The sequence below is a fragment of the Neoarius graeffei genome, chromosome 20 (genome assembly GCF_027579695.1).
Source record: "Neoarius graeffei isolate fNeoGra1 chromosome 20, fNeoGra1.pri, whole genome shotgun sequence".
Classification (NCBI taxonomy): Eukaryota; Metazoa; Chordata; class Actinopteri; order Siluriformes; family Ariidae; genus Neoarius; species Neoarius graeffei.
The window spans coordinates 55,052,754-55,124,842 of record NC_083588.1 but is presented as its reverse complement, the minus strand read 5'-3'; the positions used below and the strand labels follow the sequence as shown (position 1 = coordinate 55,124,842).

Genomic DNA, 72,089 nt, shown 5'->3' with positions numbered 1-72,089 from the left:
TTAGGGTAGTCTAACCGCCATCAGCATAAGGCCCACAGTGAAATGCCTCGTCATAGTGTGTTGTAAGCGTGTGTAAAACCACCTCCACTTTTGTTTAGCTTATTTGTTTATTTCTTTATTCGGCGAGGTTTATTCCCTTTTCCCACTTTTGTCAGCCGGGGCGGGGAAGCACAAGGAGTTGTGAGGGCTTATTCCTAGCTTATGCCATTCGGGCTTGGCGAGTGTGCTGGTCATACAATGCTTGTGTGGTGTGGTGCTATGAAGTTTTGTGTGTGTGTGTGTGTGGTGAACTAGCATAATATCCCCGCCACTTGGGCTTGGTGCATATGCTGGTCGTACAAGCCTGGGTGGTGGGTGAGTTTGTTGATGTACTGTGACCCTCGGGATGAGTGTAGTGGATTCAAACTGACTATAGCACTGAAGTGATATAGTATACTTGTTGTCTGAGTGTGGTGCATCGTTATCTTAGTTATAGTGCTTACTGGTGTAGTACATTTGCTGCCTGAGTGTGGTGTATTGCTGAGTTGAATACAGTAGTTTAGCAGTGTAGTGTATGATCTTGCTGCGTCCCTGTGGGCTTTCTTCTCCAGCTGGCTCCTTTTGTCTTCTTCCCCCTCGCCTTTTATAGCCTATTGTGTGTGCCCTTGTTAGGGGTGATTCCTCTTGTTTTGTGTATTTGAATGATTTGTTTCTTGTTTTTTTATAAGGTAATTCATACCAACAGTGGGGCTTTGGCCCGTTGCAGTGTTCTTGATAACATCCTGTGGTTCGTTGCTTAACTAAAAAAAAAAACTAGATAGAACTCGATGCCAACGGTGTTGATGGTGATGCCTCCGCCTGGTAGACTACACGCCTTATTAAGTTGTGATTTGGGGATGGACATTTGACCTCACAGTAATCTTGACCTGGTGAAATTACTGGAGACATTGTGTTCACAAGGTTTTCGGACAGACGTTTGACCTCACCGTGACCTTAGACCTTTTGATCTCAAAATCTAATCAGTTTATCTTTGTCCCCAAATGCACAAATGGTGAAAGTTTGGTGAAATTCCTTTCATTCCCCTTGGAGATATTGTGTTCACAAGGTTTTCCGTCAGACAATTGACTTCACAGTGACCTTGACCTTCGACCTTTTGATCTCAAAATCTAATCAGTTCATGTTTGTCTCAAAGCGCACGAATGGTGAAAGTTTGGTGAAATTCCTTTCATTAGCCTTTGAGATATCGTGTTCACAAAGTTTCGGGATGGATGCACACGGATAGAAATTTGACCTCACAGTGACCTTGACCTTAGACCTTTTGATCTCAAAATCTAATCAGTTTATCTTTGTCCCCAAATGCACAAATGGTGAAAGTTTGGTGAAATTCCTTTCATCTGCCTTGGAGATATTGTGTTCACAAGGTTTGCAGACAGACATTTGACCTCACAGTGACCTTGACCTTAGACCTTTTGATCTCAAAATCTAATCAGTTCATGTTTGTCCCAAAGCGCACAAATGGTGAAAGTTTGGTGAAATTCCTTTCATTAGCCTTTGAGATATCGCGTTCACAAGGTTTGGGGACGGATGCACGCAAGGACGGACGCACGCATGGACAGATGGACAACCCAAAAACATAATGCCTCCTGCACCTTATGGTGGCGGAGGCATAAAAAAAAGATATCATTAAAGTTTTTTATTTTTGTACACAGCCTATTGCTTTATTCATTCAGTTGAATAGCCATAGTGGGGGGATAGTGAGTCTTTGTACTCATTGGTTCAATTGATTCTGAACTAGGATAAACGTAAGGTTGTTCAGGTTACATTTTTAACAGTTATTCCATGAAACCGAGTCGTACGTCAGCTGAGTTGGCTATACAGCATGTACGACGAGATTGAGTGGAATAACTATGAATCCACATTCACTGAATTTTGAGAAAGAGCATTTTTATTTTTGAAAATTCGATAAATAAACAAACAAACAAACAAACAAACAAACAAACAAAGAATCTGGTTTCCTTTTACTTCCATCCAAAAACAGTGCTGTCTGTTATTACCTCCACCAAGGAGGTTATGTTTTCGGTAGCGTTGGTTTGTTTGTTAGCAACATTACGGAAAAAACTATGAACGGATTGCTCTGAAATTTTTTCCAGAGGTGTGACTGGGCACAAGTAACACTCCATTAAATTTTGGCGGTGGTCCGGATCACCTTCTGGATCCCGGATTTTTTTAAAGGATTCTTGGCGGAGGTCTGCGCTCTCCGAGTGCTTTTCTAGTTTGTAATAGTTTAGGGACCTGCACTGCAGCGTTATTAATGTTTCTGATCCACCCTGTGTGACGTGAAGCTCTGTGTTGCGTGCAGGAGACTCATTTCTGTTACACGGTGGAGAACCAGACAGCCGGGCTTATCCAGGAGGAAGAGGAGGAGAACGTGGACTATGGCAGCAACAGGAGCCCCATCCCTCCCCCCACTAAAAAAAATCATCCTGTTACTTGACCACTCTGACGTACTGTAATGCTGCTACAAACAAAAGTGCAATCTGAAATCTGGCAAGACGAGAGCTCACCGATATTAACTGACAGCCCCTGGAAATTCCCCCTTTTCTCCATCTATCATTTATTATTCTCATCGTCTATGTACTTGCTTTGTATCCTTTTTTTCTTTTGCTTGAAAGATGTGCTGATGCGGTGCCCTCGCTCGTTCTTAAGGTACAGTGGTGCTTGAAAGTTTGTGTCTTATAACCATTAGTGGTGCTGTTGTGTTTGGGTCCACAAAAACCCAAAATCATTTTCTTTAAGACATTTGCTAACAGATAGTCTGATGTACAGTGGTGCTTGAAAGTTTGTGAACCCTTTAGAATTTTCTATATTTCTGCATAAATATGACCTAAAACATCATCAGATTTTCACACAAGTCCTAAAAGTATATAAAGAGAACCCAGTTAAACAAATGAGATAAAAATATTATACTTGGTCATTTATTTATTGAGGGAAATAATCCAATATTACATATCTGTGAGTGGCAAAAGTATGTGAACCTCTAGGATTAGCAGTTAATTTGAAGGTGAAATTAGAGTCAGGTGTTTTCAATCAATGGCATGACAATCAGGTGTGAGTGGGCGCCCTGTTTTATTTAAAGAACAGGGATCTATCAAAGTCTGATCTTCACAACACATGCTTGTGGAAGTGTATCATGGCACAGACAAAGGAGATTTCTGAGGACCTCAAAAAAAGCGTTGTTGATGCTCATCAGGCTGGAAAAGGTTACAAAACCATCTCTAAAGAGTTTGGACTCCACCAATCCACAGTCAGACAGATTGTGTACAAATGGAGGAGATTCAAGACCATTGTTACCCTCCCCAGGAGTGGTCAACCAACAAAGATCACTCCAAGAGCAAGGCGTGTAATAGTCGGCGAGGTCACACAAAGGACCCCAGGGTAACTTCTAAGCAACTGAAGGCCTCTCTCACATTGGCTAATGTTAATGTTCATGAGTCCACCATCAGGAGAACACCGAACAACAATGGTGTGCATGGCAGGGTTGCAAGGAGAAAGTTACTGCTCTCCAAAAAGAACATTGCTGCTCATCTGTAGTTTGCTAAAGATCACATGGACAAGCCAAAAGGCTATTGGAAATAATGTTTTGTGGTTGGATGAGACCAAAAAAAACTTTTTGGTATCATTAAGAAGTATGTTTGGAGAAAGGAAAATACTGCATTCCAGCATAAGAACCTTATCCCATCTGTGAAACATGGTGGTGGTAGTATCATGATTTGGGCCTGTTTTGCTGCATCTGGGCCAGGACAGCTTGCCATCATTGATGGAACAATAAATTCTGAATTATACCAGCGAATTCTAAAGGAAAATGTCAGGACATCTGTCCATGAACTGAATCTCAAGAGAAGGTGGGTCATGCAGCAAGACAATGACCCTAAGCACACAAGTCATTCTACCAAAGAATGGTTAAAGAAGAATAAAGTTAATGTTTTGGAATGGCCAAGTCAAAGTCCTGACCTTAATCCACTTGAAATGTTGTGGAAGAACCTGAAGCGAGCAGTTCATGTGAGGAAACCCACCAACATCCCAGAGTTGAAGCTGTTCTGTACGGAGGAATGGGCTAAAATTCCTCCAAGCCGGTGTGCAGGACTGATCAACAGTTACCGCAAACGTTTAGTTGCAGTTATTGCTGCACAAGGGGGTCACACCAGATACTGAAAGCAAAGGTTCACATACTTTTGCCACTCACAGATATGTAATATTGGATTATTTCCCTCAATAAATAAATGACCAAGTATAATATTTTTATCTCGTTTGTTTAACTGGGTTCTCTTTATCTACTTTTAGGACTTGTGTGAAAATCTGATGATGTTTTCGGTCATATTTATGTAGAAATATAGAAAATTCTAAAGGGTTCACAAACTTTCAAGCACCACTGTATATGTTTTGTTAAAGTGAAAAAAAACCCACACCCTTTTTTAGGCTGAAAGAGAGCCAACGCATAAACCCTTAGGTTTATAATAATAATAATAATAATAATAATACTTTGAAACCGATTTTAAAAATCTTTCTTGGTCTTCTGTGCCAGTTAGCGTAGATGTTTTGAATAGATGCAGTCAAACCCATCATTGTAGAAACTGAAGAGTGCGAGAATTTTATAGGGCTATTGAATAGATTTTACAGGGCTACATTTAACAATTATTCCACAAAATCAAGTCGTACATGAGCTGATAGCTGACGAGGTGCATAGCACTAAGCTGGCTATAAGCTATGTACGACGAGATTGAGTGGAATAACGGTTTTATTCTATCCACATTCACTGGATTATGAGAAACGAAGCAATTTTATTTTTTGCAAATTCAATAATTAAAAACTTCACACAAAACATCCAACAAAATAATTTCCACTTCAGCAAACTTCCTAAAAACTTATCAGTGGCGGCACGAATTGACTTGAGCGTTGTTTTTTTGTAGAAAGTCCCGTGTTGCTGAGGTACAGAACAGCTTTAGACATTTATTTAATTCTTCCTCAGACATTTCAGTTCTGTAATTTTCAAACTTCTTTGACTTTTTGAACCAGTCTAAAAATTTTCAACAAATTTTAAATGCTTAAAGATGAAGAATATAAACAAACCGCTGAAATGACAGGAGCAATTTGTGAAAAATGCGATGATGATAATTCTTGGGGAAAAAAAAGATATGTTCTTACCATCAAATACTTTCATTCCTTTTTTTGTATTGTTTGGGGTTTTGTTTTCAAGTAGAGTTTTTATTTCATCCCGAGTTGGTTCAGCAACACGCTCCGCCATTTTGTTTTTCTCTACTCACAGTATATGAGCTGATAGCCTAGTAGTCGAGTAGCCAATCAGAGTGCTAGATTGCTCATATCCAGTGAATGTGGATAGAATAAAAAAAAGTGCATGAAGGCCTCATAAAAGCATCTCATCTCATCTCATTATCTCTAGCCGCTTTATCCTTCTACAGGGTCGCAGGCAAGCTGGAGCCTATCCCAGCTGACTACGGGCGAAAGGCGGGGTACACCCTGGACAAGTCGCCAGGTCATCACAGGGCTGACACATAGACACAGACAACCATTCACACTCACATTCACACCTACGGTCAATTTAGAGTCACCAGTTAACCTAACCTGCATGTCTTTGGACTGTGGGGGAAACCGGAGCACCCGGAGGAAACCCACGCGGACACGGGGAGAACATGCAAACTCCACACAGAAAGGCCCTCGCCGGCCCCGGGGCTCGAACCCAGGACCTTCTTGCTGTGAGGCGACAGCGCTAACCACTACACCACCGTGCCGCCCTCATAAAAGCATGCATTTAAAAATAAAAAAGAAAGAAAATCTTACGAGCAATTTTGCAGAAGAGGGGTTTCGTCCACCCATAGCCACGTGCCCTGCTTTTTAGCATTTCTCAGACCAATCCAGTGGAGAGAATTGCTAAACGTGTTCATTGCACCAACAAGGAACTTCTAAAAGCCAGAAAATTAAGCACATACAGATTATCAATATAAATATTGTATTATAAACATATTATACAGTTTTTCCAGTTCTTGCATCATACATGTTCCTCTTTACTGTTGATCACCACCAGGTCTCCCCCGAATTCCTGGCAGTTCTTTCTACTGGAAATCCAGTTCATTTCATCTTTAGGGAAAATGTAGAGTCTGTCTTTGTACTGTATTTGACGCTCTAGAGAAAGAGAGGAAGATATTGGATGACACTATATCTTACCACCGGCACTGTAGAACAGGATGGTGTATATAAAATTACTGATCGTGTCGGAAAGATTACACACCTCCAGCTGAGCATCTTCTGATCTGCTCACGTGAGGTGACTGTTGCATGGTTGATTTTACAGTCTAAAAAATTAATTCAACAAGCATCAAACATACATACATTCACTGGAAAGAAATAGTCTACTAAACTAGATAGGTTTACTATATTGCAGCATTAAACGATCAGTAATATGGTGAAACTTTCTGTAAAAAGACTAATTTTTACAAACAGTGTCTTTGTAACAGTCAGAGGTACGGTAAAGCTGTTCTTTTAAAATTTGTGCTTGCACTTTTTCTTTGGCAACTAAACTTCAAGACAGAGTGAAAAAAAGAGCCTGATGAAGCAAAGACTATTTTATAACAGCTATAAGCAGTAAGTGAGGTTTTGCGGATATTTAACGTAACTACAGTGTCTTGCAAAAGTATTCATCCCCTTTGGTGTTTGTCCTGTTTTATCGCATTACAAGCTGTTGGAAACCTGTTCGAGGAAAACCTGTTGAGTCAGCCAGAGGTTTGAGACTGGGACAAAGGTTCACATTCCAGCAGGGCAATGACCCTAAACATACTGTACTGCTAAAGCTACACTGGAGTGGTTTAAAGGGAAACATATTTAAACGTCTTGGAATGGCCTAATCAAATCCCAGACCTCAAGCCAATTGAGAATCTGTGGCATAACTTGAAGATTGCTGTACACCAACGCAACCCATCTAAGTTGAAGGGGGTCGGAGCAGTTTTGTCTCGAGGAATGGGCAAAAATCCCAGTGGCTAGATGGGCTAAGCTAATAGAGACGTACTCCAAGAGACTTGCAGCTGTAATTGCAGCAAAAGATGGCTCCACGAAGTATTGACTTTGGGGGGTGAATATCTATGCACATTCCAGATTCCCCCCCCATCTTAATTATTGTTTGTGGTACAATAAACAATTTGTACCTTTAAATTGGTAGGCATGTTGTGTAAATCGAATGGTACTAACCCCACAAAAATCCATTTTAATTCCAGCTTGTAATGCGACAAAACAGGACAAACACCAAGGGGGATGAATACTTTTGCAAGACACCGTATAAATGGATAAAAAGTAAGCACTTTCCAAGGAAAATAATTATCGTCAGGGTGGAAACAGCATCTCCGCTTAATGTTATACCTTATTACACCACCCTGTCATTGATTAATTTCCTAGAACAGTGCACCCCATCCAATAAAGTGATGATTCTTTGGCTAACTAAATTAATTTCTTCTTATCCTGTGCTTTAAAAAGGCAGATATTTTAGTTTTATGTGTGATAATTATACGGGCTGTGTGGGATTAAATCAAGTTTCGATTACATATTAGGGCTGACAGAAGTATTAAAAGATATGACAGAGTGTTCTTCAGCATACCTTCAGCTGAGTACTTCCTGGCCTGCTCAGATAAAGTGTCTGAGGCCCACTTGAGTTTAACATCTTTAAAAAAAATAATAAAATAAGTAAAAAAAAAAAAAAAAGAGTGATGCAAACATTTTAAAGCAGCCCCAGTGAGATAGAAATTCTACTGTGATGAATACTGAGTGTATTATGGTTCTATGTGATCTACTCCAAAGTATATGTCCAAAAGTATGTGGACACCTGACCCTGCCACTCATGTGCACGCTTGTCGAGCCTCCAGTTCCAAAACCATGGGTATTACTATGGAGTTGGTTCCCCCTGTACGGTTATAACCACCTCCACTCTTTGGGGAAGACTTTCCACTAGATTTTAGAAAGTGACTGTGGGGATTTGCACCCAAGTTCTTCAGTGAGGTTAAGATCAGGTCTCTGTACAGTACAGTTTCTTCCAAAGCAAGTTTGGCAAATTGTGTCTATGTGGCTTGCTTTGCGCACAGGGGCATTGTCATGCTGGAACAGGTTTTAGCTTAACCCCTTAGCTCCAATGAAGGGAAAATCTTACCGTTACAGTATGCAAAGACATTATAGGCCATTCATTTTATGCTTTCGACTTTGTCGCAACAGTTTGGGGAAGGAGCACATATGGGTGTAATGGTCAGGCGTCCACATACTTTTGGTTATAGTATGCAAACAGCTTGTTTGACCATGAACTAGATTCAAAAGCACTTACAAAAATAGGCCAGAAGAGCATTGGCTATCAGGGACAGGACGAGGAGAACAGAGCACGAGATCACCACACAGTAAATGCATCTTTTACCACTTCCTGGACCTTCATTTACAAAGCACAGTGGTTTCAGCAGATGGAGAGAGTGTACAGTACGATGCATTCATGTATCACATATCTGGTGCAAATCACCTTTTAAGACAGGACAGAGAGCTTTGTTGAAAGAGAAACATCACAAATTGGTTTGAAGATTAAAATGGCCTTGTTTTATCCAGACTTAAAAGGTGGTACTTGCTTCGTGACACACGACTTAAGTACGGAGGGATTTCAAAATCAAGGTCAGGGTAGTTGAACAAATGAAGAAACATTTACACATTTTGAGAAGCCAACCACAGCAAGTTTCAATTGTCTAAATAAATAAAAATTTACGTTGCAAGATTTAACATTTGAAAAACATACACATCATATTCAATTCTAGCTACATTCTAGAAAAAATATTACTGCATCTCTGTTGTAATTATTCTCAAAAGTGAAATTTTGCTCAATCTTTATAGATTTATGGAAGACATTTTGGAAATAAAATTGCATCCTGAACACTCACCTCTCGTAGAGGTTGCAGTAACATTGCAGTAGATTTGCTTATTGCGCTTCATGGTTCAGAGGAAAGAGACAGCAAAGAGATTTTGAACGTTTGTTTCAGAATAAATGTATTGGCAGTCAGGAGGATCGGATGTGCAACACCCATGTCATTTCCTTTTCTCTTTACTTTTACTGCATCTACAGTTGTGGTCAGACGTTTACATACACTCATCATGGACATGGATGTCATGGCAATATCAGGTGCGTAATGATCTCCTTGAACTGTTCTTTTGTCCGGGGAAGAACGATTATACACTATACAGCTTAAAATAAAAAGAATTTGGGGCACAAATTTTAATTTATTTTGGGTTTTCTGAAATCAACACAGGGTCTAAATTATATGTACAGGATCAAAAATACATCTGTACTTACTAAGTGCATCTCGAACAACTAAAATATCATGAAAAACTTCATTTTTGTTTTGTAATTCAATTCAAAAAGGTAAACTTCCATATATGAGAAATATTTCAAGCCCTTTTTTTGGTTTTAATTTTGATGATTATGTCTTAGTATCTTGTAAAAATCAGAAATCCCGTATTTCAAGTCATTAGAACATTTCCTAAAATCAATCAAAAAGGATTTACAATACAGAAATGTCCAACTTCTGAAAACTACAGTGGTGCTTGAAAGTTTGTGAACCCTTTAGAATTTTCTATATTTCTGCATAAATATGACCGAAAACATCATCAGATTTTCACACAAGTCCTAAAAGTAGATAAAGAGAACCCAGTTAAACAAATGAGACAAAAATATTATACTTGGTCATTTATTTATTGAGGAAAATGATCCAATATTACATATCTGTGAGTGGCAAAAGTATGTGAACTTTTGCTTTCAGTATCTGGTGTGACCCCCTTGTGCAGCAATAACTGCAACTAAACGTTTCCAGTAACTGTTGATCAGTCCTGCACACCGGCTTGGAGGAATTTTAGCCCGTTCCTCCGTACAGAACAGCTTCAACTCTGGGATGTTGGTGGGTTTCCTCACATGAACTGCTCGCTTCAGGTCCTTCCACAACATTCCAATTGGATTAAGGTCAGGACTTTGACTTGGCCATTCCAAAACATTAACTTTTATTCTTCTTTAACCATTCTTTTGTAGAACGACTTGTATGCTTAGGGTCGTTGTCTTGCTGCATGACCCACCTTCTCTTGAGATTCAGTTCATGGACAGATGTCCTGACATTTTCCTTTAGAATTCGCTGGTATAATTCAGAATTCATTGTTCCATCAATGATGGCAAGCCGTCCTGGCCCAGATGCAGCAAAACAGACCCAAACCATGATACTACCACCACCATGTTTCACAGATGGGATAAGGTTCTTATGCTGGAATCCAGTGTTTTCCTTTCTCCAAACACAACGCTTCTAACTTAAACCAAAAAGTTCTATTTTGGTCTCATCCATCCACAAAACATTTTTCTAATAGCCTTCTGGCTTGTCCACATTATTGTTAGCAAACTGCAGATGAGCAGCAATGTTCTTTTTGGAGAGCAGTGGCTTTCTCCTTGCAACCCTGCCATGCACACCATTGTTGTTCAGTGTTCTCCTGATGGTGGACTCATGAACATTAGCCAATGTGAGAGAGGCCTTCAGTTGCTTAGAAGGTACCCTGGGGTCCTTTGTGACCTCGACAACTATTACACGCCTTGCTCTTGGAGTGATCCTTGTTGGTCGACCATTCCTGGGGAGGGTAACAATGGCCTTGAATTTCCTCCATTTGTACACAATCTGTCTGACTGTGGATTGGTGGAGTCCAAACTCTTTAGAGATGGTTTTGTAACCTTTTCCAGCCTGATGAGCATCAACAATACTTTTTCTGAGGTCCTCAGAAATCTCCTTTGTTCGTGCCATGATACACTTCCACAAACGTGTTGTGAAGATCAGGCTTTGATAGATCCCTGTTCTTTAAATAAAACAGGGTGCCCACTCACACCTGATTGTCATCCCATTGATTGAAAACACCTGACTCTAATTTCACCTTCAAATTAACTGCTAATCCTAGAGGTTCACATACTTTTGCCACTCACAGATATGTAATATTGGATCATTTTCCTCAATAAATAAATGACCAAGTATAATTTTGTCTCATTTGTTTAACTGGGTTCTCTTTATATACTTTTAGGACTTGTGTGAAAATCTGATGATGTTTTAGGTCATATTTATGCAGAAATATAGAAAATTCTAAAGTGTTCACAAACTTTCAAGCACCACTGTATGTTGATTTATACACTCAATATTTGGTTGGGGCTCCTTTACCATGAATTACTGCATCAATGTGGCATCGCTCCACTCACTTGTGAAATATACATTCATCACTCGAAGATAAACTTTATATCTTCGCGCGACCGTGTAATATTCATATTATTCTATCCACATTCGCTGGATATGAGAAATTGCACGCTCTGATTGGCTACTCTACTACTAGGATATCAGCTCTTATACCGTGAGTAGAGAAAATCAAAATGGCGGAGTGTATTGCTGAACCAACCAAGGGCAAAATAATAACTCTACTTGAAAGCAACCCCCCCAAATAAAAAGGCAAAAAAAATGGAAGAAAAGTATTTGATGGTAAAAAATGTATTTTTTTTCCAAGAATTATCGCATTTTTCACAAATTGCTGTCATTTCACCGGTTTATTTACATCCTAAGCGGAAATGATTTTGTCTGATGTTTTGTATAAAGTTTTTATTTATCGAATTTGCAAAAAAAAAAAAAAATGCTCCGTTTCTCAAAATCCAGTGAATGTGGATAGAATAAAACAGTTATTCCACTCAATCTCATTGCACATGGTTTATAGCCAACTCGGTGCTACGCGCCTCATCGGCTATCAGCTCATATACGACTCGATTTCATGGAATAACTTAAATTTTATATCTCTCCCCCCCACACACACAACTGTGCAAAAGTCTCAGGCATATGTAAAGAAATGCTGTAGGCCAAAAATGGCTTAAAAATAATTATGAAATTAAATATTTCAACATTACAAAAATACTATAAGTAGCAGTAAGCTGTAATAAATAAATGAAACAGAAGTTAATACTTGGTAAGACCACCATTTGCTTTAAAAAAGAAAAATAAAGCTGTAAATGAGCTGTAGGTTTTGCTAAGCATCTTACAGAACCAGTCACAGTTCTTCTGGACACTGTCACACTCGCTTCTTCATTTTGCACCAAAACGCAGTAGCCTTCATTCTGTTTTCTTTTTTTAATTTGAAAAGTGCTCTGTTATGGAATATACTGCTCAGATACCAACATTTTTTTTTCTGTAACATTAAATTTTGTGCTGGAAAACAAATGTTAGGACTCTAAAATGTTTGGGGGTTTTTTGTACTGACTTGATAATGTAGAAGTCACAAAATAGAAATCTAACAAAAGTTTGTATGAAGAAGAAAAAAAAAATAGGGCGCCGAAGGCTTTTGCACAGTAAACACACACACACACATTTGTATTTAACGTCTGAAAGCATTTTGAAGCATCATCATTTCTCTCAAAAATATACATGCTGGTAAGTTTTCATTCCCCGGATAGTGTGGTGAATTTATATAAAATGCCAGAATTATCAGGATGATTAAACCTGGAAGAAACAATTCCAACTCTGTCAGACAGGACATATGGCTTACACACACCACCATCAGTGCAGTGATCTGTAAAACACATGTACGGTACACTACTGTTCAAAAGTTTGGGGTCACCCAGACAATTTTGTGTTTTCCATGAAAAGTCAACACTTTTATTTACCACCATAAGTTGTAAAATGAATAGAAAATATAGTCAAGACGTTTTTCTGGCCATTTTGAGCATTTAATCGACCCCACAAGTGTGAAGCTCCAGAAACTCAATCTGCTCAAAGGAAGGTCAGTTTTATAGCTTCTCTAAAGAGCTCAACTGTTTTCAGCTGTGCTAACATGATTGTACAAGGGTTTTCTAATCATCCATTAGCCTTCTGAGGCAATGAGCAAACACATTGTACCATTAGAACACTGGAGTGAGAGTTGCTGGAAATGGGCCTCTATACACCTATGGAGATATTGCACCAAAAACCAGACATTTGCAGCTAGAATAGTCATTTAGCACATTAGCAATGTATAGAGTGGATTTCTGATTAGTTTAAAGTGATCTTCATTGAAAAGAACAGTGCTTTTCTTTCAAAAATAAGGACATTTCAAAGTGACCCCAAACTTTTGAACGGTAGTGTACATCACATCATTCTACATAACCATCATCACATTGGCTAACTTCTGCAGGAATTCGTTCATTCGTACTCAAAGCATTCTGTCCTCGTCAGGGCCGAGGTGGATCTGAAGTGTGAACACACCCTGGATGGGATGCCAGTCCACTGCAAGGAAACACATTCTCTCTCACACACACCGAGGGACAATTTATCTTAGCCGGTCCATCTATGAGGTGGGCCGAAACCCACATGGACACAGGGAGAACCTGCACAGAAACTCCACACAGACAGAACATGAACTCAATCGGGGAAGGACATTTGCAGACCTTGAATGACCTCCGGAGTCCGGATACACACAAGTTCTCAACACTCATTACTCATTTTAAGTCATTCCCATAACGTTATTCCCAAAATGCACCAACACCACATAAAACACATTTAAACACGAGTAAATCTAAAATGTAGAGGTTTCACAGGACTGAAGAGAGCCAACTGTTTCAATAATTTCTCTCGAGTTACAAAGACAAATGAAACACGAAAACAACCCGCATGCACACGTCTCCAATATGAAGAACCTCATTAAAATTCTTGATGTTAATTAGAAAATGAACAGATCATTCGATCAATTTGAAGATAAATTAATTACTGATCCATGTACATGTTATGTCCTGAAGTTATTTATTCAGCCATACCAAATTTAAAGGCAAATCAAGAACCTGAAGTGAAGTTAAATGTGGAAAGAACAATGAGCTGGGCAAATAAAAAATAATAATAATAACTGCACGTAATTAATGATGCTTTCTCGTTTACATCACTGTCCAGGATGTGGTTTTGCATCTGGAGTCCAGCTAAAACAAACAAACAAACAAACGACACATGAGCAGAAGATTTTTCATCTCTCACTTGTGCAACGCTGCAATCATTTGCTCATATGAAGAAATACTATTAAGACAAAAATAAACATACACTTCTTGAACAACTTCAGATATACAACAACTATGAATTTGAAGATGTCACTTGATTAAATATATAATGATATTTCCTGAAATGAAAATGATTCCACAATAAACCAAAGCAGCACTCACAGCAACTTCAACTTTTATTTAGCAGAAGAAAGAAGAAAAAAAAAAACCTCCACGTTGATGTTTTCTTGCTCCATCATGAAAAGCAAAAGATGTTTTGGGTTCGTTTTGTTTTTTTTTGTCCTTGTACAATTGGTGAAGTCGTGTTTGGTTTAGTTTCCTCCATACTATCGGCAAAGAAATCCCAAAAATAACCTCAAACGTCTCCTGTTCAAGACGTTCCTTTAGAACAGGGTCAATTCAACACTATGGCTTTTAATAAACACTTCCTGTATATAAAACACTAAACCACACCAGGGAATGAGCATTTCAGATGCTTGATCACGCTCTATAGTCCTCTTCCAGCAGCAGTAAAACTTTGTCAGGATTGTAATTTGATTTTACTTCGATCGAACCCCTTATTTAAAAAAAAAAAAAAATTGAATTCAGCTCTGTGTTTAAATATTTATTTCAACCCTGCACACAACCCCTTGTGCATCTCCACCTTTCCAACACACATTATTCACACCAGTCGGCATTCGACCTCTTAGGATTAATCATTAGTCCTAGCCGTCATTTATTTCATGATATTTTGGTGTTACGTGTTATTGGGGTATTTACACAGGTTCTCTCTGTTGGCATTACAGTGAAATCGCAGGCAGTCAGTTAGTGATAAAGCAGCGATCCCACATTTAAAAAACAAACAAATAAAAGCAAAATACTTTAAAAAAAATAAAAAAAAACATCTCATCATCCCTCCCTTACACTATACACGACATCAATTAATCAGCGACACTGTAATGGCAATTAAAAGAGAAAATTACTGACAGCAGCCCTTGTAATGTCCACTCTGGAGTTTTATTACCTCATCCGCCTTTTTTTCTTCATCGTTTCTCGGTTTCAGGCATTTTCTAGTGTTTTTGATTGCTTTGTTACAAACACCAAGCGTGGATGACAGTTCTTTTTTCTTTTTTTCCCAAAAAGAAAAGAAAAAAAAAGAAAGAAAAAAAACACCTCACATTTGGACGGGGAACATTTGGAAAACGGCCTGACTGAGTCTCTTCACTGTCCGAGCATCGTTGGAGAAGGCGTGAAGGAGCAGCTGCTGTTTCTGAGCACGGGTTCGCACTCATCACAATCCAAAAACACAACCATTGTGATCGTCAACGATTGGAATTAATTACAGTGGCTTCAAGGGAGAAAGAAGGAAAAAAAAAAAGAACCAGAGACTAAAAAGTAAAGGGGAGACAGAAAGGAAAAAAAAAAAAAAAAAGAAGACAGCCTGGCAGCAGTAGTGCAGGTCCAAAAGTTCAAAGTTCAGAGAGAGAAATAAAAAAAAAAAATAAAAATGGGCGGTGGCTTTTCTTCCTAAACCTGGAAGTCCCTCCGGAGCATCAGTCAGGTGGTCAGTGCATGATGTTGATTCTTGGCTTCACTATGATGCAAGGAAGGGCTTTGATGAGGCAAGAAGGTCACTGCAGGACTAAACCGACCTGCAAAAAGCACAAACAAACATTTAGACTAAGATCTAAATGTTTTTCTCGTTAATGAACTCGTTCTCCGTTTACCATGACAGCAAGCAAGGGCATCTTTCCAACAAGTCAAGGCAAGAGCACCAGTTAAACATAATTACTACACAAAAATACTAATGTGAGATGGGGGCGGGGCTTCCAGGGGTCAATTAATATCGAGTAACTCAGGGCTTTTCAAAGTGTGGGGCGCGCCTCCCCTAGGGGGCGCCAGAGTTCTTCAGGGGGGCGCAACATGAGGAAAAATAAACCAGAATAAGTTATTATTGCAGACATTTGCGAAAGCAATCACTAAAACGGCATTTTATCACCTAAAAAACATTTCCAAACTAAGGACTTATGTCAAAAAATGATCTGGAAAAACTAATACATGCCTTCATCTCTAGTAGGGTTGATTACTGCAATGGCCTTTTCACAGGCCTGCCAAAAAAGACCATCAAACGACTTCAGCTGGTTCAAAATGCAGCGGCTAGGGTTCTCACACGAACAAAAAGAACAGAGCACATTACTCCAATTCTAAGGTCCCTTCACTGGCTTCCAGTAAGCTACAGAATTGACTTTAAAGTATTGCTGCTGGTGTACAAATCTCTAAATGGTACAGGGCCCAATTACCTCTCTGATATGTTGCAGCGGCCTAACCCAATCAGATCTACCAGATCGCAGCAGAAAAATTTACTATTAAAACCAGTTGTTAAAACAAAGTGTGGTGAAGCAGCTTTTAGCTACTATGCAGTACAGCTATGGAACCAACTGCCAGAGGACATCAAAAATGCTCCTGCTGTTGGCAGCTTCAAATCTAGGTTAAAGACCAAGCTGTTTTCAGATGCTTTCTGTTAAATAATTAATATTTTTACATTTTTTATAATCTTTACTTTCTCTGCATGTTTTAAATTTACTTTAATTTTATTCTATTTTATTCCGCTGGTTTCTTTTTCTCCTTTTTTCTTTTTGGCATTTTATTATTTTAGTTCTACTGTTGTTTAATTCTTATTATTTTCTTTTAATTCTTTTAATTAATTGTTTTAGATTAAAAATAAAATTATTTTATGTAATTTTATTTCTCTATTGTTTACTGTTTTTGTTTCTGTAAAGCACATTGAACTGCCATTGTGTATGAAATGTGCTATATAAATAAACTTGCCTTGCCTTCAGCTAGCCTTTGCCAGAGACAAAATGGATCGATTTTTAGTACCTAAATCTACAGTGAGTGAGGAGACAGAGTCTGGGCCAAGCAAAAAAAGAAGGAAGTATGACCACGATTATTTAAAGTTGGGATTTTCATGGACTGGATCTGAAGATGCTCCACTGCCACAGTGTGTTGTCTGCCAAGAGGTACTAACTAACGATGCTATGAGATGTTTAAAATGTGTAAAACAAGATGGTTTAAAAAAAAAAAAAAAAAAGCACAGATGTTTAAAATGTGTTAAAAAAAAGGTTTAAAAAAGCACAGATGTTTAAAACGTGTTAAAAAAGATGTTTTAAATGTGTAAAAATATGTTTTCAAAAAGCACAGATGTTTAAAATGTGTAAAAGAAAAAAGTGGACAACAACCATTTTTTTTAAAAATACGAATGGAACATTAAGTATAGCAACAACAAAAATTGTAAGGGGGGGGGGGGGGGGGGGGGGCGCGCTGTTGTTTATTTGCTCTCTGAGGGGGGGCTGACTCTCTCACACTTTGAAAACCCCCGGGGTAGCTCAAAACATGCCCATAACTTTCAGTCAGTCCTGATTCATTTGTCGATTGGCTCATCTGTCGTTTTTAATGGGGGCTGATGCCGTATTTTTGAGTGATAACGCTCTTAAAATGCAGAAATATTAACTTTCTGCTGCAGTGAAAATCCCTTTTAAAGACCAGTAGATAAAGTAAACCTATCATATTAAATACACTTTCTGGTAACATTATAGCATTTTATAAACAACTCCAATTCCAAAAAATAAATAAATTATTCAAAAAAAAATATATATATGCACATATTAAAACTGCATGGCTCTGTAGTAAGAGTCCAGGTGCTAAACTGACCTGTCTGCAGTCCAGACCTGTCTGCCATTTAAAACATTTGATGCATTATGAAATACAAAATACGACAAAGGAGACCCCGAACTGTTGAGCAACTGAAATTGGATATCAGGCAAGAATGGGACAACATCTCTCTTTCAAAACTACAACAATTGTTTGCCTCAGTTCCCAAACGTTTACAGAGTCTTGTTAAAAGTAGAGGTGATGCAACACAGTGGTAAACATGCCCCTGTCCCAACTTTTTTGAAACGTGTTGACGACATCAAATTCAAAATGAGCATATATTTAAAACAAACAAACCCACAGTTTCAACCTCTGAGATGATGTCTTCATACTATTTTCAGTGAAATAGGGTTTCAGTGATTTGAAAATTCTCGCATTCTGTTTTTATTCACAGTTTACACAGCATACAAACTTTTTTGGAAATGGAGTTGTAATATATAGAAAATACTTTTTAAGAGAAGGAGCCATACTTTTTCTGGGCCCATGCTGGGGCATTTCCAATTGTACAGATAATACTGTAGATTCCCGTCTCCGATACCAAACTTCAGCTTCTCCAGAAACGTCTTGTTCTCCATCAGGTCCAGTGCATTAAAAACATCAAATCCTTTCTGCAGGGAGAGACAGAACCAGAGGCATTAAATTTTCTTTTTGTGCACACACACACACACACACACACACACACACACACACACACACACACACACACACAGCTGTATATACTGACCGATTTGGCTAAGATGAGCGCGTCTCCCATCAGGTCGATCAGCGGCGTGGTGGTGTGCACGTTGTAGAAGGAATACGCCGCCTTTAAACTGCGGTGCACCGGGTGGTTCATGATGGTGGACGGCAAGGTGTAAAAACTCAGGAAGTCCGTCACCTTCCCCTCAGGAGTCTGGACCAATCAGCACCAAGCGGTTATCAGTTAGGTTAAATGAATACATTATTCAACACAAAATATTTTCGCTCAAGTGAGATTTCAAAACACTTAAGAAAATAAAAAAAAGACACATACAGTAACTGGTAAATATTTAAACTCATGATTCCCTCCGTAAACCTGACATGAAGATTCAGAGGTGGAAAGTAAATAATTAGAACGTACACAAGTCTGTTTTTTCCAGTATCTGTACTCCAATTTCAAGAAATCCAGTCCAGTGACCTGAGGTCTTGCTTTTATCCCAGTTCCTGTGCATGTGTATGTAATCAAAATTAAATTTATGCTCATGCTGGAAGAAAGAACTCTTCCTCTAACATACTGAGGGCTTCTTTACAGATCTCTTCAGAAATCTTGGTGATTAATATGTGTTGAGGGCTGTGCAGGTGGCCTACCTCCACCAGGTAGGTGTCGATGATGTTCTCCTGGGGCAGGAGCCAGTGCTGCACCTCCTCCATGCTCATGACTGGAGCCAGGTGGAACTGACGGAGATGATCCTGCAGTAGGCGGTGCACAGCCGGGATGTCCTTCAACGTCATCGGCCTCAAGCCTCCAGTCTTCGGGGCCTAGAGACAGAGAGACAGAATGGACGATGAAACGATGGACAGCGTTTCATCCAAATATTAAATTGCATCAAACTGGTACAAAATACATTTTTGTTTACATCCACAGCACAGGCTGTGTGAATGAATTATTTTAAAAGCGCATAAGTACAAGCGTGTACACTTATGAATGTGAATTTATGTTGGTACATGGTGAATTTACCACCACATACCTAATAATTTTAACTTTTTTTGGACACATGCAATATACAGTACAAACTATTAAAATCATCTGAAACACTGAAAGGTTTAATAAGAAAAGGCTAATCATGCTAGCTACCAAGCCATAGAGCAATCTTGATAGCTCCATTATTTCAGTATTAACAACATCTAAAATCAACCAGCTGCAGAAAAGCCGTTCGTTCATCAGTGACCACACACGCACACGACCAATAACTTCAGGACAGATTTTATAAAGCAGGCTAGTTAGTGTACAGTGTCTTGCAAAAGTATTCATCCCCCTTGGTGTTTGTCCTGTTTTGTTGCATTAAAACATGGAATTAAAATGGATTTTTGGAGGATGAGCACCATTTAATTTACACAACATGCCTACCACTTTAAAGGTGCAAAATGTTTTATTGTGACACAAACAATAATTAAGCTGAAAAACCAGAAATCTGGAGTGTGCCCAAGTATTCACTCCCTTTCATATGAAACCCCTAAATAAGAGCTGGTCCAACCAATTCACTTCATAAGTCACATAATTAACTGATTAAGATCCACTTGTGTGCAATTAAAGTGTCACATGATGTCTGTATAAAATCAACCTGTTGTGGAAGGACTCTTGGTGCGTTCATGTGCTATGGGAATTATGGTAAATACCAAACGCCGACATGGAAAGCACACATGAACGCCCCCTCTTGTGGTATTTTCCACTGGGCAACTCGTAGAAAATTTTGATACACGAGTTGCCAAGATGAGATGAACTTTAACCTTTTCAACATGGCGGCGAGCGGTACAAGACTAGCTTATGAACCAAGAAAGAAGTGGTTTTCACCTACGGAAAGCTGACTCTCACCTTTTAAACGAGTCATGTTATGTATATTATATTATTATAATATGTATATTATAGCCTAATACAAAATATTCTGTGGCTGTCCAAAGAACACCAACAATGATCTAGATACTGGCTACTCTCATTATGGCTACAGCCAAATTTCCAAAAACTGTGTGGCATTCAATGTGTTAAGAAAATCTCTACTTGTCATGATCAGGAAATATTCAGCATTATTTACCTTTTGACTTTTGATAACTCATATTCCTGCTGCAGCTGATGAACAAGGCAATCTATAATTGTTTTAGCCAAATAACAGGCCTGATTCTGAATCTGGTCCACCATCTTTAATTTGTCAACAACAACAAAAGCATGTGAACACAACACACTGGTAAATACCACTTCCCAACTGGAAAATATCATCTTCCCATAGCACATGAACGCAGCATCTGACTCTAACACTACTAAGCAAGCAACATAAAACCAAGGAGCCGCCAAACAGGTCAGAGACAAAGTTGTAGAGAAGTATAGATCGGGGTTGGGTTATAAAAAATATCCCAAACTCTGAATATCCCACAGAGCACCATTAAATCCATTATAGCAAAACTGAAAGAATATGGCACCACTACAAACCTGACAAGAGAAGGCCGCCCACCAAAACTCACAGACCAGGCAAGGAGGGCATTAAATCAGAGATGCAACAAAGACACCAAAGAGAACACTGAAGGAGCTGCAAAGATCCACAGTGGAGATGGGCGTATCTGTCCATAGGATCACTTTGAGCCGTACACTCCACAGAGTGGGGCTTTATGGAAGAGTGGCCATAAAAAAAAAGCCATTGCTTAAAGAAAACACATTTGGAGTTTGTGCAACAGCATGTGGTAGACTCCCCAAACACATGGAAGATGATTCTCTGGTCGAATGAGACCAAAATTGTTCTTTTTGGCCATCATGGGAAATGCCACGCGTGGCACAAACCCAACACCCTGAGAACACCATTCCTACAGTAAAGCATGGTGGTGGCAGCATCATGCTGTGGGGATATTTTTCATCTGCAGGGACAGGAAAGCTGGTCAGGACTGAAGGAAAGCTGGAGGGCACTAAATACAGGGCAATTCTGGAGGAAAACCAGTTTGAGTCAGCCAGAGGTTTGAGACTGGGATGAAGGTTCATGTTCCAGCAGGACAATGACCCTAAACATACTGCTAAAGCTACACTGGAGTGGTTTAAAGGGAAACATTTAAATGTCTTGGAATGGCCTAGTCAAAGCCCAGACCTCAATCCAGTTGAGAATCTGTGGCATAAACTAAAGATTGCTGTACACCAACACAACCCATCTAACTTGGAGCAGTTTTGCCTTGAGGAACGGGCAAAAATCCCCAGTGGCTAGATGTGCCAAGCTAATAGAGACATACCCCAAGAGACTTGCAGCTGTAATTGCAGCAAAAGGTGGCTCTACAAAATATTGAGTTTGGGGTGGGGGGGGAGTGAATACCTATGCACACTCCAGATTTCTGTTTTTTTCATCTTAATTATTGTTTGTGTCACAATAAAACAATTTTCACCTTTAAAAGTGGTAGGCATGTTGTGTAAATCAAAATGGTGCTAACCTTCCAAACATCCATTTTAATTCCAGCTTGTAATGCAACAAAAAACAGGACAAAACACAAAAGGGGGATGAATACTTTTGCAAGAGACTGTACAGTGCACTCAGAATAGCAATGTGTCCCAAATAACGAGTTACTAACTCACACTGCACTTGTGGAGCATTTCACACCGGTATGATGATGAATGGGTAACATTGGTCGCATCGATGTCAGCGAATTTCCAGTTCACGAACAAGTGATAAACATCCTTTCAAGACGCATCGATATCAATGAAATATCTCCGGCTGAAACTATTTAAGCTCTCTGGATAGAGGTAATAAAGAGAATTTGAGAATGTGACCTTATTCGTCTGATCATTCTGTGACGCACTGGTATGGGGAGAAGAGGGCGGGTCCAATGGGTGGGCATACCAAATGAGTGGGTGTACTGGACTTTTGTCTCGCAGACTAGGTAGGCTCTGCCTCAAAGTTTGACAACATGGAGGGGAAATGGGGTTTTGTTTCTGTAGAACAGAAGGCAATGAAGCCATGCAATTCACGTTTTTGTTTTTTAAACAGTCATTACCTGATGTATTAACACTAGCTCCCCCTTGTGGTGAATATTCAGTCACGCTAAACATGAGCAAGTTGGTTAACATATTGGTTTTGGTTATATGCTTATATTTAGCATAGCTGAATATTCACCACAAGGGGGAGCTAGTAATACGTCAGGTAATGACAAAAAAAAAACAAAAAAAACAAAAACAAAAACATGGATTGCATGGCTTCATCGCTTTTTGTTCTATCGAAACAGAGGTGGACAAAGTACCCAACTTCATTACTTAAGTCAAAGTACAGATCCCACTGGTCAAATGTTACTCTGATACAAGTGAAAGTTGTCCAGTCAAATTTTTACTTAAGTCAAAGTACTTGCTTTTAAAAATACTTAAGTATTAAAAGTAAATTTTCTGTCAACACATCGTTGTATAATTGCCACAACGCTTACAAAACCTAATGCCGTTACCAAAGACAGAAATGTGAATTCACAAAATGAACGCATGCTGTGCCATCATGGTGGTTTATCGCTAAGCTAGCTAGTCAGTGAAACTCCACCTGACATGCTAGCAAACGCTTTTCAAACTCAAAATCATATTGGGTAGCTAACGCTACTAGAAAAGAAACATTTCTACATTGTTTATTTGGCAAGATTATGCTAAAACTTCTTTCTGAAAGGACTTCAGCGAAGTTAACGTTATTCATGTTAGCGTAACTCCGTTTTTACATGCTAACTAACAGCGTCCAAGTTAACTAGCTGTGTGTAAACGTTAGCCGTGGACAAGGCTACGGCGACTTGGCGGGCAAATCCATAGAAAGTCATTTGACTAACCAGACTGCATAGCTATTGCAACGTTATCGTTAGCTCTAAAAGCACAGACAACTTCAATGCAAGCTTTCTCTTGGAATAAAACGTTTACAGACCTCAATATGCTTCCGCAGGTTGGACAGCGAGTTTTTGTAGGCTGTGATATGGTTCGTCTTCAGGAAACAAACATTTAAAACGAAATGACTCTTTAATCCTTTCAGAAAACTGAAACACGGGTTCATGGGGCGCATGCGCGCGTATATATATACTTGATTTTATACAGTCTATGGACGTGATGTGACCCTAGTGATTACTGATAGTGTCTCAGTGTCACCTACGAAAAAAACAATCACGTTTTAGAAAAGAAAAGAAAAAAACATCTACTTTCAAAGCTGCTTCATAGTAACGAATAACGAGGACCTTTGATAGAAATCTAGTGGAGTGAAGAGTGCAATATTTGCCTTTCAAATGTAGTGAAGTTAAAGTTACAAGTTTCCAAAAAAAAAAAAATACTACTCAAAAAAAGTGTACTTCAGTACAGTACTCAAGTAAATGTACTTTGTTACTGTCCACCTCTGGAAACAAAACCATATACATGTTTGCTCATATGTAAGCAAAGTGCATCAAGACCCATGCATGTCCTGTCTGACATCATTTCAGTGTGCTCGCAGCAAGTGCAAAATTTTATTTTTTAGCGTTTGGTTTTTTATTTACTCGAGATTTAAATCAAAATACAACCCCGATTCCAAAAAAGTTAGAACAAAGTACAAATTGTAAATAAAAACAGAATGCAATAATTTACAAATCTCAAAAACTGATAATGTATTCACAATAGAACATAGACAACATATCACATGTCGAAAGTGAGACATTTTGAAATTTCATGCCAAATATTGGCTCATTTGAAATTTCATGACAGCAACACATCTCAAAAAAGTTGGGACAGGGGCAATAAGAGGCTGGAAAAGTTAAAGGTACAAAAAAGGAACAGCTGGAAGACCAAATTGCAACTCATTAGGTCAATTGGCAATAGGTCATTAACATGACTGGGTATAAAAAGAGCATCTTGGAGTGGCAGCGGCTCTCAGAAGTAAAGATGGGAAGAGGATCACCAATCCCCCTAATTCTGCACCGACAAATAGTGGAGCAATATCAGAAAGGAGTTCGACAGTGTAAAACTGCAAAGAGTTTGAACATATCATCTACAGTGCATAATATCATCAAAAGATTCAGAGAATCTGGAAGAATCTCTGTGCGTAAGGGTCAAGGCCGGAAAACCATACTGGGTGCCCGTGATCTTCGGGCCCTTAGACGGCACTGCATCACATACAGGCATGCTTCTGTATTGGAAATCACAAAATGGGCTCAGGAATATTTCCAGAGAACATTATCTGTGAACACAATTCACCGTGCCATCCGCCGTTGCCAGCTAAAACTCTATACTTCAAAGAAGAAGCCGTATCTAAACATGATCCAGAAGCGCAGACGTCTTCTCTGGGCCAAGGCTCATTTAAAATGGACTGTGGCAAAGTGGAAAACTGTTCTGTGGTCAGACGAATCAAAATTTGAAGTTCTTTATGGAAATCAGGGACGCCGTGTCATTCGGACTAAAGAGGAGAAGGACGACCCAAGTTGTTATCGGCGCTCAGTTCAGAAGCCTGCATCTCTGATGGTATGGGGTTGCATTAGTGCGTGTGGCATGGGCAGCTTACACATCTGGAAAGACACCATCAATGCTGAAAGGTATATCCAGGTTCTAGAGCAACATATGCTCCCATCCAGACGACGTCTCTTTCAGGGAAGACCTTGCATTTTCCAACATGACAATGCCAAACCACATACTGCATCAATTACAGCATCATGGCTGTGTAGAAGAAGGGTCCGGGTACTGAACTGGCCAGCCTGCAGTCCAGATCTTTCACCCGTAGAAAACATTTGGCGCATCATAAAACGGAAGATACGACAAAAAAGACCTAAGACAGTTGAGCAACTAGAATCCTACATTAGACAAGAATGGGCTAACATTCCTATCCCTAAACTTGAGCAACTTGTCTCCTCAGTCCCCAGATGTTTACAGACTGTTGTAAAGAGAAAAGGGGATGTCTCACAGTGGTAAACATGGCCTTGTCCCAACTTTTTTGAGATGTGTTGTTGTCATGAAATTTAAAAATCACCTAATTTTTCTCTTTAAATGATACATTTTCTCAGTTTAAACATTTGATATGTCATCTATGTTCTATTCTGAATAAAAGATGGAATTTTGAAACTTCCACATCATTGCATTCCGTTTTTATTTACAATTTGTACTTTGTCCCAACTTTTTTGGAATCGGGGTTGTGTAACTCGACTGAAGAAGCCAGAAGGAAAAGACGAGGGTTAATATCGGAGTGAAAAGCAGACGCAGGGTTGGTGTGTGTACCTCAGGCAGTCGGTAGAGCTTCATAGTGCGTTGCATAGTCATGTTCCGACTCAGGTGTGAAAATTTCACTTCAATCAGCTTCCGTGGGTTCAGAGATCGGTGCCAGTATCTACACACACACAAAATATGACACTAGAGCAGAAAGACAATACAAGTTAACACCACTTAACCAAGAAAATCCTAGCAGGCAGAGTTAACCATTAGTACGCAGAATTCAACCCCCAAAAAAAAAAAAGCCACCCTGTTTAATGCTGACAAAAGGAAAGCAAACAAATCAAATGAGTGCGTGTACAAAAAAGGAGCACAACAGATAAAAAGGGATAACTATGAAGCATGTGATTCAAGCTCAAAGAACAATATTAAACAGCACATTTTAGCCAGCGCTTTTATAACAGCGCAAAATTCTCCTTTTGTTTTCTGTTGGATCACAAAACCAACGTTTGTGAATTTACAGGTAAAAAGTTCACCTAAATAAAAAGTCACTGAAAGCAAAAGTTACCCGCAATAGTCTTCAACACCAAGAGGAACGGTGTTTAAAATAAATAAATAAATAAATAAATAATAGTTGTTGGTTTTTTTTTAAGTGCCCTCCATGTCGCTATAGCAATGCGCTATGCTCCAGCTAAACCACAGATCTCTGAAATTTGTTTTGGGGAAATCCCAACTAAACTCTGAGTCATGTTATGGTGACTTATTTGAAAAAAAAAAAAAAAAGTGTGTGTGTGTGTGTGTGTGTGTGTGTGTGTGTCTCTCTCTCTTTACCTGCAGGTCCCCACAGGTTTGGGCAGTACCACTCCGGCAGTGTAGACAGCCTGGAAGATGCCCTGCAGGTTGACCCGTCTGGTGATCTCTCGGATCAGCACCGGAGCCACGCGTTTGGAACGCAGCTTTTTGTGCACACACAGGAAATTAATTTCCACCATCTTCTTCTCTCTAGGGGACAACCGATGATCCAGAAGCCCAGCACAAGAAAATATCCAGTGATTAAGAAGGAAAAAGTTGGAGTTTTCAGTGAACCGCGTCACATCTTTTAAACTACACATTTTGGAAAACTGCTTCTGATATTGATGCTAATTTCAATAACTGGACTTGGCTTGACTTTCAGCTGACAGGACAAACATGATTTTTGTCTTTAAAAGCATATACGCAGAACCATGGCCTCACTTTCATTGATAAATGCTTCGAGACCTCAAGAATGGCACAGGAATAGTTTTACGCGTTAACAATAAATCTAATATAGTAGTTTTTACGACTAAAAGTGATTCATATAGGCAGCGGTCTGAGTGAATGACCTTGACGTCCGTAACATCACAGCAGGAAGTCTATTGGTCTCATCGCCATTTCCGCTATACTAAAACACAGAGCTGACTGCAACTCCGATCCTCCATTTTGAGCTAATTTATCACCATGCCACGTAGATGTGTTTTTAGCCGGTGCAGCAACACGACAGAAGGTGGATTTATGTTGCATTCATGGCCCAAGAATGTTCAAACTGCAAAGATTTGGACGCATTTTGCGAGAAATTCACGGGCACATTGGGCGGCTACAAAGTGGTCTCTCCTCTGCTCTGCACATTTTACTGAAGACTCGTACAAGACCTCTGATCTGTTGAGGAGCGTTGGCTATAAGCCCGTATTGAAAGAGGGTGCAGTACCAACAATTAAAGAAAACTACAAGGAAAGGAAAGTATTTATTTATTTATTTTAAAAAAGTGACCTCCCCGCAGTTGTTGCTAAAACCGGTGACGTCCCGTTCCGTCCTGGGTTTTAGTAATTGCCCGAGTCAGGCAGTAATGGCGGAGTACACAGTATGGAGAGAATGAGTGGAGCAGCCGTCTGATTTCCAAACTGGATATTGCTGCCGTCTCGCCCTTACGTGGAAGAAGTGAATCAATGGAGAACTGAATGAACAACTGAAAGTCAGATTGTTGCAAAACAATCAGCCACAAGATCGGCCTTCAAGAAGCGAGAACGCAGACGGGTAAGCTCCGACTCTCATTTGGATACAAAACAACAAAAACGCGTCGTTTCCCTGCATTTAGATTAATACATGTAACTTGTATTGTGTGTTTAAGATTTAATTTGCTTCAGAATTCGATTGTCTCAGTTCATCTGATTATTTAATTAGCCTTTTACGTTTTATCAGTGAAAATGCATGCATGTACATGTCTGTTGCATAAGTTATAACACCTCTCCTGTTTTAATGAGAGTCAACCTACAATCAACAAAGTCAAATCAGTCTTAGTTGAGCAAGTCGGTAATGGTATTTCTTACTTTCAGCATAAATTTTTATTTATATGACTTTGGTCTATAGCTGTAAAAGGCCTCGGCCTTAAAACCGGTTACCGCTGTGACGTCACGCGCTCAGGGCTGGCTGGCTCAGCGGGGCAGCTCGAATGCCAACTTTGTGGTCAATTTTAACTCTGAAAAATCTCTCTTTTTTTTTTTTTTAAATTCCTATTTATGCAGCATACAAGAGTCAAGGATGGAGATACTATCCACTCAGAAATTTATTTAAAAATAAAGGTTCTGCGTATCTGCTTTAAAAAGCAACACTGTTGGATTGCACTGTGCACGTTTCGTTTAGATTCACGAATACACAGTTTTCCTCCACTACATAACAAACCAGACATGCAGTCTGTGATTTATCCGTGTGTGACTTCACATAAATCAGCCAAGCTACAGGGTAGCCATATATTTGCCTCATGGCAGGAAGAGGAATGAATAATAGACATTATGATTAAGCAGGAGAGCGAGCGAACTCACATATCATAGATGCGGATGTTGGCTGGGATGGCACTGATGAAACCTACGAGTTTATGATTGGAGTTCACTCTCACGCCACAGTGCCACTGCAGCAACCAGCCCGGAGGACGTAGCGCCCTGAGAAAGAAAGACGTCACAATGAACATAACGATCGAAAGAGATGTCGGTATAGGCTCAAGATCCGGCCTGAAGATGAATGAAGAAATACAACAATATTCTTCTATTAAACCAGCGGAAAACCAATGCTGTTGGAAAAGTGCATGATGCACGTACCACAGCAGGAACTCGGGTGAATAGTCAAAGCGGAACATGTTATCATCATCTTCCACGTAGTTCTCGTTCAGCAGCGTGTACAGCTCCTTTAGCTAAAAACACAAGAGGAGTAGGAGAGAATAAAAACAAGCTTTCACAACTTTATGGTTCTCGTAAATTACTCAGAGGGAAAGAAACACACTGACAAGAAATCAGTGAGACTCACTGGATGATATGTCCGACACACCCATCCTGTATTAACTCTTTCACCACTGTGTGACTCATGTATATATTATATAAAAAGTGTGTGTGTGAGAATGATGGCGTCTCCTGTCGATACGACAGATGAGTAGGCAGTCAGATTATTTGCCAGGATAAGAGAGTCTCTCATCTCATCTCATCTCATTATCTCTAGCCGCTTTATCCTTCTACAGGGTCGCAGGCAAGCCGGAGCCCATCCCAGCTGACTACGGGCGAAAGGCGGGGTACACCCTGGACAAGTCGCCAGGTCATCACAGGGCTGACACATAGACACAGACAACCATTCACACTCACATTCACACCTACGGTCAATTTAGAGTCACCAGTTAACCTAACCTGCATGTCTTTGGACTGTGGGGGAAACCGGAGCACCCGGAGGAAACCCACGCGGACACGGGGAGAACATGCAAACTCCGCACAGAAAGGCCCTCGCCGGCCCCGGGGCTCGAACCCAGGACCTTCTTGCTGTGAGGCGACAGCGCTAACCACTACACCACCGCGCCGCCCCGGATAAGAGAGTCCTCATATGGAAATGAAGACCTAATCTCGAGGAGCACAGTCGGCCACAGACGTTGCAGGCCAAAAAAAGAAAGTTCAGTGGGACTGAGGGCTGCTTCCTTCTTTCTCTCTTTGCCTGGATTGCAGCTGCCCTCTTGGACTCAAACGTCTTTAAAAACTGTACATCACGGGTAAATTCAGGAGCAAGATCAACGTAATTCTCCTATTTTATATTAAACTTTGGTCAAATATCTGTAGCATTCTCTGCAATTTTTTTTTACCTTGCGCAATACCAGAAAAATTCAGTTGAAATCGAGCCATTTGAGGTGAATTGGTCCGCCTCTGAAAAAACTTGGCATTTGGATTTCCCGGCAAACATTGATTTTCGTGACGTCGCGTGCGGGACGCCTCCCTCTGAATCCTACGTCAGCGCTGGTTTGTTTATGAGAAAACGACCTGGTGGTTTTCTGCAAATTTCTTCAACGTTATCACGTAATTATTAAAATGGTTAACAGATGTATCGTAGGAGGGTGTCGCAACACCAATCTTGATGGGATTAGTACTCATCGTTTTCCAAAAGACCGGACAATGAGAGAGAAATGGGAGCGCTTGGTCTACACAGGCTGTGCACTGAAACCGTGCAAAGCTCACGCAGCCTGCTGGCGCTTCCGCAGGTAACGTCACGAATCTGGCTCCAGACTCCCTTGGAATTTTTCCAGACACGTTTTGTTATTTAATTTTTTTCTGCTGTAGACAGATGGCCTTGTGCAAAATTACCCTTCTGGATGAGTGTGTAAAGGGACATACGCAGCAGAAAACGCTCACAGAACATTCGCATCAGCTCCGACGTGTGACGTCATGTCGTCTTGACAACCATGCAATATCGAAAACCATATTCAACGCTCATTCTGCATCGGGTAGAGTGACGTAATACACGTAGGATAAGCGATATGCTAAGAACATCGCAGGCTATCAAACCAAATGAATGAAACCCGCTAGAAGGGAATAGAACACATCGAAAAGGCGTCCTGTATGTAAAATAATCAACATTATTTTTTTCGCGATGCGGTTTTCATCAAATCCTGCGCTCTGATTGGCTGGCGAGCAGGTCTGTATCCTACGGTACGGACCCCAGTTACGGACCTCTGGCGACTCGCTCGTTCACAACAACAAACGTAGTAGCAATTTTTGTCAACATTTATAAGATTTATTTATAAGATTATCAAAATCTTATAAATTTTTGCCAGCATTTCTCAGGAGAATAGCATTAATTTTACAGCATGGATAGCGATAACGACAGTGTTCACAGCGAAAGCGAGTTTTACTACCCTGAGGAAGAAGAAATAAAAGAAAACATTTCAGGAGCAGGGATCCCAGCAGTAATTGAAAAAAATAGAGGAATGTAAGAAACTATCACCGGGCGGCACGGTGGTGTAGGCTAGTGGTTAGCGCTGTCGCCTCACAGCAAGAAGGTCCGGGTTCGAGCCCCGTGGCCGGCAAGGGCCTTTCTGTGCGGAGTTTGCATGTTCTCCCCGTGTCCGCGTGGGTTTCCTCCGGGTGCTCCGGTTTCCCCCACAGTCCAAAGACATGCAGGTTAGGTTAACTGGTGACTCTAAATTGACCGTAGGTGTGAATGTGAGTGTGAATGGCTGTCTGTGTCTATGTGTCAGCCCTGTGATGACCTGGCGACTTGTCCAGGGTGTACCCCGCCTCTCGCCCGTAGTCAGCTGGGATAGGCTCCAGCTTGCCTGCGACCCTGTAGAAGGATAAGGTGGCTAGAGATAATGAGATGAGAAACTATCAGCAGGGGTCAAGGGGGCTGCCTGAAGCTGTTGAGATTTTAACATTTAAAGATGCTATAGAACACATTTTTTACATAGATTTAACATAGAAAAGCAACAGAATTTAACCATAATGTGTATCTATTTGATGCCATATTTTGTAATCAATGACATAAGTGGCAAAAAAAAAGTATAAAAATTAGACGAAAATGTAGCTTTGAAGAATATACTTGCCTAAATATTCCACTGACTTTGTTATAACAATCGTATCCATAGTTCATCTCATTTGTTTATTTTTTTTGTTTCAAGTTAATGTCAAAACTAGTCTAATATAAGCCACATTCATTTTTCAAAAATCATGAATATGAGCAGAAATCAATGATTCAGTAATATTAGATATATACATATGTACAGCAAATACTGGAGATATTTGATTTAAACCTCTCTCTTTTTGAAAGGTTTCACTGCAAAGGAATTTAATGCTCTTTTCTGAGGTGCATTCTGTCTTTCCTCCAGTTTTCTCTGCTTGTGTTTCTCTGATCGTTCCTTCTGCTTTTCTGATGTTCCTGCAGTGCTCTGAATTAAGTTCAACGCATCAGAAACAAAAGCACGAACGGAGTTAAAACATGTTTTCTAGCAAATGGGCGCAGCCATATTGTTTTCTTGTTCTATCGCGTACAGTCTCGCGGTCAGTGTTGCCAGAGACTCCTGACGTTTTCCAGCCCAAAATATGTTCAAAACCCGCCAAAATGCACTTGAAACCCCCCAACTGGGCGGAGAACCGCACAATCTGGCAACACTGCTCGCGGTATTTACATCAATTTAACTTCCGAGTGTTCCCGAATGTCAACGAGAACAAACGAAGCCGACGAAAACATCGCTAAACAAGCAAACCAAATCAGAACGTATTCTGCTGGTCATTTTACTTAAACATATTTTTAATGGATATACAAGAGATTTAAAAAAAAAAAAAAAAAACACTTTCGCTAGAAAATAGCGGAATTCCGCTAAATAGCGGACGTCTGGGATCCCTGCAGGAGAAAGCTAAAAACCTCTAACTTGCTAATGCCGAGCAAAAACGTGGCTGAATATATTTTGTATAAAGAGGAGACTACATAGGCGGCAAAATATAGTTTTTTTTTCCTGCCACGGAAGTGCACTTGTATACCGAGGAGGAAGTCATTTGCATTACAGCCGTGAGTGAGGATTCAAAATAGCATTAATTTTACAGCATGGATAGCGATAACGACAGTGTTCACAGCAAAAGCGAGTTTTACTACCCTGAGGAAAAAGAAATAAAAGAAAACATTTCAGGAGAAAGCTAAAAACCTCTAACATGCCGAGCAAAAACGTGGCTGAATCCTGAATGACTCCTATTTGTATAAATAGGGGACTACACAGGCAGCAAAACGTAGTTTTTTTCCTGCCATGGAAGTGCACTTGTATACCGAGGAGGAAGCCATCTGCATTACAGCCATGAATGAGGATTCAAAATGGCATCTTGGCTCGGGTTTCCCTTTCGGGCGCTCTCGTTTTCTGTTAGAATTTGGTAAAGAAAAAAAAAATATTATTTACCAGCTTAAGGTCGGTCCGTATGGTGAAATACCGTGACCTCGGCCCAGAGGGCCTCGCTCAGTACTTTCAAGACCTCGGTCACGGTATTTCACAATACGGCCCTCCCTCCCAGCTGGTAAATAACATGTATATTGCTCGCTCGAGTCAGTGTCATGACAGATTGATCCTTGAATGGTATCCGTAAAACTACGTTGCATGTGATGTGATGTTCAAATCGGAAACTATAATGATCTCGAACCACCATGCATTTTACATAATTAGAACCTGGAGGTCATTCTGATTATGCTGTAACTGAAGTCTAGACCATTTTTTTTTTAAAAACACTGAAGACGTTTCAACGCTCAACCAAGGCGCAACGACATCCGACACCTGAACACACAGAGAGGTCTGTGACGCCATCGATCACTTAAAAAAGTTGAAATCTTAGGGTTTCGTTAATTCACACATCTCTCATAACACCATGAGGATGAAATGGCAGGAAACTGTGCACTCTTCGGTTCCCATGGGTGTGTGTGTACGTGTTTAAACAAATAATGAAACCTGTCTTACAAATAAGGATCCCAAATGAGACCAGATTCAAAATATCATTACAGCTTGGCTAAGCAGACATCAAACCCTCGGAACTAATTTGAGTATTAGATGACTGCACATGTGTGTGTGTGTTTCGCACCACAGCGGGGTTGCCGAGGTCCAGTGCATCCCAGCTGAACCCCTGAGGAAGGCTGTACGGCTCCTCTCGGATATTATCTTTATCTGGCTCGATGCAGCCGTGTGTTGTCACCATCTCTCCTGCACGAGGAAACAAGAAGTAAGGCATAAAACATGACAGAGATCTGTTAACAGAAAATAATCATCTCCGTTTACATTTACAGCATTCGGCAGACGCCCTTATCCAGAGCGAGTTATATAAGCGTTTTGAAGTCTCTGTCAACAAATACATCCTGATACTAGTTCAGTCGGTCACGGTCTAAGAATACCATCAGTCTAAAAACAGTTGTGGAGGTAATGTAGTCAGAAATCTCTCGCTCTCTCTCACTCACACACACCTTTTCAACAGTACATCCTGAAGTGTTTTAGTCCTCTTGTACAGTGTTGTAGTCAAGTCACTCAACCTCAAATCTGAGTCCAGTCTCAAGTCCCCAGTGTTCAAGTCATTAAAATAAAATTTCAAGTCAAGTCCGAGTCCAAAACTCCAACCGCACCATTTAACGGTGGCTGTTTCAGCGCCATTAAAGGTCCCATGGCATGGTGGTTTGTTGATGCTTTAAACGGGCTCGTGGAGGCTTCCGGATGTTATATCCGCAGCCTTTCTCGAAATGAACCCTCGGCACGTAAATATAGCCTCCTGGGAGAAAGCCCCATTTCAGCGCTTTTCCCAGTGCGTCGTTTTGCTAATGAGAAGCAGGAGGCGGGGAAGGGTAGAGGGTGGGGGCGGGCCATGGGGGGAGGGGGAGGGGCTTGACCAAGCTGTGCACACACATACTCGCTGCTATCAGCGCCTGTAGCCACGCTGCTAAGACAAAACCCCGTTCTCCCTCGGACTCCTTTCGTAAACTCAACGTGACACAGAGAACAGAGAGTGAGAGTGTTCGGAGTGGTAGTTTACGAACGTATAATACCCTAGGCTTGAACACGCACTCCATAACCAAAGAGGATAGAAGCAGCAACTACAGCAACATATCGCTTATCCAACAGAAGACATGCATTGCGGAGCAAGCTCATAAGTTACAGTCAATTTCCAGACTAAACTCAGTTTAACAGAGCATGCTGCATGCTCTTTAGTTTTGTAGCGCAGATTACCTGGCTAACTGCAGGAAGCGGTTAGCTGCACAGCTAATGTAGCCATTGCTAGGCTAACGCACCGATTTTAAAACACGGCAAAACGACCAGTTATACACTTACTTGTTCGGTGTTTGTGGCTGATGCGGCAGGGACGCTTGGTACAGACCCAGGCTTCAGTGACGGTTGATGTGCAAAACCTGCCCTGTACTGTCCCAAGTTGTGGAAACATTCATCAGGAAAATGCTTCCAACAAACATACACCGTCTTAGGTAGATTCGACGGCGTATTATTGGAGTAAATAAAATTAAGCCACTGCGTCTTCAGGGGCTCTCCCGTCGGCAGTAAAAACAGACTCTTTTCTGTGTTGTCACATCCATGTACAGCGCAATTTCCATGTTTCGCTCGCTTAGGTGATGCCATGTTGTTGCGTCCTCTATGGTCTCCTCACTACAACTGGGCGGGGCAATCCATACAGTGGGTGGGAATCCAGAGGGGGGGGCGTGGGGATCATCTCCCTTGCTGACGTAGTAAAGGGAAGAGCTCATCAACGCGCCGTTTTGACACGCCATTCTCAAATGTTGGGCATAGTTTGGTTTACACATTATGAAATTTCTAGCCACTGGGGTGACTTAAGAAGGTCAGAGGAACTCATTTTAACGTTAAAAAACCTCAGAAAGTGAAAATTTTATGCCATGGGACCTTTAACATTAGTTTGTTCCTGAGCATGACGTATGAACAGGTGAACGTGCTTCTCTTTATCAGGGAGTGTGAAGTATTCTGTCAGAGATGGTTGGGAGACAGATGCAAGTGCAGAAGGTGCGTTTATTAATACAAGCGAAGATGGTAAACAATCCAGAACGACAGGCAAAATTGTAAAACAGTGGAACAGGTGATAGGTCAAGTGAGGCACAAACAGGCTATCGTAGACTCGGCAGAATCAAAGACGAGAAACAGGAAATAAGGCTCGGTAATGTGTCTGGAATGCAACTCAATACTTCGCAAAGCAAGTGTGTTTTCACAGTTTTTAATAATTGGCGTGCTGATTGCGCTTTAATCCTTTTAATCCAGCTGCGGGTAATTTACGGCGCACGCAAGAGTCCGCTTGGAGCGCAAGCTGTCCAGAGCACGTGCCAAGGCGTGCAGGTGTGACACTCTTGCACAAAATTAGTACAAAAATTAATATAGATGTAAATATCTTATGCCAAATTATTATGGTATGTCACAAAAAAAATCCAAGTCCTTGTCTCCAATTTACGAGTCTGAATGCAGTTAACACGAGTCCGAGTCATCAGTGCTCAAGTCCAAGTCAAGTCAACGAGTCGGACTCGAGTCCGAGTCCTGGATTTGAGTACTACAAGACTGTTCTTATACCACAGCAATTTGCCAACTATTACAATATTTTATGAATTAAAAAAAAAAAAAATTGGACACACCATCCTGTTTAAACTTGACCGCGTAATCCGTAAATAAAAGTGCAGTAACTCATCGCAGTTTATATAATCTGAAGCTGATCAGTTGAGGTTTAGTTAATCATCTTCCGTGTTAATTTACACACACTCAGGAGGACGAGTAGATGTGTGGAGGCTACAAACTATTTTTCCCCCTTTCAGAAATGATGGGATTTTATGAATACTAAATTTCTTGTGTAAAATATAAAATATACACAGTGCTGAGCGTAAATGAGTACACCCCCTTTGAAAAGTAACATTTTAAACAATATCTCAATGAACACAAACAATTTCCAAAATGTTGCCAAGACAAAGTTTAATATAACATCTGTTTAACTTATAACAGGAAAAAGTAAGGTTAATAATATAACTTAGATTACACGTTTTTCAGTTTTACTCAAATTAGGGTGGTGCAAAAATGAGTACACCCCACAACAAAAACTACTACATCTAGTACTTTGTATGGCCTCCATGATTTTTAATGACAGCACCAAGTCTTCTAGGCATGGAATGAACAAGTTGGAGACATTTTACAACATCAATCTTTTTCCATTCTTCAACAATGACCTCTTTTAGTGACTGGATGGAGAGTGATGCTCAACTTGTGTCTTCAGAATTCCCCATAGGTGTTCGATTGGGTTCAGATCAGGAGACATACTCGGCCACTGAATCACTTTCACCCTGTTCTTCTTCAGAAATCCAACAGTGGTCTTAGATGTGTGTTTAGGATCATTGTCATGTTGGAAAAGTGCATGACGGCCAAGGGCACGGAGTGATGGTAGCATCTTCTCTTTCAGTATAGAGCAATACGTCTGTGAATTCATGATGCCATCAATGAAATGCAGCTCCCCGACACCAGCAGCACTCATGCAGCCCCACATAAGGACACTGCCACCACTATGTTTCACTGTAGGCACCAGGCATTTTTCTTTGTATTCCTCGCCTTTGCGACACCATACAGTTTTGAAGCCATCAGTTCCAAACTCTAGGCGGGCTTTTTTGTGCCTGGGCTTTAGGAGAGGCTTCTTTCATGGACGGCATCCATGCATGCCATTCCTCTGCAGTGTACGCCGTATTGGGTCACGGGAAATAGTCACCCCAGTTTGGCTTTCTACTTCTTTAGATAACTGCAGTGAACTTGCATGCCGATTTTCTTCAACCCTTCTCATCAGAAGACGCTCCTGTCGAGGTGTTAACTTCCGTGGACGACCTGGACGTCTCTGTGAGATGGTTGCAGTTCCATCTTTCTTAAATTTTTGTACCACTTTTGCTACAGTATTCTGACTGATAAGTAAAGCTTTGCTGATCTTCTTCTAGCCTTCACCTTTGTGGTGGAAAGAAATTATTTTGCAAAATGATGTTGCAAAATGTCTCCAACTTGTTCATTCCATGCCTAGAAGACTTGGTGCTGCCATTAAAAATCATGGAGGCCATACAAAGTACTAGATGTAGTAGTTTTTGTTGTGGGGCGTACTCATTTTTGCATGACCCTAATTTGAGTAAAACTGAAAAATGTGTAATCTAAGTTATATTATTAACCTTACTTTTTCCTGTTATAAGTTAAACAGATGTTATATTAAACTTTGTCTTGTCAATATTTTGGAAATTGTTTGTGTTCATTGAGATATTGTTTAAAATGTTACTTTTCAAAGGGAGTGTACTCATTTACGCTCAGCACTGTATATTTGTATCCAGGTTGATACACGAGGCCCGCTGTTAGAGGATTTTAGTTATACTTTGATCAGAATGTCTCTACGGGTCACTGTTTGGATCAAAAGGTGCTTAGTCTCATCTCATCTCATTATCTCTAGCCGCTTTATCCTTCTACAGGGTCGCAGGCAAGCTGGAGCCTATCCCAGCTGACTACGGGCGAAAGGCGGGGTACACCCTGGACAAGTCGCCAGGTCATCACAGGGCTGACACATAGACACACAACCATTCACACCTACGGTCAATTTAGAGTCACCAGTTAACCTAACCTGCATGTCTTTGGACTGTGGGGGAAACCGGAGCACCCGGAGGAAACCCACGCGGACACGGGGAGAACATGCAAACTCCGCACAGAAAGGCCCTCACCGGCCACGGGGCTCGAACCCGGACCTTCTTGCTGTGAGGCGACAGCGCTAACCACTACACCACCGTGCCGCCAGGTGCTTAGTGTGCAAGACAAATAACCGTCCAAAATGTTTTCTTGAATCAAAAACAGTTCCTGGGCGCAGCGGTGCACGAACGCGTTCCAGCAGGAATAAATCAGCCTTGAGTACACTGGAATATACTAAGCGTACCTAGTTTAGGGACAGGCTGAGTGTCCCAGAACTGGTAGCTACGGCGTGAGGCCTCTTCCATGGTTTTGGCTGGTCCTGGTCCCACTGAGAAGAGCTCGATGGCTTTCTGAATCTCCTGAAGCTTATCAGCAGGGAGAGAGTTCACCTGGAGAGCAGAGGAGTGAAACGAAACGGAAAAACACTTGGTTATAGAACAACTGAACGTGTCCAATAAAAGCATGAAATACTGTAAATCAAGGATGTAAACGGAAGAAATGGTTCCCTCACTTTGGTCAGCGGATCCTGGGCTGAGTCCTTTCCTCCAGATTTGTCCTTCTTTTTCTTCTGTTTCTTTTTCTTCTTCTTGGCCCCTGTGTCCCCCTTTTCTCTGGAAACCAGAATAATTAACATACAGGAATAAAACACACTGATACTCTGGTGCAAAACCTGGAATTTTTTTTATAATACAGCAAATAAATAAATAAATAAATAAAACGAACACACCCTTAAACACCATACTGTTAAGGTTATTACAGTGGTGCTTGAAAGTTTGTGAACCCTTTAGAATTTTCTATATTTCTGCGTAAATATGACCTAAAACATCATCAGATTTTCACACAAGTCCTAAAAGTAGATAAAGAGAACCCAGTTAAACAAATGAGACAGAAATATTATACTTGATCATTTATTTATTGAGGAAAATGATCCAATATTACATATCCATGAGTGGCAAAAGTATGTGAACCTCTAGGATAAGCAGTTAATTTGAAGGTGAAATTAGAGTCAGGTGTTTTCAATCAATGGGATGACAATCAGGTGTGAGTGGGCACCCTGTTTTATTTAAAGAACAGGGATCTATCAAAGTCTGATCTTCACAACACATGCTTGTGGAAGTGTATCATGGCACAGACAAAGGAGATTTCTGAGGACCTCAGAAAAAGCGTTGTTGATGCTCATCAGGCTGGAAAAGGTTACAAAACCATCTCTAAAGAGTTTGGACTCCACCAATCCACAGTCAGACAGATTGTGTACAAATGGAGGAAATTCAAGACCATTGTTACCCTCCCCAGGAGTGGTCGACCAACAAAGATCACTCCAAGAGCAAGGCGTGGAATAGTTGGCGAGGTCACAAAGGACCCCAGGGTAACTTCTAAGCAACTGAAGGCCTCCCTCACATTGGCTAATGTTAATGTTCATGAGTCCACCATCAGGAGAACACTGAACAACAATGGTGTGTATGGCAGGGTTGCAAGGAGAAAGCCACTGCTCTCCAAAAAGAACATTGTTGCTCGTCTGCAGTTTGCTAAAGATCACGTGGACAAGCCAGAAGGCTATTGGAAAAATGTTTTGTGGATGGATGAGACCAAAATAGAACTTTTTGGTTTAAATGAGAAGCATTATGTTTGGAGAAAGGAAAACACTGCATTCCAGCATAAGAACCTTATCCCATCTGTGAAACATGGTGGTGGTAGTATCATGGTTTGGGCCTGTTTTGCTGCATCTGGGCCAGGACGGCTTGCCATCATTGATGGAACAATGAATTCTGAATTATACCAGCGAATTCTAAAGGAAAATGTCAGAACATCTGTCCATGAACTGAATCTCAAGAGAAGGTGGGTCATGCAGCAAGACAACGACCCTAAGCACACAAGTCGTTCTACCAAAGAATGCTTAAATAAGAATAAAATTAATGTTTTGGAATGGCCAAGTCAAAGTCCTGACCTTAATCCAATCAAAATGTTGTGGAAGGACCTGAAGCGAGCAGTTCATGTGAGGAAACCCACCAACATCCCAGAGTTGAAGCTGTCCTGTACGGAGGAATGGGCTAAAATTCCTCCAAGCCGGTGTGCAGGACTGATCAACAGTTACCGCAAACGTTTAGTTGCAGTTATTGCTGCACAAGGGGGTCACACCAGATACTGAAAGCAAAGGTTCACATACTTTTGCCACTCACAGATATGTAATATTGGATCATTTTCCTCAATAAATAAATTACCAAGTATAATATTTTTCTCTCGTTTGTTTATCTGGGTTCTCTTTATCTACTTTTAGGACTTGTGTGAACATCTGATGATGTTTTAGGTCATATTTATGCAGAAATATAGAAAATTCTAAAGGGTTCACAAACTTTCAAGCACCACTGTGTATAAATCACCTCAACTGACCACAGTTCTTTTTGTTGGATGACGGGAAGTTTCTTCAGTTGCTGAAATTCCTTGTTATATTTATAACACAGCAAACAAAATGGAAACTTGGTGCCTTGTCTGCTGTAATGAGGCAAATAAATGACCTGAACATGAAATCCATTTACTCAGAAACTCATCTGTTGTGATATTCATTTTAAAAAAACACTGTTCCACGTGAATCCATCCACTCAATGTTCCAAACTGCTTAAAATGTACTTTTCTTAACATCTCATATATGTGCAGTCTGGTCAGGGCTCCTCTAAAGGAATACTCTTAAATCAATAGGTTACTAATCCCAGGATTAAGCTGACAGACAGTCAAAATCAATAAAGTGCCAAAGAAGACCGTCACGTACACTCGAGCACAGCGAAATTCCTCCTCTGCATTTAACCAATGAGAACGCACAAGTGAGCAATGAGTACACTCACATACCCAGAGCAATGGGCAGCTATGCTACAGCACCCGGGGAGCAGTTTGGGGTTAGGTGCCTTGCTCAAGGGTACTTCAGCCATGATACAGAGGGAGGGGAAAGTGCTGTTCTTTCACTCAACTCCCTTCACATTTTTCCTGCAGGTCCCAGGAATCAAACCGGTGAGCCTTTGGCCCCAAGGCTGCTTCTCTAACCTTCAGGCCATGGCTGCCAAAGCTAATGACAGACATTTATGATGTAACAGAATATTCCATGTTTTTCTCTGAATGCGTGCTATCAACCCAAAGAATGCCTTAATCTTATCCTGAGGGTGTGTTTACATATGCATAGCTCTCAAGTTGGAGTGCGAATCCTAACAATGCCACAGCCATCCACAGCCAAGGCTACATCCACGCATGCATCACTTGTTGAGTTTACACCTGGGGTCCATATTACTCCAGGATATTTGAGCCCTGCCCTCAAAAATAAAAAGGGCGGAGATTTTTGGAAACGCTGCAGCCGTTGTTTGTTTTAAAAACTCCGGCTTGCGTTTTTAGTCTGGACGGGCAGGAACAGAAACTTTTAGAAACAGTGATGCCAACACCCACATTCGCATCCTGATTGGGTCTCATTCAAAGTCCTTCCCACGCCATATGGCGCATAGGGCGGCGCCGATCTCCGTTACCGTAGCCCTCGGTCTCTCGCCTATTACATAGCAAGGGTTACATAGTGGGGGGCTAGTCCTCTGGTAACCGCAAGAGAGTTTGACTCCCCACTCGCATCTGTATTGCAGCGTGCCTTGCCAGATGGCAGTAAGTATCATTTTTATAATGGTCTTTGGTATGACCTGACCATGAGTAGAACTCGCGATCTACCGATCGAGAGACGGACACGCTAACCACGAGGCCAACTCGCGGTAATTGGGTCTCATTAGAAGAAAAGGAACCGTATCAGCTGTTAATACCGGCACATGCATGCCCAGTGTACGTGAATGATCATGCGATATGCATTTTCAGGCATGTGAGCATGGACGGAGACGATTTCTGACACAGAGCCGAAACGCTTGTCTGGACAAAGATCGCTTTCATTTTAGTTCGATTCTCCAAAGGTGAAGCGAATATCAGTGAATAATAACCGAGATGAAGTCGAGGTTATTATTCACAGATATTCACGGAGCCTGAGGCAGATAACTGTTTTAGTATAAATATACAAATGACTATTTTTTAAAAATCGTATTTTAAAAAAAATTATTTCAAACTTCAGAGGTGGCATGAAAATGTAATAAATGCCCACAGACTTGTCACTTATCTACACTGACTCGCATAAAATCCTTTGTTTTGAAATCGATAAAATAAATCACAATTCCACCTTACCTTTGAATAGTTTTAGACCAAGATGCTACGTAGCATCTTCAGCGCTTTTAGGAACAGCATTTTCTTTCATAATTTGTAATTCTTCCTCATTTACAATGACGAAGTGATTGGCTGCCATTTTGCCGAGTCGCTCATCGAGAAATAGTCCGAATGTCTCTACCAAATCAGCATCCTATAAATCACCTCAGTATTTATACTAAAACCTATTAATACGGTCACAACCTAAGAGTACAAGAGAGCAAAATTGGCCGTGCTCTCAGGGAGGGAGGGACGGATGGCATCTCTCTCTTTCCCTGATCAATCACCATCGACATCTGTGAACTCATGCAGAAGTGGTCGGACAGCGCTTTCCTCAGAGCGTGTTCTATTGCATGAGCAGCAGCGTGGACCAAAGCAACCGTTCCAATGGTGTCCGAGTCTCAGCCCGTGTCAGTATGGACTCTATCGCATATACAGTATCGCAATTGCAGTAAAAAAGCAACACAACTGCAGGAAGTGAATCAAATGTTATATTTTATTTATATACATGGGTCATTCCTACCATTCGGTGCCATTTGAGTCCCCATGACATTATATGGTACATTTTGTTTAAAAATATTCTAATCTTTATTTCAAAATAATCACGTTTTAAATGGTAAGCCCCCTTCGATGACAAAAAACACAACAATATGTAAAAAGGCTGAATTATTTATCTGATTTTATAGCAAATAGGACAAACTGATGTCCCCATGCATGTTTGCGCAACTGCAGTTACAATTATAAGCAATAAAAATTAAACAAGTTCTAAATTTTTCATTATTGTCGTCCAATCTTATTTGTCTCATCTCATTATCTCTAGCCGCTTTATCCTGATAATGAGATGAGATAATCTTATTTGTCAAATTTATGAATAAAAATGTTATTTTTTATATTAATAGATTTTTAATGCTTTAAAACTTCAAAATTATTTGTGTCCCTGTGTTGACTGTCCCCCCGTTACTCTGATTGATATCCTTTTAAATACACCCGCTGACTATTCCTCTCGTCACATGATCCCCAGGAAGTAGCAGAGATTTTTGTTACCATTTTGCACAGTAACAGGGTGGACTCAGAATAACAGGGTGGACTTAAAGTGCATATCACGGGTAAATTCTGGAGCAAGATCAATGTAATTCTCCTATTTCATATTAAACTTTGGTCAAATATCTGTAACATTCTGCATTCTCTGCAATTTTTTTTACCTTGTGCAATACCAGAAAAATTCAGTTGAAATCAAGCCATTTGAGGCGAATTGGTCCGCCTCTGAAAAAACTTGGCATTTGGATTTCCCGGCAAACAATGATTTTCGTGACGTCGCGTGCGGGACGCCTCCCTCTGAATCCTACGTCAGCGCTGGTTTGTTTATAAGAAAACAACCTGGTGGTTTTCTGCAAATTTCTTCAACGTTATCATGTAATTATTAAAATGGTTAACAGATGTATCGTAGGAGGGTGTCGCAACACCAATCTTGATGGGATTAGTACTCATCGTTTCCCAAAAGACCGGACAATGAGAGAGAAATGGGAGCGCTTGGTCTACACAGGCTGTGCACTGAAACTGCGCAAGCTCTCGCAGCCTGCTGGCGCTTCCGCAGGTAACGTCACGAATCTGGCTCCAGACGCCCTTGGGATTTTTCCAGACGAGTTTTGTTATTTTATTTTTTTCTGCTGTAGACAGATGGCCTTGTGCAAAATTACCCTTCTGGATGAGCGTGTAAAGGGACATACTTTCATATTAAAAAAACGAAATTGGTCCAGAATATTCACTTTAAGAAGGCTTTATGAATAAATATTTTCAGCATTTATTGGGTTTTTTTTCTTTCTTCCTATAATTTATTATACATTTGGTTTTTTTTTTTTACATACTTTCAAAATGACTGATTAAAACAATATGCACGATTTTGTCAGTGAATGGCACCGCTGTCTGCTGCAGAAAAGCAATGGCGCTACAGGGCATGGCGTGATGCAGACCCTGAAAAACAGGCAAAATACCTAAATAAAGAGAAAGAGGTGGAGAAGGGACACAGAGGAAGGAAGAAAAAAAAAAAAGTGTCAGACCTCAGTGAAAGAGAGAAGAGAGCACAGAGAAAGAAACGGGGAGAAAAGAAGAGACAGCAGAGGGAAAGCGTAAGATCCAGGACAACCTTTCAGTTAACTCCTCCTTCAAGTCCACAGATACCCCTTTTCCACCAAATCAGTTCCAGGGCTGGTTCGGGGCCAGTGCTGGTTCACAACTCGTTCAACTTGCAAGCCAGCTGAGAACCAGTTTGCTTTTCCATAGCTCGCGGTGCTAAGGGAAGCCACGTCATTACATCGCTGTATACGTCAGTTACGTCGCTACGTTTGCATAAACCTTGGCACGAATATCGAAGCAAAAACACGGAAGAAGCAGCAGCAGCAACAACAACAACAATAATAATAAATGACTTCGCGTTTGTACAGCTGCTGCTTCTCGTTGCTTAAAAATGGCGATCTTTCGCGGTCTTGTTATTGTTCTTAACAACTCCGCCCCCCCGCTGACGTAAGCGGTTCTTTCCTCTGGCCCAGCAGAGAGTTGGTGCTAGCCTGGAACCGTTTTTTCTGGCCCCAGAGCCAGTTCGCCAGTGGAAACAGAAAACCCGGTTCCAAACTAAGCACTGGCCCCGAACCAGCCCTGGAACTGCTTTGGTGGAAAAGGGGCAAAAGTCCCCCAGAACCAGAAAATGCCCCCCAACCAGGGCCCTCTAGGTTAGAAGAAAGTTTTACCTTCTGTCAAAAGAGCCTTTTAAGAAAGTCTTCAAAGAAATCAGCTGGAACCATTTTGAAGCCAACCATGGAAAGGGGGCTTCAGATGGTGTTGGGGGTGCCCTTAAAAGATCAGCTGACAAAATTGCCCGCCATGGAGGGGATATCCCCAATGCAGAGGCCATGTTCAAACAGTTAAAAAAAACATGGGGACTTCAGTGGAACTTTTTTTTTTTAATAAAAGATGATGTTGAGCAGAAAGTCCAAGAAATGTGCCCCCACTTGTGCCAGTCAAATGAACAATGAAAATCCACCAAGTCATCAGTTTCTCTCCAGGGAAAATTAAATATCAGGACATAACTTGCCTTTGCCAAGCAGACAAAAGTGTTCTTGACTGTGTGCGCTATGGGCTGAACCTGGGAGAAGAGGAAAGCCCGTATAGACCTCACAGCCTGAGGTCATCAAGCGAGAAAATATCGGGCAATGGTGCATAGCGAACTATGACAATGAACCTTACCCAGGAATCATCATGGATGTTGAAGATGATGTAAAAGTGAAATGTATGCATAAGAATGGAACCAACAAGTTCTACTGGCCAGGTCCGAGAAAGGATATTAGCTGGTACAGGGATGACCAGGTTGTGTGCCTCATGAGAGCACCACAAACTGTAAACAAAAGATCCGTCGAGTTAGATAAAAAGGTGTGGAATTTCATAGAAAAACAAATGGGTTAAAGGTTCAAATATAAAACTGGTGTGTTCATCAGTGTTCCTGATGTTTATGTTGGGTGTGCATTATGGTCCATCCATCTTCTACCGCTTATCCGGATCCGGGTCGCGGGGGTAGCAGCCTAAGCAGAGCAGCCCAGACTTCCCTCTCCCCAGCCACCTCCACCAGCTCTTCCAGGAGAATACCAAGGCGTTCCCAGGCCAGCCGAGAGATGTAATCTCTCCAGCGTGTTCTAGGTCTGCCCCGGGGTCTCCTCTCAGTGGGGCATGCCCAGAAAACCTCCCTTGGGAGGCATCCAGGGGGCATCTTAACAAGGTGCCCGAACCTCCTCAACTGACTCCTTTCGATGTACAGGAGCAGCGGTTCTACTCCGAGTCTCTCCCGAATGACCAAGTTTCTCACCCTGTCTCCAAAGGAAAGCCCAGCCACCCTGCGAAGAAAACTAATTTCTACCGCTTGTATCTGCGAGCTCACTCTTTCGGTCACTACCCATAGCTCGTGACCATAGGTGAGAGTGGGAACGTAGATGGACCAGTAAATTGAGAGCTTTGCCTTTTGGCTCAGCTCTCTCTTTACCACAACAGACCGGTTTAGCGTCCACATCACTGCTGACGCTGCCCCGATCCTTCTGTCCAACTCCCGCTCCCCCTTACCCTCACTTGTGAACAAAACCCCGAGATACTTAAACTCTTCCACTTTAGGTAGCAACTCCCCCCCCCTGACCTGGAGTAGGCAGTCCACCCATTTCTGGCTGAGCGCCATGGCCACGGACTTGGAGGTGCTGATCCTCATCCCAGCCGCTTCGCACTTGGCTGCAAACAGTCCCAGCGCATGCTGTAAGTCACAGATTGATGAAGCCAACAGGACCACATCATCCGCAAAAAGCAGAGACGTGATCCTGATGCCACCAAACCAGACACCCTCCGCCCCTTGGCTGCGCCTAGAAATTCTGTCCATACAGAAACTCTGTGCATTATGGTGTGGCATGATAAACGAACGGAATTGCCTTTTTAAAATGAAATGTACTTTTATACTCTGTTACCTCTGTGTTTTTTATATTAATTAAATAAAATGGAATAATATTTTGCTTGACTTTGTGGTTACTAACACAGTGAATCAATTGAAAAACTCAATCACTTAAAAATGGGGCACAATTCCATTGATCTTTCTTTTTATTGCAAAAGAAACGTGTTGAAACTACATTTTGCCTTAAAACAGAACGTGACTTTTCTTCAAGATAATGCTTATTCATGAATATTTTTAAAAATACTTTTACTGAGCAAATAAGGGACATTTTGATCTTAGAAAATGTAAATATCACAATGACTGTGCATTCAGAACACCTATTAATAAAGATGAAAAAGTGTCCTGTAACAGGGTGGACATTTGGCCCATGTTGTATGCCAAGAATTTGGTCAAAATTATTATAATTCAATATCCTGAGCTCGACCAATATTATTTTCTTGTAGTTTAATAAGCCCTCCTTCAGATGAAATGATAAATTCTCGCAACGTTAACAATTTTTTTTCAAGGAAGAAGTCACAACACTGAAATGGCACCGAATTGTAGGAATGACCCATTATATAAGATAGATAGATGGACGTGATTGATCAGGGAGAGAGAGAGATATGCCATCCGTCCCTGAGAGTACGGCCAATTTTGCTCTCTTGTACTCTTATGGCCCTTTTCCACTACCCTTTTTCAGCTCACTTCAGCTCGCTTCAGCTCACTTCAGCCCGACACGGCTCGCGTTTCGACTACCAAAAACCAGCACGACTCAGCTCGTTTCAGCCCTGCTTAGCCCCTAAAACTCGCACCGTTTTGGAGTGGGGCTGAAGCGAGCCAAACCGTGCCGACTGAGGTTGGGGGCGTGAGCAGACACTCCCCTGTGCACTGATTGGTGAGGAGGCGTGTCCTCACATGCCCACACACGCCCCGCGAGCGCGCTGGGATCTGTAAACACCGCAAACCCGGAAGAAGGAGAATTACGAATTACGAGAATTTCTGAAGCCTTATGCGCCTCGCCTCATCTATACGCTCTTGCCAGCATCTGTTGGCGTTGTCGGTGACAACAAGCCACAGCACCAAGACCAGCAACACTAACGACACCATGTCCTCCATGTTTATTGTTTACTATTCGGGTCGTGAGACTACCGCTTAAAAGCTCACTGAATCAGTGACATACAGAGCATCGTGGACGAGTTCGCGGAGCGCAAGGCTCGTCGTATGCCCTTCAAATAATGCGCGCAGTAGGCTATTGATGTTTTATTATGAGCCATGTACAGTATGTCGCCTAATGTTTTTTTGTTTCTGAGTTACATGTTCGTTTGAAGGACTTAATGTACAAAATAACATAGTTGCACCCCGTAGTGTTGAAATTGGTAAACACAGTGCATTCAGTGAGGTTTGCACCGCCCTCCTTTTATTTCTGACTCTTCCTGTCACCACTCTGAGCGCTCATTCGTATGCCCTTCAAATAATGTGCGCAGTATAGGCTATTGATGTTTTATTATGAGCCATGTACAGTATCCTAATGTTTTTTGTTTCTGAGTTACATGTTCGTTTGAAGGACTTGATGTACTAAATAACATAGTTGCACCCGGTAGTGTTGAAATTGGTAAACACCGCAGTTGCGGACATTTTGTAGCCTAAAATGATGTTATGATAAGCTTTAATAAAGGGCCCGGTCATTTGCCCCGGCCCGGCTCTGACTTGTTCCGCCACTGTCACTGATGTCACTGTTTGCGCTGCTTAACGACATCACGTGACGTCCACCCACTTTCACTAACTCCACCCAATGTGTCCACCCACTTCCAGCCAGCACGGTTCAGCGCGGTTGTAGTCGAAATGCAACTTCAACAGCCCCGCTCAGCCCGACTCAGCTCGACTCGGCACGGCACGGCTCAGCCGCGTTTGTAGTGGAAAAGCGGCACTAGGCCCAATCCCAATTCTAATTTCTACCCCTCCCCCTACCCCTCCCCCTTCCCCTTGGCCCTTCCCCTTGAAACTGAGCTACAAGGGATAGGGCTTGAAATTCAACCCCTACGTATTGGGATACCCCTTCAATGATCGCATACGTCATCGCGTACCTCCGTCAGCGTTTACGTTAGCAAAACGCGACCAAATGCGTCATTGGCTGCGACCAGCCGCTACAGTCAGAGCCAGAACCAGAAATCTCTGCTGGCAGGGTGTGATTTGTTAACTAACACCACTGAATGGGATATCTTTGGCGCTTCGTGCACCACATCCGACAGAATGAGGTGTCAGAACACTCATGTAAACAATAAAAGCGAGAATAACAGAACAAAACGTACGCACTCAAGCAACCGAAAACAATACTCACTCCCAAAGCTTTTTAGCAGCAGCTTGGATTTCAGAAATCGCTGCTCATTCTCAGCTCGAAAGCGAATCAAGCGGCGTGTTTCCTCTGGATAACAACTTAAAACACGTAAATAATGGAGAAAATACATTTATGACAATCTTTCGCCGCGGGAACCGCCATCTTTCTGAAATCCGCATGAAATCTCGCTGAAATCCGCATGGCATTGTGGGAAATCACTCAAACCCCTTCGTTCGGAGTCAGCTCCAGGAAAATCTCCGTTTGGAGGGGTACAGAAGCCCTACCCCTTCCCCTACCCCTCCACGTTAACTGGGATTGGGATACCCCTACCCCTTCACGTGAACGCGCAAAATGGAGGGGAAGGGCCAAGGGGTTGGTCCAAGGGGTGAAATGGGATTCGGCCTTAGGTTATGACCATATTAACAGGTTTTAGTATAAATACGGAGGTAATTATAGGAAATTGTGTGCTGATTTGGTTGTGAAATTCGGACTATTTCTCGATAATCACCTCGAGCGACTCGTATATATTCATATATAAGCTGCTAAACTGAGCCAAAGCACAAAGCTGTGGTGCTACAGAAACGCCATGTGTTCTGGATAGCTGATATTACTTAAATATACGACTTATTTATTTAGCTCTGTGCTTGAGACACACTTTGCAAAGGTCTGCGTTTTTCTTTCAGTACATTTCTGATTAAAAAAAAGCGTATTATGAGCGCGTTTAAGTCTTGTTCTTTTAATTACACGCAATTAGGCGAAACTAAACCAAACCAACCCTAATGATCATTTTCACTCTTATTTGGACTCAGACTAACAGACATAAAAGGCATTAGCGTGTTCATTTACATCGCTCCAGGAGCTTCTTACTCTTGCTTTGAGCCGTACAATCCGAGTCAATAAATTATTTATTTATATATCGTTTCTAAAGGCACTGCACTCAACCCCTACGATGACTCAGCTTCACTGCGCTGTATCTTAGCCCACCATTTACCCTGCGTTCTAGACTTTTCCTTTCTGTGTTTTCACTACAGGACAATGGATTCAGCTGGAATTAAGAATTACGGAAAAGGCAGAAAAGAAATATATGTTTACAATTTGCAAATGAGAAGAGAGAAGCAGGAAAACAAAGAGCATTCCAGCACTGACAGGGTCACAAAAAAGCAAAAAACAACCAGAACATCTTTTTGTATACAGAGCACCGATTGTGGGGAAAACAACAGAGTCAGAAAACTGAAGAGCTTGTGCGTTCCACATTTTTTTTTCTTTTTTAGATCAAGTATGCTACTGTATTATGTTGTAGTTTATGAATGAAAATAACTTCAATGATTTCAGGCTGGTGGGCGGCACGGTGGTGTAGTGGTTAGCGCTGTCGTGTCCGCGTGGGTTTCCTCCGGGTGCTCCGGTTTCCCCCACAGTCCAAAGACATGCAGGTTAGGTTAACTGGTGACTAAATTGACCGTAGGTGTGAATGTGAGTGTGAATGGTTGTCTGTGTCTATGTGTCAGCCCTGTGATGACCTGGCGACTTGTCCAGGGTGTACCCCGCCTTTCGCCTGTAGTCAGCTGGGATAGGCTCCAGCTTGCCTGCGACCCTGCAGAACAGGATAAAGCGGCTAGAGAAAATGAGATGAGTTGTAGGAGAATGATGAGATGAGATTTCAGGCTGGAACATGAGCTATAGCGTTTTGCTTCTTGAAATAGCGTCAAAATCCACCCTATATGTTTTGTAAATACATTCAGTCGGTAAACAGGAAGTCGACGTGGGACAGACCTGAAAACTGTATATACGGTACAGAACCCCAAGCTGAAGCTCGGTACCAAATATCAAGCAGTTGTGATTTGCAGTTGCTGAGAAAAGCGTTATGGAAATTTTGTAAATCCACGCTATACGTTTTGTAAATACATTCCGTCGGTAAACAGGAAGTCAACGTGCGACAGACCTGAAAATGGTATACATGGTATTGAACCCCAAGCTGAAGCTCGGTACCAAATATCAAGCAGTTGTGATTTGTAGTTGCTGAGAAAAGTATTATGAAAATTTTGTAAATCCACGCTATACATGTTTCATAAATACATTCAGTCGGTAAACAGGAAGTCAATGCGTGACAGCCCTGAAAACGGTACACACGATATAGAACCCCAAGCTGAAGTTTGGTACCAAGTGGCTATGATTTGTGGTTGTTGAGAAAAAGGGTGTTTCGGACAGACGGAAATACAGAAACAAGCTAGGTCCTGATATGACAGTTATAACATTTTCTTTTTAAACTTAATACGATTTTTTTAATTGCAGCTTGTCATGTGACTGAAAAACCACAAAGCATAAACACCGCACCCTCCCCCTCCCCCCATGGAGACTTTCCTGTTGAGGAAACCGTAAAGAGAATGAGACACTCCTTCCGTAAATGTTAAATAGGCGTCTCTTTACTTGTCTCTTCATTAAATAACAGCACGTTTTAAGCCATTCGTTATTAGTCTTGGATTATAAGGTCTGTCCGTGCCATACAAATCCGTGTACAAGTTGTAACGATAGAAACAATAATGTATTCAAAGGAGTGGAGGAAGATAAATTATTATTATACATCCAGGACACTTTTTCGATGGGATAAAAACGTGTTCTATTCCCTTCTAGCGGGTTTCATTCATTTGGTTTGATAGCAAACAATACTGTTAGCATATCGCTTATCCTACGTGTATGTCGTCACTCTACACAATGGAGAATGAGCGTTGAATATGGTTTATGATATTGCATGGTTGTCAAGACAACATGACATCACACGTCGGAGATGAAAAACTTCCGCACTAGCGAGCGACTGGGACAATTTGTAAACAAGCACGGCCGCCAGGTTTGCTTTGTTAAATACGGAAGATTTTGAGAGAATTTTGAAAGAGAAAGACGTGATGAACACCCGAAAGGAACGTATTATAATAATGGCTATCAGATATATTCCATTCAGGTATCCGTCTTCGACTCGTTCAGGATCATGCTAGCTGAATAGAATATATCTGATATACCACTCAACGCCAGCCAATATTATTTAAATATAACTACTACCAGAGCTGCAGTTATATAAAATCAATCAGCACATTCTGACCAATCAGATCTGGGAAATCAACAGAGCTGCGGTTTTGTTATTGCACAGCTTATGGCTGCAATCACAATTCAGCTGCTAGCAGTCGATCATTTCATTCTTTTCTGACCGATAAAAGACTTCAAGAGGCAAGAAATTATTAAATTTACAAACGGATTCGCATTGTTTGGTAGTTGTGAGTGCTGCAGCATTAAAACCTTCGTTTACCACACTTGTGATAGTAATCGTGAGCATTTTATCAATTTTTTTTAATCCAAATTGTGCCGCACTAGTAGAACTACTAGCAACCGCCATTTCGGATTTGTGTTTCCCCATATTTCGGATCGCGTGATCTTGAGTCTGAGGAGGTTTATTATCCATACTTGAAGCCATAACCCTGACACTTCTATGCAGGGCTTTGAACCAGAATTTTTTTCCTATTGGTTCGTTCCGAACAGAAACGGAATTTTAACGTTTCCGGTTTTGGGTTCCACCATTAAATAGACGTTCCCGAACCGGTTAGAACAAAAAAATTTCACTCCCGGAACGGTTAATTACGTTCCCTGTCAGCTGTTTAACAAGTGGCTATAAAATTATGTCTCTGTCTCATCCAGCTTTAGCCAAATGTAGGCTAATTCTATTACAACCTTCATTAAATAAGACAAGAAATAATTCAAAACAATTATTATTTCAAATGTTGGCGATTTGGATTCTCAGTATGTCTTCCCATCTACACAAACAGAAAAAGTGCCAAAAATGAAAGATAATTCGTTTAGTGCGTTACCAAAGGCTAGTCAGGCCCTATGCATTGATAGGCTAACAGAGGTTAACGTCACTTAATGTTCGCGAGCCTCTCATTAACGTGGACAAATATATTGATATCGTGTTTGAAACTGACGTTTTCGAATAACGATAGACTGCAATATTTACCTCTTATTTAAGATGTGGAGACGTGATAGTAGTCCACCCTCCCGCTCTCTCCATTCAGTCAGCGAACGTCACACAGGAAGTGAACCCCAGCGGGTCATAGAAACTTGCGCAGGAGAAAAATGACTTATTTGTAGGCTACGGAAACTTTGAGGAACGAAATAAAAACCGGTATTAACCGGTTACCATTATTTTTAATAAGCGTTTCTGTTCTGGAACATAAAAAATAATAAAAGTTTCTGGTTTCGTTTCTGTTCTATGTGAAATAGAAAAGGTTCCCGGTTTTCGTTTCTTGAACCGGTTCAAAGCCCTGCTTCTATGTCAGATTTAAACATCGTAAATCAGAAAGAACAAAAACACCACAGCAATGTGGGTTTAGGAAAACAGCAGCACACACAGTGGTCACTCAGTACAGTACTTACTAAGGAGCAGCCAGCCGTTAATCCTATTACACTCCAGAGTAAGGGAGCGAAGTGAGGGCATTGAGTGTCATGTGCTGTTAATGTGAGACAGGAGGACAGACGACATGTCTCATTACCCGCAGGATGAAAAGCATGTGCTTGTGATGGGCCGAGAGACGCCACGCTGTACACTGTGACCCTGAACAAAGGCAGCACGAGAAAGAAAAAGTGCACTGTGTGTTCGACGTGATTCTAGCCCTGTGCACTGCTGAAGAGAAAACCAAACACAACCCCCGCCTTTACAGGCTGAATGAACACTACTGTATTGCAAACATGAGTCGTGACAGCGCAAGTGTGTGGGGCTTTGTTCAGGCGGCATGCTGAATCTCAAACAGCTGCCTTATCACTAGTATGTAGGATATGAAGTCACGGATTCTGTATCAAGAGTGCTGTGTGTTTACTGTGGTTACATCACCTACATGCATGTTAATGACCGGAAAAACGTACAACAAAATACACAAGGGTTGTTACGGTGTCACTGTTAGTCACGGTTGTATGGTCAGTTACCTCACCAAATAAACCCAAATCATATACTTTTGTTTCTCTGTGCAGACGGACGGCACTGAAAACCCTTTGGCTCTATAATCAGCTGTTTAACCCGTTACGTCACTCCAAGCACCTTCTATCCATGCAAACACACAGAATAACATGGCTTTGCTAATGAGAACCGCAACAAAACAATGAACGATTTTTGGCTAAGTTTGCGAACTTTCTTCGCAGACGCACATTATTCAACGTAATAAAATCTCATAACGTAACAGATACACGATACGGACAAAATGTTCTCCACGCTAACAAAGAACAATAATTCGGGCAGGTCATATTTTGGTTTCCTGTGTTTAATTATTAGATACAGGACTGTGCAAAAGTCTTAGGCACGTGTAAAGAAATGCTGTTGAGCAAAAGTGGCATAAAAATACTAGAATTGTGAGTAAACTCATGATAGAATAACAAAATTTGTCAACTGGAACTGTGTGAGAACTTAAAAAAATGAAACCCCTGCAACACCATGATTCAAATTCCGATTAGTCATTCATCTTAATAGCATATGGGGCCTAAATCCATCCATCCATTATCTGTAGCCGCTTATCCTGTTCTACAGGGTCGCGGGCAAGATGGAGCCTATCCCAGCTGACTATGGGCGAGAGGCAGGGTACACCCTGGACAAGTCGCCAGGTCATCACAGGGCTGACACACAGGGCCCGTCCAGACGAGTACGCGGCCTCACCCAATACGCTGTCGTTTTGAAAAAAAAAATCTCTAAACACGGCGTCGTTTCCAGAAATATCTGCGTCCACACGGATTCACTGGAAACGACCCAAAACGCTGTAGTACATATGCCAGGCCTGTATGTGGCACTGTGACGCCGCCACACCAATACACTAAAACCAGAAGAGAAGCCATGGAGCATGTGTATAAAGGTCACGCGCTGTTTACAAACAAGCTCATAACACGAGAAGAGGACGATCATGGCCAGCGCAACTCAGAGTTGTTTCTGCAGTACGAGCACAAGCCTGTAGTCCGCCATTGTTGTTATGACACGTCTAGTGGCGGTGGCTGAGGTTAAAGGTTAGAGAGGCAGGGCTTATACGTCATCGTTTCTGAAAAAATCCGCATTCGCCGTCCAGACGACTCCGGGCTATCCGGCGTTTTAGGATTTTCCCACTCTGGGACCCGTTTTCAAAAAATACCGGTTTCACACCTCGAAAAAGCCAGATCCGTCTGGACGTGAGGCCAAAACAATAAAAGTATTTATGCGGACTCGACAAAAACGTACTCGTGTGGACGGGGCCATAGAGACAAACAACCATTCACACTCACATTCACACCTACGGTCAATTTAGAGTCACCAGTTAACCTAACCTGCATGTCTTTGGACTGTGGGGGAAACCGGAGCACCCGGAGGAAACCCACGCAGACACGGGGAGAACATGCAAACTCCACACAGAAAGGCCCTCGTCGGCCACTGGGCTCGAACCCGGACCTTCTTGCTGTCAGGCGACAGTGCTGGGGCCTAAATCTATTTGGTACAATTTCATGGAGTGGAACACCAGCCACATCACCAGATAATGACATATGTAAGAAAATAAGTATCTTTAAGACCTTGGTCCAGGATTATTATTCTTCATGCACATCTTCAGGTGGTACAGTGCAACTGTGTCAAGTTTCATCAAACCGTTTAGGAAGAGTTGTGCTTACAAGACACGCAGACGGACAGGGTGGTTCCTATATACCCCCCCCCCCCCCCCAAAAAAAAAAAAAAAAAACCCCACACACACACACACACACACACACCTTTGTTTACGGAGGGTATAATAATGAAATTAATTTTTTTAAAAATACCATCAACAGCAGGAAGCCATAATAAATGAAACAAAGTCAGTATTTGGTGCGAGACGACCCTTTGCTTTAAAGAAAAAAAAGTCTCAGGTCCAATGAGTGCAGTTTTATAAGGAAATGAGCTGTAGGTTTTACTGAACATCTTACAGAACCAGCCACAGTTCTTCTGGACACTTTGACTGTCCCACTCACGTCTTGCACCAAATTTTGCACCAAAACTCAGTCGCCTTCATTATGTTTTCTTTTTTAATCTGAAAAGCGCTTGCTTATGTAATATGCTGCTCAGGTACAATTTGTTTTTTTTGTCTGTAACATTTAATTTTGTGCTGGAAAATGAATATTTGGACGCTAAAATATGTTTTTGTACTGACTCGATTATTATTATTACCATAATAATAATAATAATGTAAATTTTTTTACCACAGATATTTTCATAATACCAGGTCACTGGGATGTGTTCAGACAAGACCATTATACTGTGAACATTTCACAATGGATCGAACACCTCGATAATTCTTTATGGGTTGTTTTACAATCAGGGCACAAAGTTTGTGTCACAGGGGTCCAAAATTCAAATTGATTCAAACTGGTTCTTGTACCAGTTTTTAAGTGAAGGACAAGTTAAAGAACAGATTTCAGGTAATTTTTTGACATGTGTGTATGGTAGTTTTGTGTAATCTGCTATAAGATGGGAGAAACAAATGAAGTCATTCTCGGAGAGGGCATTTTTTTTGACAATTCAGAATCCAGTACTTCCATAGTGCTTTTTTTTTTTTTAAAGATTTTTTTGGGCTTTTTTCACATTTATTATTGGATAGGACAGTGTAGAGACAGGAAATGAGCGGAAGGGAGAGACGGGGAGGGATCGGGAAATGACCTCGGGCTGGAATCAAACCCGGGTCCCCGGATTTATGGTATGGCGCCTTATCCACCTGAGCCATGACACCCCCTCCATAGTGCTTTTAAATATAAGGCTGAAGCTTTGTGTTAGTTGTCTCTAATATTTATGTCCCAATATCTTGACAACATTTTAGGATGAAAATAATCATTTTAGATATGTTATTTTATATTGAAAAATTAGCTGTCTCGGAGAGGACATTTTTTTTTTTACACGATTACATACTAATTTGATCAAAATAGTCTGAAAACTTACTGGCATTCAACATTAAAACTTAACTATGTTTCCAATGATATGGAGCCAAGTATGTGTTTTATGGTATAAAGAATGATTTAAGTGCATCCCTTTTGGAGCTACCTGTGGTCAAAAAAGCACTTTTTCTAAATGACACGAGTAATTTTGCTAAATATGACATATATTGCCATACATTCACCAAAAATAACACTATCACCAATTTTTTTTTGCATGGTAAATAGAGCTATCACAGGGCTACAATAAACAACCAAGTTTATTTAGTCAAGCCTTTTGATATTGAAGATAAGTGTTAAATGTGATTTTTAGCTTGCGTACCCTGATTGTAAAACAACCCTCATCTTAGTGAGTTATCAAAGGAAATATAATTAACCTGTTTTTAAAATGTTGACAAGGAAGGGGGGAAAAACAATAGGTTTAGAGGTTTATAACTTTATTCTGCAATGAGTCTGACTGTGAATTAAATCTTCAATAATGAATAAATGAAAATAGTTTTTGACCACAAGATTCAAATCTTGTCAAGTAAATACAGCTGCTAGTTAAAAATAAACCATAATTCCTCTCAAACTTTGAAAAAAAAAGTCTGTAATCTTATCCTGAACAAGAAGCTCTGAAATATTAAAAGTGGAAATGTAATGAAGTCTATATGAGGCTGTTAATGGTTAGCTAGCATGATAGTGGATACATCCTACAGATCTCTCGCGAATAAATAACACAAACAAATTTATTAGCATGTATATATCGTAACTCCAACGTAATAATACAATAATACGCTTCTAAAATGGAGAAATGTTGTAGTTAAAGCAGCTAGCTTCAACAACTTGTTTCTCCTCATAAACTAGCCATAGCTTTTAGCTTTTAGCATGTCAGCTCCAAACAAGCTTTAGCTACCTAGCATGGAGATTAGCAACTTAAGACACCTAACCACTTACATAAACTCATTTTTACACAAATGTTTTGTTTATTATGCATCTGCCATACATATAAATATATACTTTGTGTGTGTTTTTATTGATATACAATTGTTAGAATAGCTAGCTGACAGTGAAATGAAGTGAAAGGAATCTCGGTCGTGTCTCAAATGCCACTCTAATCTCTGAGGCGGCTTCAATAAGTCTGCACTGTCGTGACGTCATCACCGTGCAAACATATACGTGAGCCTTCAAGTCTTCGAGGGAACATGGGTTTAAAAATCAAGCATTTGGGACACAGCGTTGTAGTCAGTCAGTCAGTCAGTCAAGTAACGCTAAGAAGTAGTTCGACTTGCTGGACAGAATTCTGAGATGGAGAAGACCACTAAAAATATTAATCGTGCATGCAGGAAAGCATGTTAGTCATAACGAGTAGTATGAGTTAAAACAAACAAACAAAACTACTAGTTATGTTTCGGTGACAAGTAAAAACCACGTTAGCTTGACCAGCACCTAGCTGAATCAATGCGATAAGCCCCGCCCTCTTCATCAGAATAAATCAGTTTTATCCAATAACCGTTCAAATACAGCTGTCCGTCAAAGAAGCGGACCAATAAGGAGCAACTATTGGGCGAATTCCTATAATTCTCACCTCCTTTGACCTAGCCATGCAAGGGCCCTGGACTTTAAGGGTGCGGATCATGAGTGGTTTTACATTTCTAACCAACCCCCAAACAAGTTTATGTCCTCACCCATCCTCGAAATGATGCTCTTCATTTTCGCAGTCGCTACAATGCCCATGGTCCTCCTCAAGCTCCACTTCTTTCTCCTGCTTCAGTGCTGTCTCATTCTCATCCGCCATGATTAACGAGGAAGTGAAGAACTCGCCTTTGAAAACTCCAACCCTTTCCGATTCCTATTGGTGGAAGCTTCACCACCGAGGCACTATGGGGGATGAAGTTGTGGGGAAATAAACGTCAAGTAACTTTAATCCGGTTGACACGTTTTATTATTTCACAAAAGCGTTTACTTTTAAAGTTCTTTCTTTACTTCCTGCTAATCGTTGAGCTTTAGCTGCTAGCAACTTCCGCCCTCCCTCCTGCACTCACTAGCTGCCTTTACCTGAGTCACCATTTAATACTTAAGCAGAAGCAGAATCAGAATCAAGTTTATTACCGAGTACATTCTCACATTCAAGAAATTTGCTTTGGTGATTGAACAATGAGGACAGAAGAATTTAGCAAAGACAAAAAGAACCTACTGTACATACAGTGGTGCTTGAAAGTTTGTGAACCCTTTAGGATTTTCTATATTTCTGCATAAATATGACCAAAAACATGATCAGATTTTCACACAAGTAGGTAAAGAGAACCCAGTTAAACAGACGAGACAAAAATATTATACTTGGTCATTTATTTATTGAGGGAAATGATCCAGTGTTACATATCTGTGAGTGGCAAAAGTATGTGAACCTCTAGGATGAAGGTGAAATCAGAGTCAGGTGTTTTCCATCAATGGGATGACAATCAGGTGTGAGTGGGCACCCTGTTTTATTTAAAGAACAGGGATCTATCAAAGTCTGATCTTCACAACACGTTTCTGGAAGTGCATCATGACACGAACAAAGAAGATTTCTGAGGACCTCAGAAAAAGTGCTGTTGATGCTCATCAGGCTGGAAAAGGTTACAAAAGCATCTCTAAAGAGTTTGGACTCCACCAATCTACAGACAGACAGATTGTGTACAAATGGAGGAAATTCAAGACTATTGTTACCCTCCCCAGGAGTGGCCGACCAACAAAGATCACTTCAAGAGCAAGGCGTGTAATAGTTGGCGAGGTCACAAAGGACCCCAGGGTAACTTCTAAGCAACTGAAGGCCTCTCTTACATTGGCTAATGTTAATGTTCATGAGTCCCACCATCAGGAGAACATTATACAACAATGGTGTGTATGGCAGGGTTTGCAAGGAGAAAGCCACTGCTCTCCAAAAAGAACATTGCTGCTCGTCTGCAGTTTGCTAAAGAGCACGTGGACAAGCCAGAAGGCTATTGGAAAAATGTTTTGTGGATGGATGAGACCAAAATAGAACTTTTTGGTTTAAATGAGAAGCGGTATGTTTGGAGGAAGGAAAACTCTGAATTCCAGCACGAGAACCTTATCCCATCTGTGAAACATGGTGGTGGTAGTATCATGGTTTGGGCCTGTTTTGCTGCATCTGGGCCAGGACGGCTTGCCATCATTGATGAAACAATGAATTCTGAGTTATACCAGTGAATTCTAAAGGAAAATGTCAGGACATCTGTCCATGAACTGAATCTCAAGAGAAGGTGGGTCATGCAGCAAGACAACGACCCAAAGCACACAAGTCGTTCTACCAAATGCCAATGGTTAAAGAAAAATAAAGTTAATGTTTTGGAATGGCCAAGTCAAAGTCCTGACCTTAATTCACTTGAAATGTTGTGGAAAGACCTGAAGCGAGCAGTTCATGTGAGGAAACCCACCAACATCCCAGAGTTGAAGCTGTTCTGTACGGAGGAATGAGCTAAAATTCCTCCAAGCCGGTGTGCAGGACTGATCAACAGTTACCAGAAACGTTTAGTTGCAGTTATTGCTGCACAAGGGGGTCACACCAGATACTGAAAGCAAAGGTTCACATACTTTTGCCACTCATAGATATGTAATATTGGATCATTTTCCTCAATAAATAAATGACCAAGTATAATATTTGTGTCTCATTTGTTTAGCTGGGTTCTCTTTATCTACTTTTAGGACTTGTGTGAAATTTATGCAGAAATATATAAAATTCTAAAGGGTTCACAAACTTTCAAGCACCACTGTACATAGGAAATAGAAGAAAATGAAATATACAAATTTGAAAAACTTGATATTCATAACAGTTTAAGTTATATTCTGTGATTAGTTTTCTTCCAACGCTAATAAAAACCCACTAGTTTAGAAACTAGCACTTACTGTATATTACAAATATATTCTACTTAAAAATCTGAAGGGGAAAAAAATGCGGTTTTTTCAAGTTGTTACTTTTAGTGGCCACACGGTGGCGCCAAAGTTGTGTGAATTCAGCTGTTGCACTGATATAACTGACCAGAGGAGGACTCGCCAAGAAGAACCGACTCTTTCGATATTTGAATGTTGTTTTTTACCTTCAAAGCTGCCTTAAGTTATTAGTTTGAGCTTAATGAAGCACAGATGCAAAGAGAACAACAATTCTAACCAGGTTTAGTGATAGAAAAACACTTCCAGGAGCTCAAAGAGTCGGCTCTTTCAGTGAATCAAATCGGCTCGGTTCACCAATTCGAATGGATCTTTTGACTCCTTGACGTTTTTCCCAAAAGTTTTTGGTCTTTCACTATCTATCACTTAAATTATTGAATCCAATCTGACATTACCTTTTGAGGAACAAAATATTATAGCCTTTCCTTTGTGATAAAAATATGTTTAAATAATTAAAAATCAGCATATTTGGATTGACAATACAGCAAGCATTTCCAGTTTCTTCATCAATATTACTGTCTGCTAAGTCTGCACTTAACTTTCATTAAAGAGAAATTAAGTAAGATTTATAGTGTCTTGTAAAAGCATTCATCCCACTTGGTCTTTTGTCCTGTTTTTGTCACATTACAAGCTGGAATTAAAATGGATTTTTGGAGCGTTAGCACCATTTGACTTGCCTACCACTTTACATGCTGTGACTGCAGCAAAAGGTGGCTCTACAAAGTATTGACTTTGGGCAGTGAATACCTATGCACACTCCAGATTTTTTTTTCATCTTAATTATTGTCACATCACACATCTCATTATCTCTAGCCGCTTTATCCTTCTACAGGGTCGCAGGCAAGCTGGAGCCTATCCCAGCTGACTACGGGCGAAAGGCGGGGTACACCCTGGACAAGTCGCCAGGTCATCACAGGGCTGACACATAGACACAGACAACCATTCACACTCACATTCACACCTACGGTCAATTTTAGAGTCACCAGTTAACCTAACCTGCATGTCTTTGGACTGTGGGGGAAACCGGAGCACCCGGAGGAAACCCACGCGGACACGGGGAGAACATGCAAACTCCACACAGAAAGGCCCTCGCCGGCCCCGGGGCTCGAACCCAGGACCTTCTTGCTGTGAGGCGACAGCGCTAACCACTACACCACCGTGCCGCCCCTTAATTATTGTTTGTGTTACAATTTAAAAAAAAAATTGCACCTTTAAAGTGGTAGGCATGTTGTGTAAATCAAATGGTGCTAACCATTTGATTTACACCCCTCCCCCCCCCCCCCCCCCCCCAAAAAAAAAAAAAATCCATTTTAATTCCAGCTTGTAATGTGACAAAACAAGACAAACACCAAGGGTGATGAATACTTTTGCAAGACGCTGTATGTCCATTTGTCCTGATAAATATCAGCCGTAACAATATATCATTGTAACAAAAAGGGCGAAGGCATCTTTTATGGTCCCTTAGTTCTGCGTATTGTCTCCGAGTGTCACCTTCATATGGAAGCCCGTTTCAGCCACCATAATAATGAGTTTTCTCATAATAATGACTTTATATAACAATGATATACTGTAATTTTCTCATTTTTATGACTTTCTATCTCATAATAATGAAATGTGAGTTTCTCATATTTATAACTATCTCAAAATTATTACTTAGTATCTCATAAGTTCTCATAACAATGACTTAGTATCTCAGGTAAAATTTTGAGAAAAAGTTCTCATTATGAAACAGTAAGTCATTATTTTGACACAGGCCAGGATTATGACATACACTCTCAGAAAATAAAGTGCATTATTGTACCTTTAACGGTACAAAGGCTGACCACTGGATCAGTACCCTTTATATACTGCTTGGGACCATATATGTACCTTTTTGGCCCTAAAACAGGACACATAGTTACCTTGAGGTCTAATAATGAGCCATAGAGGGTACATTAGTGTAGGTTGTACCTTGGGGGACAGAAATGGACTCCTACTGTACCCATATTTCTAACAGTGTAATATCTCACAATTACAAGATACTTTCTTACATTATAGGCATTTAGCAGATGCTGTTATCCAGAGCGACGTACAATGAGCACACACAGGTACCCAAGGCCTGGGGAGCAGTTTGGAGTTAGGTGCCTTGTTCATGGGCACTTTTTTCCTGCCGGTCCAGGGACTCGAACCAGAAACCTTTTGGGCCCAAGGCCATGGCTTATTATGTGACTTCATTTTTTTTTCAAGTGGCAGAAACGGCCTTCCAGGGGCGGCATGGCGGTGTAGTGGTTAGCGCTGTCACCTCACAGCAAGAAGGTCTGGGTTCGAGCCCCGTAGCCGACGAGGGCCTTTCTGCACGGAGTTTGCATGTTCTCCCTGTGGGTTTCCTCCGGGTGCTCCGGTTTCCTCCACAGTCCAAAGACATGCAGGTTAGGTTAACTGGTGACTCTAAGTTGACCGTAGGTGTGAATGTGAGTGTGAATGGTTGTGTGTCTATGTGTCAGCCCTGTGATGACCTGGCGACTTGTCCAGGGTGTACCCCGCCTTTCGCCCGTAGTCAGCTGGGATAGGCTCCAGCTTGCCTGCGACCCTGTAGAACAGGATAAAGCGGCTACAGATAATGAGATGAGATGAGAAACGGCCTTCCATACCTTGAAGAGCCAAGTCAACTCATTCGTGAACAACACATTCCTAATCACTCTTCATTTCCTTTCCGATTTCTCCCAAACAAAATCTCAGAAACACAAACGTTATGTTATAAAATATAACAGTTTATAAAATGTAAACATGCTTCTTCAACTACAATTATTTCAAAATATCACAAATCGAAAAGCATGTGCTCGCAAGTACAAAGTCTTGCACTGACCAGCACGTGATTAGCACATGACAAATGTAAAGCCTCTAAATTGTGATCTGGTGCTTGTAGCATTTACAGATTGGAGTTTAACTTCGTCTAAAGTAACATTATTTAAAAAAAAATTAATTTCAAGCATTTAGGTACATATATATATATATATATATATATATATATATATATATATATATATATATATCGTTCATTAGGAACATAAAATGTATAGGCTTTATAAAACATCTGTTTCACAACAGTTGATAGAAATGAAATGTTTACAGCTGTGTAAGTCGAGCACATTGCATTTTAGTACATTGAAGTACGTTTAATTATTGCAGTAGTCCATATTTAGCATCACTTCTGATTTGTTCTGTGTGGTTGAGTAAAATCTCGGCTTCAGTTAAAATGTATGAGTTTTTAGTCTTATTTCAGCCATTTGTATGTATTTGCTTCTGCTCATCTGGATCGTCTGACATTGAGACACTGTTTGATGGGAGCACTTTACTGAGCATGTAAAATGACTTGTGGAGAGTATTAAAAGTGAAATGTCAGTATCATGTTTAACCAAGTTTCTACACAGACTCTATTTATAATATTCATTATAAATATAACTAAGAAAAACTGAACTGTAATTTGAAATCTTGCCACGAACATCTGGCGAGTTTCCTTTCATTCCAGGCATCAATTTACACTATTCCTGTTTTTTAATTTAATTTAATTTTTTTACATTTTTACGGACCAGAAATGAGCTCAGCTCCGTCCCATTCCCTTTAAGGGCACCCCACAGGACATACAATACTGTGCAAAAGTCTTAGGCACCCTTTTTTTTTTTTAATACAAACTTTGTTATAGATTTCTATTTTATGACTTCTACATTATCGAGCCAGTACAAAAATATGTTAGAGTTCCAGACGTTCATTTTCCAGCACAAAATTAAATGTTACAGAAAAATTTTCAGAATAAAAAAGAAAACATAATGAAGGCTACTGGGTTTTGGTGCAAAATGAAGAAGCGAGTAGGACAGTCAAAGTGTCCAGAAAAACTGTGGCTGGTTCTGTAAGATGCTCAGTAAAACCTACAGCTCATTTCCACATAAAACTACACTCACTGGACCTCAGACTACTATTTTTTTTAAAGCAAAAAGTCATCTCACACCAAATACTGACTTTGTTTCATTTATTATGGCTTACTACTGCTTATAGTATTTTTTAATGTTGAAACATTTCATTATTTTTTTAAGCCATTTTTGGTCGACAGTATTTCTTTACATGTGACTAAGACTTGCACAGTACTGTACAAAGGTCTTAAATAATCTGTGAAAAGCTGTAGACCATGCTAACACCATACTAAGTTGCTTGGTGTGTGTTAAGTCATTTATCATCTCTCTCTCCCTCTCTTTATATATACACACACAGGTGAAATTGCGAAATGGACAAAAAAATCTTTTCTAAACATGGTCAGCATGTTCAGGTCTTGATCCTGGAGTATTTTTATGAGTTTCCTTATGAACTGGATAATGTCTTAAGAACATACTAAATATCACAGTATAAATATGATTATTCTAGAGAAGCCAAGCCAAAAAGCCTTTATTTGTCACACATACACTCAAGCACAGACTTAAGCACACGGTAAAATTTAACCACTGCATTTAACCCAGCTGAAGCAGTGAACACACACACATACACAGAGCAGTGAGCAGCTATTCTACAGCACCCAGGGAGCAGTTGGGGGTTAGGTGCCTTGCTCAAGGGCACTTCAGCCCAATCTGAGGCCATGGCTGCCCCATGTTAACCTAACTGCATGCCTTTGACTGTGGGGGACACGGACAGAACATGCAAACTCCACACAGAAAGACCCCCGTCAGCCGCTGAGCTCAAACCCAGAACCTTCTTGCTATGAGACGACAGTGCTAACGACTACACCACCATGCCGCCCACATTCTATCCACATTCACTGGATATGAGCAATTGCGCACTCGGATTGGCTACTCTACTACTAGGATATCAGCTCATATACCATGAGTAGAGAAAAACAAAATGGCAGTGCATGTTGCTCTGCAACTAAGGACGAAATAAAAACTCTACTCGAAAACAAAACCCCCAAAAAATACCAAAAAAAGCGCAATAAAATATGGAATAAAAGTATTTGATGGTTAGAACATCTCATCATCTCTAGCCGCTTTATCCTTCTACAGGGTCGCAGGCAAGCTGGAGCCTATCCCAGCTGACTACGGGCAAAAGGCGGGGTACACCCTGGACAAGTCGCCAGGTCATCACAGGGCTGACACATAGACAACCATTCACACTCACTTTAGAGTCACCAGTTAACCTAACCTGCATGTCTTTGGACTGTGGGGGAAACCAGAGCGCAGACACGGGGAGAACATGCAAACTCCACACAGAAAGGCCCTCGCCGGCCCTGGGGCTCGAACCCAGGACCTTCTTGCTGTGAGGCGACAGCGCTAACCACTACACCACTATATCTTTTTTTATTTTTCAAGAATTATTATAACATTTTTCACAAATTGCTACCGGTTTGTTTATATTCTAAGCGGAAATGATTTTGTCGGAGGTTTTGTACAAAGTTTTTATTTATCGAATTTGCAAAAAATAAAAATGCTGTTTCTCAAAATCCAGTGATAGAATAAAACAGTTATTCCACTCAATCTCGTCGTACATGGCTTATAGCCGACTCAGCTCATGTACGACTTGATTTCGTGGAATAACTGTTAAATATTGATGGCAATAATGCATATATTCAAATTTATTTCCTGTCAAGGTTACTGGTACTAGTCACTGGTTTTCTGGTGAACAAGTAATGTCTGTAATCTGTACGTGCTTTGAATTCCTTTCCAGCTTGTTAAAACATTAAACTCTAAAAAGCCAGGCTAACAGGACAATTTGAGCGACGGCTTCTGAAATAATGAATTCAACCAAGAGAGCTGAATTTTTAAAGCTAGATGTCCTTTCGATTTCATAAAACCGGTGAAATTTAGTTCCCTCTGAAATGTGGTCGTTGTGATATATGTTTATTTCTGCAATATCTCACAAAATATCAGGCCGTTCTGTGGCTGGGAAGTTATTTAATTTGAGGGAATTCCCGAGAAAATAATGTGCATGAAATTGTTCGCTTCGCGCAGTCAAGCAGACAGAGGAAGTCCGTGTGTGCATGCGCAGGTTTACCGTTTTCTTTTTCTTCTTCTTTTGGGTTTTACAGCAGCTGGCATCCACAGTGTTGCATTACTGCCATCTACAGGTTTCCCTTTGAGCGTGCACTGACAGTTCCATCATTCTGTCGCTAAACGAACAGCTGATCACACCGAGGTGCTCGCTGAGCGCTGATATTTATTAGTTTGGTCCTGCATTTCCTTTCCTTCGTATATAACATAACGTCTTTTCTTCTCGCTTTCCGTTACTGTCGGTCTTTCACGTTTCATTCGCACACTCACATCCTCCATTTTTCTCTCCTGTTTCAAATTTGTATCCCACAATGCCTTGCGCGAACGAGGAAAGCCCACCACATGATGCATGGCATAGTATCTTGAATTGGGTCATGGTGAAGCAGGAAAAAATAGCGGAGAATTTAGGGCCATGTGGACCTGCACGTGAAAAATCTGAAAGGCAGTCTACCTTTAACGCGATGCTCCAAATCCTGTCGCTGCTTGCTGGCCAAAAAATGAAGTCAAGCTGACGGTACATTACTTTCTGGCTTACACGTCATCCTTAATTCATTTTTCATTCACCACTGTCCTGCGCTTTGTTTTCCTCCTCTTTTTGACTTCCTGACCAATGAAGTCCTCGTCATTTTGTCTGAATTGTTCATTCATTGATTCGTTTAAACAAATTTGAGCATGCCAATGATACAGGGCCCATTTGAGGGGGTTTGGGAGATGAGATATACATTGTACCTATGATCAGTCTACAGCATTTCTTTAGACGTGCCTAAGATTTTTGTACAGTACTGTATGTTATAGGGTCAGGTTGGTTTGATTGAAGTAACTGCGATTTCAGTTCACCTCACACATTAGTACACGGCTTTAAACATTCAAACAGCATCATCTACATGTGACAGCATATAAGCGTCAAGTTTCACAATTCTCTCTTGCGACACTGAGACTGAAAGTTTTCTTCCTAAGCTTAAACAGTGGCAACTTTTATATATTATTTATATCTCTTTAAGCAATATTTTGGTGTAAAACCTCTCATATTATGATACTCCCAAGATCCTGATTTGTGTTACATTCTCAAATTCATTACGTATTTTATTAATAACTCTATTTAGTCCTGTTGTGTGTTATAAAGTGCTGAACTGCTGACTGTATAATAAAATGCTTGTCTGGACATTTTGTTCATATCCAACCATCATTGTGTCATTTCTTGGTTAACTGTCTTTCAATACAGTGGGGCTTGAAGGTTTGTGAACCCTTTAGAATTTTCTATATTTCTGCATAAATATGACCTAAAACATCATCAGATTTTCACACAAGTCCTAAAAGTAGATAAAGAGAACCCAGTTAAACAAATGAGACACAAATATTATACTTGGTCATTTATTTATTGAGGAAAATGATCCAATATTACATATCTGTGAGTGGCAAAAGTATGTGAACCTTTGCTTTCAGTATCTGGTGTGACCCCCTTGTGCAGCAATAACTGCAACTAAACGTTTCCGGTAACTGTTGATCAGTCCTGCACACCGGCTTGGAGGAATTTTAGCCCGTTCCTCCGTACAGAACAGCTTCAACTCTGGGATGTTGGTGGGTTTCCTCACATGAACTGCTCGCTTCAGGTCCTTCCACAACGTTTCGATTGGATTAAGGTCAGGACTTTGACTTGGCCATTCCAAAACATTAACTTTTATTCTTCTTTAACCATTCTTTGATAGAATGACTTGTGTGCTTCGGGTCGTTGTCTTGCTGCATGACCCACCTTCTCTTGAGATTCAGTTCATGGACAGATGTCCTGACATTTTCCTTTAGAATTCGCTGGTATAATTCAGAATTCATTGTACTATCAATGATGGCAAGCTGTCCTGGCCCAGATGCAGCAAAACAGGCCCAAACCATGATACTACCACCACCATGTTTCACAGATGGGATAAGGTTCTTATGCTGGAATGCAGTGTTTTCCTTTCTCCAAACATCACGCTTCTCATTTAAACCAAAAAGTTCTATTTTGGTCTCATCCATCCACAAAACATTTTTCCAATAGCCTTCTGGCTTGTCCACGTGATCTTTAGCAAACTGCAGACGAGCAGCTATGTTCTTTTTGGAGAGCAGTGGCTTTCTCCTTGCAACCCTGCCATGCACACCACTGTTGTTCAGGGTTCTCCTGATGGTGGACTCATGAACATTAGCCAATGTGAGAGAGGCCTTCAGTTGCTTAGAAGTTACCCTGGGGTCCTTTGTGACCTCGCCGACTATTCCATGCCTTGCTCTTGGAGTGATCTTTGTTGGTCGACCACTTCTGGGGAGGGTAATAATGGTCTTGAATTTCCTCCATTTGTACACAATCTGTCTGACTGTGGATTGGTGGAGTCCAAACTCTTTAGAGATGGTTTTGTAACCTTTTCCAGCCTGATGAGCATCAACAACGCTTTTTCTGAGGTCCTCAGAAATCTCCTTTGCTCGTGCCATGATACACTTCCACAAACATGTGTTGTGAAGATCAGACTTTGATAGATCCCTGTTCTTTAAATAAAAATTTTAATAAAAATTTCATTGATTGAAAACACCTGACTCTAATTTCAGCTTCAAATTAACTGCTAATCCTAGAGGTTCACATACTTTTGCCACTCACAGATATGTAATATTGGATCATTTTCCTCAATAAATAAATGACCAAGTATCATATTTTTGTCTCATTTGTTTAACTGGGTTCTCTTGATCTACTTTTAGGACTAGTGTGAAAATCTGATGATGTTTTAGGTCATATTTATGCAGAAATATAGAAAATTCTAAAGGGTTCACAAACTTTCAAGCACCACTGTACATTCCCAGAACTATTTTTTATTAAATACTAGTTCAGTCTTTATCCCGTCAGCATTTTGCTCAAGAATCCTTCAATTGGATCCCCTTATTCAATACATCATGGATGACTAAAAAAATGGCAAGTACAATAACACTAATAAACATCCTTTACATTATCAGTACATTATCAGGCACCTCATGACTCTCTGAATGTAAATAAAATTAGATGTTAATTTACAATAAACACAATTAAAAAAATGAACTGTAAAAAAAAAAAACCTCTCAGTCTGACATCATTGCTTCTATCTTTCAGGAAATGTAAAAACATAAAAATGGACTACATAACACAACTCTAATCTCAGGAAACAAGAAACAGCAATAGTTCATAGTAATAGATGTCAATCACAGCTGGCTCTAGTCTAAAGCCTGTCTGGAAGCCCTGGTTACGGAGACGCCATGTCTACACTGAGCGACACTCTCACAAAGCACAGACTCTGTAGGAGCTTGTGTCTGGACGTTACATGGCTCATGAGTTCCATCAGCGTGGTTCTTCGGGAGGGAATTCAGGAGCCGGGCTGCTCCTGTTCGTGCTCCTGTCAGTCCACATCGGTAGGACGTCCTCAGAACGTCCTAGGATCATTATGGATCAGGGTCTGGAGGGTTTCAGACTTTACTCATGCACTTTGACACTATTTTGATGGGGACACCATAGCGTGTGACCTTCACGTGGATGAAGAGCGAAGCTGGAGACAGGCTCGAGCCGTCTGCTTTCAACAAGTGAATGTGACGGTAACCTGGTGAAGAAGGACAAAAAACAACATATAATGAGGCAGTGGTGAACTGCTACTATTAGAGTTGGGACTTCAGCTCAGCCAAAACTTAGTTAGACATGCCAACAAAGAAACAGGGCACAGGATTTTGTAAGGGATTGCCGTCAGGCTGCCAGGTTGCTCCATTGTGTGTAGTTAAGTAACGAAGTAAATTACACAGGGAAATGAATACTTAAGTCTGAGTGAAAAATACTGTAGTGAGCGTGCAGTGTGGAAGAAGAGTCTGGAGACAGAAATCTTAGTTTCTCAGTTGTTAGCCTGTGCTACTTGCTCTCGATAGTACTGGCTTGACCGCTTTGTTAGCATTCGCTAAGACTACTGATGAACGCTACACCGGCTGGAAGGTGATTTCACTGCTGCGCTGACAGCGCCGACTCACGGTTAAGCTAGCGATGGCCTTTGAGAAGGCCTAGGGTGATACATTTTTGGTCCCTCCCACTATAAATCAAAATCTGATTGGTTAATTCATCTATCACTTCCTACATAAGCACACACTGCCATGGCCTTCTGTCCCGGCAATGAAGTCCTAACCAATGAGTGAGCCAGATCTAAACTCTTCTCAGCCTAGACACAACAAATAAAAAAATCTCACTAGATAACTCGATTTTAATGTTTTCAGGACAGTAAACCTTTCACTTCTGAAGCAAATTTGATAGAAAATGAGGCCGAATTAGAATTTGAAGAGAATAATTATCATGAAATTATGAAAGAAGTTAAAGAACGAATGAAATTAAATATAATATTTGAAATGCTGATATGTTTGGGCCTTCTCTGAACCCTGTAGGTTCTCCTTTGTAATGAGGTATGGGCAGTAATTCTGAACAATGCCGTTTATTTTTTATTTATTAATGAAATACATGTCATATGTTTTATCTGTTTATAGTTCCATTTAACATTGTGGAAGGTCTGAGACGTTCGTCCTTCATCTGAGGACTTTTATGTGACAGAAAACCTAAAATTATAACTTTACCTCTGACTGCTGCAAAGCACGGACACTTCTAAAAATTCAACATAAACGTCTCCTAACAGAAAACTTCACGATCTGATTTGCATTGCAGCCAGCACTACTGTCAGAGCTGCTGTTAAAGAATATTAATCAACATCTGACCAATTCGAGTAGAAAATTCAAGGTGCAAGTTGTATTAATGTTTCTTATGAACGGTCACGTCAAATTTCAGATGCCTTCAGGATCTGGTAAATAAATAAATGAATTAGTTATGCTTAGTATGGAAATATTTTTTGTTCAGAGAAGCCAGGTTCTATAAGTTAAAGGTTCAGTTTGTTATTTTCAAATATCTCTCCTGAGCTCGAACAATCATCTAAATTTAAAGACACCTTAGAAAAACTGTGATTCACAAAACTGACATGCACTGGATCTGGCTAGTTTCTTCAACTCAGGCTTCGATGTACATTTTTCTGGCCCAGAAACAAGCCCCACCCCTAGCTCGAACAGACCTGCTCAGATCCGGCTCTTTTCCTTAAAAGGCAACTCGTGACATATACAGTGGGGCAAAAAAGTATTTAGTC

General features: G+C 40.8%; 3 protein-coding genes across 3 annotated transcripts in view; all 3 read right to left on the bottom strand.

Moving 5' to 3' along the window:
* The window catches only part of LOC132869324 (C-type lectin domain family 4 member E), an 11,909-nt gene extending 2,894 nt beyond the window's left edge, over positions 1–9,015 (bottom strand). The window contains exons 1-6 of the mRNA XM_060902669.1: positions 8,948–9,015; positions 8,353–8,451; positions 7,639–7,701; positions 6,284–6,346; positions 6,050–6,177; positions 5,836–5,957 (exon numbers count right to left, since the gene is read on the bottom strand). Coding sequence (XP_060758652.1) covers positions 5,836–5,957; positions 6,050–6,177; positions 6,284–6,346; positions 7,639–7,701; positions 8,353–8,451; positions 8,948–8,999 — 527 coding nt within the window. The 5' untranslated portion in view covers positions 9,000–9,015. The remainder of the gene's footprint in view (positions 1–5,835; positions 5,958–6,049; positions 6,178–6,283; positions 6,347–7,638; positions 7,702–8,352; positions 8,452–8,947) is intronic.
* A 5,624-nt stretch (positions 9,016–14,639) lies between these two features.
* On the bottom strand, positions 14,640–58,819 carry nmt1a (N-myristoyltransferase 1a). Its single transcript, XM_060902032.1, has 12 exons — positions 58,675–58,819; positions 38,578–38,677; positions 38,311–38,455; positions 33,466–33,584; positions 28,702–28,793; positions 28,429–28,545; positions 26,426–26,596; positions 25,664–25,772; positions 19,096–19,266; positions 18,494–18,661; positions 18,240–18,377; positions 14,640–15,710 (listed from the first exon to the last, which is right to left on the bottom strand). The coding sequence occupies exons 1-12, from the start codon at positions 58,782–58,784 to the stop codon at positions 15,690–15,692; spliced, it is 1,461 nt and encodes a 486-aa protein (XP_060758015.1). The 5' UTR covers positions 58,785–58,819; the 3' UTR covers positions 14,640–15,689.
* Positions 58,820–69,755: 10,936 nt separating this feature from the next.
* Positions 69,756–72,089, bottom strand: part of plcd3a (phospholipase C, delta 3a) — a 136,262-nt gene continuing 133,928 nt past the window's right edge. Inside the window, exon 15 of the mRNA XM_060902031.1 lies at positions 69,756–70,526. Within this exon, the coding sequence (XP_060758014.1) occupies positions 70,396–70,526 (131 nt within the window). The 3' untranslated portion in view covers positions 69,756–70,395. The remainder of the gene's footprint in view (positions 70,527–72,089) is intronic.

What these genes read in the sequence shown, in the direction of transcription:
- nmt1a (XM_060902032.1), bottom strand. Translation starts at nt 58,784, where the DNA reads ATGGCGGATGAGAATGAGACAGCACTGAAGCAGGAGAAAGAAGTGGAG. An exon ending in GAGCATCATTTCGAGGATGG is followed by an intron (nt 38,678 to 58,674) that starts GTGAGGACATAA and finishes TCTGGTTTCCAG; the next exon opens with AGAAAAGGGGGACACAGGGG. An exon ending in CCCAGGATCCGCTGACCAAA is followed by an intron (nt 38,456 to 38,577) that starts GTGAGGGAACCA and finishes TCTGCTCTCCAG; the next exon opens with GTGAACTCTCTCCCTGCTGA.